The sequence below is a fragment of the Arachis hypogaea genome, chromosome 16, assembly GCF_003086295.3.
Source record: "Arachis hypogaea cultivar Tifrunner chromosome 16, arahy.Tifrunner.gnm2.J5K5, whole genome shotgun sequence".
In the NCBI taxonomy this organism is placed as follows: Eukaryota; Viridiplantae; Streptophyta; class Magnoliopsida; order Fabales; family Fabaceae; genus Arachis; species Arachis hypogaea.
The window spans coordinates 17,702,958-17,775,046 of record NC_092051.1 but is presented as its reverse complement, the minus strand read 5'-3'; the positions used below and the strand labels follow the sequence as shown (position 1 = coordinate 17,775,046).

The window sequence follows — 72,089 nt, the reverse complement described above, 5'->3', positions numbered from 1 at the left end:
GGCATGACAGTGATTCATAATGAAAAAAATGAACTGGTTCCTACAAGAACAGTTACAGGGTGGCGCATGTGTATTGACTACAGAAGGCTCAATACAGCCACCAGAAAGGATCATTTTCCTTTACCATTCATAGACCAGATGCTAGAGAGACTAGCAGGTCATGATTATTACTGCTTTTTGGATGGCTACTCAGGCTATAACCAGATTGCAGTAGATCCCCAGGATCAAGAGAAAACAGCATTCACATGTCCATCCGGAGTGTTTGCTTACAGAAGGATGCCCTTTGGGCTATGCAATGCACCTGCAACCTTCCAGAGATGCATGCTCTCTATTTTCTCTGATATGGTGGAAAAATTTCTGGAGGTCTTCATGGATGACTTCTCAGTATATGGAGACTCATTCAGCTCCTGTCTTGATCACCTGAAACTTGTTCTGAAAAGATGCCAAGAAACCAACCTAGTTTTAAACTGGGAAAAGTGTCACTTCATGGTGACTGAAGGAATTGTTCTTGGGCATAAAATCTCAAACAAGGGAATAGAGGTAGATCAAGCAAAAATAGAGGTAATTGAAAAATTACCACCACCTGCCAATGTTAAGGCAATCAGAAGCTTTCTGGGGCATGCAGGATTCTATAGGAGGTTTATAAAGGATTTTTCAAAAATCGCAAAACCTCTAAGCAATCTGCTAGCTGCTGACACGCCATTTGTGTTTGACACAGCATGCCTGCAGGCGTTTGAAACGCTGAAAGCTAAGCTGGTCACAGCACCAGTCATTTCTGCACTAGACTGGACATTGCCATTTGAGTTAATGTGTGATGCCAATGATCATGCCATTGGTGCAGTATTGGGACAGAGGCATGACAAGCTTCTACATGTCATTTATTATGCCAGTCACGTTCTAAATGATGCCCAGAAAAATTACACAACCACAGAAAAAGAACTACTTGCAGTGGTTTACGCCATTGACAAGTTCAGATCATACTTAGTAGGATCAAAAGTGATTGTGTATACTGACCATGCTGCTCTTAAATATCTACTCACAAAGCAGGATTCAAAACCCAGGCTCATCAGATGGGTATTGCTTCTGCAAGAGTTTGATATAGAAATAAGAGACAGAAAAGGGACAGAGAACCAAGTGGCTGATCATCTGTCCCGGATAGAGCCAGTGAAAGGGACGTCCCTCCCCTTTCTTGAGATCTCTGAGACGTTCCCTGATGAGCATCTATTTGCCATTCAAGAAGCACCATGGTTTGCCGATATTGCAAACTATAAAGCTGCAAGGTTCATACCCAAGGAGTACAATAGAATACAAAAGAAGAAATTAGTTACTGATGCAAAGTACTACTTGTGGGATAAACCCTATCTCTTTAAGAGATGTGCAGACGGAATTATCCGTAGGTGTGTCCCCAGAGAGGAAGCACAGAGAATCCTATGGCATTGCCACGGATCTCAATATGGAGGCCATTTCGGAGGTGAGCGAACAGCCACCAAGGTCCTCCAATGTAGCTTCTATTGGCCCACACTCTATAAAGATTCCCGAGAGTTTGTACGTAATTGTGACAGTTGCCAAAGAGCTGGTAACCTGCCTCATGGTTACGCCATGCCTCAACAAGGGATCTTGGAAATAGAGTTGTTTGATGTATGGGGAATTGACTTCATGGGACCTTTCCCACCATCATACTCAAACACTTATATTCTGGTGGCAGTTGACTATGTATCAAAATGGGTTGAGGCTATTGCCACACCCACCAATGATACTAAAACAGTGCTGAAGTTCCTCCAGAAACATATCTTTAGCAGGTTTGGTGTCCCTAGAGTGTTAATCAGTGATGGGGGCACTCACTTCTGCAATAATTAGCTTTACTCTGCCATGGTTCGGTATGGAATTCGCCACAAAGTGGCCACTCCATATCATCCACAAACCAACGGGCAAGCTGAAGTCTCTAACAGAGAATTAAAGAGAATCCTGGAACGGACAGTAAATACCCGTAGAAAGGATTGGGCAAGGAGCTTGGATGATGCTCTGTGGGCTTACAGAACAGCATTCAAGACCCCTATAGGGACTTCTCCATACCAACTCGTGTATGGTAAGGCATGCCACTTGCCCGTGGAACTGGAACATAAGGCCTACTGGGCAACCAGATTCCTAAACTTAGATGCCAAATTAGCAGGAGAAAAACGATTGCTCCAGCTAAATGAGCTAGAGGAATTCAGATTCACAGCTTTCGAAAATGCCAAGCTTTATAAAGAAAAATAAAAAAAATGGCATGACAGAAAGCTGTCATCTAGAATCTTTGAACCAGGACAGAAGGTCCTGTTGTTTAACTCTAGACTCAGGCTATTCCCCGGGAAACTGAAATCCCGGTGGAGGGGACCATACGTGATTACAAGTGTGTCACCATATGGTTACATGGAGCTTCAAGATATTGATTCTGATAAGAAGTTCATTGTCAATGGACAAAGAATCAAGCATTATCTTGAAGGCAACATTGAGCAAGAATGCTCAAGGCTGAAGCTAGATTAAAAGCTCAGCAAGGTCCAGCTAAAGACAATAAAGAAGCGCTTGCTGGGAGGCAACCCAGCCATGGGGCAACAATCCTCTAAGCTTTTTGCCTTATTTTTATTTTTATTTTTATTTGTTTATATAGAGTTCATTGACAACAAGGTAAATAATCATTTACAGAAGACCTCGTCACACAAAACAGAGTAAAAGAGCTCAATGGCAAGAAAACGCCAGTAAAGGGGCATTTTGGGCGTTCAGCGCCCAAAATGGGCATCCACTGGGCGCTGAACGCCAGTAATGGCAGCATTTGGGCGTTCAACGCCAGAAATGGCCACCCACTGGGCGTTGAACGCCAGGAATGGCAGCAACTGGGCGCTGAACGCCCAGGAGATCAGCATTTGGGCGCTGAACGCCCAAAACAGGCAGTGTTTGGGCGTTCAAACGCCAGGAGGACAGGGAGGAGCCAAATCCAAGTAATCCCACACGTATTTCTATTTTAATTTCAAATTTTATGCTTCAATGCATGATTTTTACATGAACATATCAAGAACCCTGATTTCTAAAATCCTTAATTTCTAAAAATCCATCTTTCCAAATTCAATCCAACTCTTTTCAAAATCTTTTCTGAAAAATCTATCTTTTTCAAAATCTATCTTTTTCACTCAAAAATCTTTTCAACTAATCCATATCTTTTTCAATATCTTTTTCATATTATCTTTTTCAAAATCCAGAATTATCTTTTTCAAAAATCTATCCTATCTTTTCAAAATTAAACTATATCTTCTATCTTATCTTTTTCAACTCAATCTTTTTATCTTATCTCCTCCAATTTTTCGAAAATCCACCCCTCCCCCCCTTTAAATTGGGTTCGGCCTCCCCCCTCCTTCATCAACAAGTGCTACTCAATCTCCTTCTATCCCTCTCCTTTCTTTTCTTTTGCCTGAGGACAAGCAAACCTCTAAGTTTGGTGTGTTTTTCCGAAATCACTAAGATCATGGCTCCCAAAGGGAAACAATACACTCCTAGAGGCAAGAAAGAGAGCGTTCCAAAACCACTTTGGAATCAAGGGAAGTTCTTATCTAAAGAACATTCAGACCATTATCTTAAAGTAATGGGTCTGAGATCAGTGATCCCGGAAGTTAGATTCGATCTGAAAGAAGATGAATATCCGGAGATCCAGGAGCAAATTCGAATCAGGAACTGGGAAGTCCTAGCTAATCCTGAAACGAAAGTAGGAAGGAACATGGTCCAGGAGTTCTATGCTAATATGTGGCAGACTGACAAGCAAAGACTATCTGGAACAGCCTGTTACGAATTTCGGACCATGGTCAGGGGAAAGATTGTTCATACCACCCCTGACAAGATCAGAGAGATATTAAAGCTACCTCAGCTAAAGGATGATCCAGACTCCTTCAACAGGAGGATGATGAGAGTAGACATTGGCCTGGATAAGATTCTAGAGGACATCTGTATCCCTGGAGCCAGGTGGACCACCAACACAAAGGGCGTCCCAAATCAACTCAAGAGGGAGGATCTCAAACCAGTTGCCAGAGGATGGCTGGACTTCATTGGGCGTTCTCTGTTGCCCACCAGCAACCGTTCTGAAGTCACAGTTAAAAGAGCAGTGATGATTCATTGCATCATGATGGGAAAGGAAGTGGAGGTTCATCAGCTGATTTCAACAGAGCTCTATAAGATCGCTAACAAAAATTCAAGAGAGGCCAGGTTGGCTTATCCAAGTGTGATTTCTCTGCTCTGCAAGGACGCTGGAGTCAAGATGGGAATAACTGAATATATCTTAATTGAAAAGTCAATCACCAAAGCATCAATGGAGAGACAACAAGCACAGGAGGATCCTATCAAGAAGAGAGCACAGGAATTCCTCCCAGAGATTCCTCGAGCAGAATATTGGGAATATCTTGAGACGTCTGTCACCAAGATACAGGAAGCTATGGAGCAAATAATAAAACAACAGAAGGAACACAGTCAAATGCTGACCCATATGCTTAAAGAACAAGAGGAGCAGGGACGTGACTTAAGGGAACTGAAGCGCCAAAAGTCTTCTGTGATACCAAGCCTCCCAAGGATCAGAGAAACCCCCATACCCCCAGAATAAAGGTTGTTAATTTCCAATTTCTGCCTTAACTCTGTGACAGTGTCCGCATAAAAAGTACCTTAGAAGTCATATAGTAGTAATTAGTATCTATTTTGATTTTATCTCCAATTAAGCTATAGTTTATTTTTCTCATCATCATTAAACATGAATAAAGTAGTAGATCTTTTGAATAAGAAGCAATAAAATTTCGAGTTTAAATAAAACAAATTCTAATTGGTTAAATGTGGTGGCAATGCTTTCTGTCTTTTGAATGAATGTTTGAACAGTGCATATGTCTTTTGAATTTGTTGTTTAAGACTGTTAAATATGTTGGCTCTTGAAAGAATAATGAACATGAGACATGTTATTGATAATCTGAAAAATCATAAAAATGATTCTTGAAGCAAGAAAAAGCAGCAAAGAACAAAGCTTGCAGAAAAAAAAAAAGAGAAAAAAGAAAAAGAAGCAAGCAGAAAAAGCCAATAACCCTTAAAACCAAAAGGCAAGGGCAATTAAAAAGGATCCCAAGGCTTTGAGCATCAGTGGATAGGAGGGCCTAAAGGACTGAAATCCTGGTCTAAGCGGCTAAACCAAGCTGTCCCTAACCATGTGCTTGTGGCGTGCAGGTGTCAAGTGAAAACTTGAGACTGAGCGGTTAAAGTCAAGGTCCAAAGCAAAAAGAAGAGTGTGCTTAAGAACTCTGGACACCTCTAATTGGGGACTTTAGCAAAGCTGAGTCACAATCTGAAAAGGTTCACCCAATTATGTGTCTGTGGCATTTATGTATCCGGTAGTAATACTGGAAAACAAAGTGCTTAGGGCCACGGCCAAGACTCATAAAGAAGCTGTGCTCAAGAATCATCACACTGAACTAAGAGAATCAATAACACTATCTGAATTCTGAGTTCCTATAGATGCCAATCACTCTGAGCTTCAATGGATAAAGTGAGATGCCAAAACTGTTCAGAAGCAAAAATCTACTAGTCCCGCTCATCTAATTAGAATCTGAGCTTCAATCAAAAACTCTGAGATATTATTGCTTCTCAACCTATTAGTCTTCTATTTTATTTGTCTAGTTGCTTGAGGACAAGCAACAGTTTAAGTTTGGTGTTGTGATGTGCGGATATTTTATACGCTTTTTGGGGATAATTTCATATAGTTTAGAGTATGTTTTAGTTAGTTTTTAGTCTATTTCTAGTAGTTTTTAAAAAAAATTCATATTTCTGGACTTTACTATGAGTTGTGTGTTTTTCTGTAAATTTCAGGTATTTTTCTGGCTGAAATTGAAGGAGCTGAGCAAAAATCTGATTCAGGCTGAAAAAGGACTGCTAATGCTGTTGGATTCTGACCTCCCTGCACTCAAATTGGATTTTCTGGAGCTACAGAACTCTAAATGGCATGCTTCCAATTGCATTGGAAAGTAGACATCCAGGGCTTTCCAGCAATATATAATAGTCCATACTTTGCACAAGGATAGATGACGTAAACTGGCGTTCAACTCCAGTTCTCTGGCCAATTCTGGCGTCCAGCGCCAGAAAAGGATCAAAAACTGGAATTGAACGCCCAAACTGGCATAAAAACTGGCGTTCAACTCCACAAATGGCCTCTGCACGTGACTCACTCAAATCTCAGCCCCAGCACACCAAGTGGGCCCCAGAAGTGGACCTCTGCATCATCCATCATAGTCCACTCATATTTTGTAACCCTAGGCTACTAGTTTAGTATTTAAACAACTTTTAGAGACTTATTTTGTATCTCATGACATTTCAGATCTAAACTTTGTATTCTCTGACGGCATGAGTCTCTAAACCCCATTGTTGGGGGTGAGGAGCTCTACTGTGTCTCAATGAATTAATGCAAGTATTTCTGTTTTCCATTCAAACACGCTTGTTCCTATCTAAGATGTTCATTCGCGCTTAACTGTGATGGAGGTGATGATCCGTGACAGTCATCACCTTCCTCAAACCATGAACGCGTGCCTGACAACCACCTCCGTTCTATATACGATTGAATGAGTATCTCTTAGATTCCTTAATCAGAATCTTCGTGGTATAAGCTAGAACTGATGGCAGCATTCATGAGAATCCGGAAAGTCTAAACCTTGTCTGTGGTATTCCGAGTAGGATTCAAGGATTGAATGACTGTGACGAACTTCAAACTCCTGAAGGCTGGGCGTTAGTGACAGACGCAAAAGGATAGTAAATCCTATTCCAACCGGATCGAGAACCAACCGGTGATTAGCCGTGCTGTGACAGAGCACGTGAGCGTAGTTTTCACTAGAAGGATGGAAGGTAGCCATTGACAACGGTGATCCACCAATACACAGCTTGCCATAGGAGGACGTGCGTGCGTGAACAAGAAGACAGAGGAAAGCAGAGATTCAGAAGACAAAGCATCTCCAAAACTCCAACATATTCTCCATTACTGCATAACAGGTAACCTTTAATCCATGCTCTATTGTTTATTCCCAATTCAACTGATAAACATAATTGACTTCCCGACTAAGATTTATAAGATAACCATAGATTGCTTCAAACCAACAATCTCCGTGGGATTCGACCCTTACTCACGTGAGGTATTACTTGGACGACCCAGTGCACTTGCTGGTTAGTGGTACGCATTGTGAAAAGTGTGATTCACAATTCATGCACCAGAGATGTCACTCCACCGGTCTCTTGCAGTTGAAGATTACGAGCGACAACACTCTTCCTCGCGGTCTGTAGTATTTTCATCGCTGCCGACTTAGGAGCCATCTTTTCTATACGACATCAAAACCCAAAACCATAGTCAGGCATAAAATATAAGGAAACGACACTTTAAACAAAAATAGAAAGAAGACTACCTAGCTCGGATTGGAGTTGGTTGGGATTCCCTAAAAATTTTTTGGTATCTAAATAAGGAGCACAACCTCAATACTCTTGGAACAGGCTAACTATGCCCTCTTCGAGCTCGTCTAAATTGTCCAAATTATACTTAACTAGCACCGGTTTCTCTTTCCAGTATAAAGAAAAATGGAGTTCATTGTTCTCATTAAAGAAGAAAGGTCGAACATTCTCAATAGCTCAGATTTTGAAAAAATAATTCTTAAAATCGTGGAAAGACTCGTCAAAGATAGCAAAAACTTTTCTCCCCTGGACAGCCCGACAAGATATCCAACCTTGTTTTTTTGAATTAGAACTAAAAGGCTTAGTAAGAACAAAGAGATAGAAGAAGACCTTCAGAGAATGTCGGACATCAAGCTCTCGACACAAAAGCTGGTATATTTTTAGAAAACCCCAAGAATTAGGGTGCAGTTGGGCAGAAGCGATATTTTCAAATCCAAAGGACATCAATTTCAAAATCGGAAAAAAGAAGGCTGACATCTAACTTAGTAAAAAAGCAATCATAGGCATAGAATAAGTGGCGTTCTGACCTATCAAGTTGAAAAAATCATACCCTCTCCTCGGGATCAGCAACAATTATATCATAATTTCTCTCATCCTCTCGATTTAAATACAGCTTATGATGTCTACGGAATTGTTCAGCATATTCTCTATTAATTACAGGGATGGGAGTAAGGACAGTTATATCTACCCAGGTCAGGTCAGACGGAACTTTGATGGACATGGTGGGAATTACAGATCGAGATATAAAAGCTATATCAACAAATACAACAAGCAAATAAATTGTCACAAAAGAACTCGGACACCAATCAAAGAAAATCGGGTTATCATCAACAATTTGAAAAGGTACAAATTCAAAAATTTCTCGCACACAAAATACCAAAACATAATTCCAAATACATAAATGGTATCACTTCCAAACACGTTGAAGTGACACCATTTTGCGGCAAACACAGCTACATCAAAATTCACAACGAAAGTTTCAAAGAAAACGTAAATCCTTCATCACCAACAACATTTCAAACCATCAAAGCAAACACAGATACTACCCAGAGCGATTGAAATAAAACAGAAAAAAATGGGGTAAAGAACCAACCTTGAAAGAACAAATACAAGGGGCACGCCGACACTGCAAAAACACAAATGATCCTCTTTGAAATGAAAACAAAATCCTATAAAGTTTCGAGGTGAAGAAATCTTGAACTGGGAATGGATGCATGAAAGAAGTTCAAAGAGAGAAAAGAGAAAGGCACAAAACGTATGAAAATGAAAAAGGGAGAAAGAAAGGAAAATGAGGTATTTATGATACACTGGGGGCAAAAGTACTATTTCATACCCCTCATTAATAACGTGTGCGGATCCCAAGAAAATCAGAAACGTGATGCATGCCAAAGGACGTAACATTTCAAATATTTTGAAGGTTCTTGATGGCCTAGAGAAGGGGATTGAATCTATAGCCTTCTTTAAAACTTAATTAATAAAGCCTCAAATAAGAACTTATAACTTTGCTTTTGTTTGGTCTGCGTATTGAATTATATATGAGACAATTTCATTTTATCCTATGAATCATGAAAAATAGAATCAGAGCATAGAAGAAGAAGATAACACAGTCATGTATCTTGGTTCAGTTGCCTAGTGTAATACAACCTACATCCAGTCTCCACCACAGCGTTGGTGGAATTTTCACTATCTTTCCAAGTATTACGTACACCAATCCCAAGAACTCAATATAATCCTATTAGATGCACATCAAACTTCAACATAAACTTGACTTGGCTATGTAACTACCTAGACTCAACACACTAAGTTCATATCAACTTAGCATGGGATACCTCTCAAGTACATGACACAAAACAAAAATACAATCAAAAGAAATCTGAAATCACTCTTGAATTTTCTCTCCAAGTGTTTCTCTCAGCCATTTCTCTCAATAGCTTTTTCTCAATGCCTCTCTTTCTTGCCTTTTACCAATGAATGAACACAAAGAAAGATACAACATTGAAACAGAAATATAAACAGTAAACCATGAAGGAGATGATGATTCATAGTCTTGACTCTATGTTCTGAACCCAATTTCTAAAATCATAATGTTGTTCTTCATCTTGGTGGAGTGCTCCCTTTAGTATAGGTGTAATGCTTCCAAGACTTCAAACTCTGTTGTGAGGTTTTCACTCTTCTCTCTAATTCGGGTTCTTTCTCCTTCGTTTCTAAATGAATTGAATTTTCTTTTTGTATTGAGCTCTATTTCAACACCTAGTGCTTACTTCACAAAATCAGCTTCTTGAATCTAGATCTAGCTGAGGTCTTTCTTCTTTTTCCTTCTATCAGCCCCAAAAATCAGGGATTTAAAATCAGAGACAAATAACGCGGCTTCCTTGAAAATAGATCTTCAATAGATTTGATAAATCCAAACTCTTAATCTTGTACTTTGCCTCTAAGAAGTAATATTACCCATTGATTTACAGCAGAGAAAAGTTGCCTCTATTTTTCTCTATATTTCCCAAAATGGTAGTGAAGAGGGAAAAAGATATCATTAAACGATTTTCTTGCATGTAAATGAAAACAATTTACCTTTTTCTTCTTATTGTGTTTTGATTAGACAACTACTTTTGTTTCTTCTGATTTGTTGCCTAGTGAGAGGTAGAGCAACTTTTTCTTCTTAAATGTATAGTGATAGAATGAGAAAGTGAGTTCCTCTTTCTTCTCTGGGTATTACCCAAAGCAACATAGCAAGAAAAGTGAACCCTCTTTTCTTTTCTAAATTATGCCCTAATGAGCAACACTCCACCAGCAGCAAGCTTTGTTTTCTTCAATTAAGGCCATGGGCTTCACAATGATCTTGGCTTTGTTTTGCTATCCAAAGTGCAAGCTTAATAGACTTCTTATTCAAACCTGGACCTGTATCGCTAATAAACACATCAAACCCAATTGGACTATTAATCAAACTTCAACATGTTTGTCATTATCAGCTATTTGTTATTATTTGCTAAACTCAACATGTTTCACATTTTTTGAAAATACGTCAAGTGTCTGATCTCCTGAAAACGATACACTCGACGTAGGCAACTGGAAGTACAAATGCTCGAGTCTGACTTCCTAAAAGTTTGGACTCAAATAGGGACACTGTTCATACTATGGCCCAGAATAAGGTCAGGCCCAAAAAAAGAGTTAAAGTCCACTCAGAAAGATGGTCTCCTCTACTTCTACCCAACCTTCTGGAGGTCTCCTCTACTTCTACCCGACCTTCTGGAGGTCGGGCACGACAAGGTAGTCTGATCCTACTTATTTAAAATAAGTAACTACTTCCCCTAAATATCTTCTACTTCATCTAGAAGGTAGATCTCAACAAACTCTCAAGATAAAGGGAATATTTATCTATCAACAAAGGTGGAGCTACTCCAAAAGGTGGTTATCTATTCTACTATAAATACACTAATACTTCTCAGGTATATTCAAGTCCCAATCTACTAAAAACCTACTTAAAATTTTTGCTAACTTAAGTATCGGAGTCTCTTGCAGGTACCACCCCACTTCCTCACGAGGAATTCGGATGGCGACACCTCAGTACCAGAACAAGTCAAACGCTACGTACCTCGAAAGGAGTTTGGATCTCACGTCCAGACCCAATCACCGTTTTAGGTAATCCCAAAACATCGGACTTATAAGATTAACATGTAATTAAAATGCATTTAAGCGAGGACATCTTAATATCTTATACATTAATTAAATTAAAAACAAATGAATGTACAACTTGTAGGCTTTATATTTCTAGCTACGTTACCGTACGAAATAACAATACTATATCATCAGCTAGCTAGAATGAGTTGATTAAGAAATAAACCTTGAATTTAGATTTGCTTAGTAGTGGTTGAAACATACGTACTTTTTGCTTGCTTTGAATTTTAAACAAAGATTGTCTCTTTACCACTTCTAGGTCCTTTCCTAAGGGCAAGTAGTTAGTTTTGTTTGTGATTCTTCTGTGATGAGAATTTCAAAGATAGATAGGGTTCATTTAATTACGATTTACTGATCTCTCATCATGATTATTTTTATGATAATAATTGTTTCTTTGAACCTAAACAAAATTCCAAATTGCATATAGGGGCTAAATAAAGAGAGACCTAGAGGTAGCTTTTTTGATACTCCTGTGCATTTTGTTTATCCTTGCATGTTTTTGGGTCCCATTATGAAGTTGACATTGAAACTACAATTTTTAATTTTTTTTTTTCTGAAATTAGAAATAAAATTCAAACTCAAAACCTTTAGGTGAGGATGGAAAAATTATGTTATTTAAATTACAGTTTATTGATAAACTACAATTTTTACTTGTTTATTTATTAGTAAATAAAATAATTAAGATTAGAATATTCAACACACTTTGGTTTTTCTATGCAAGTAAGTTGCTCATATAAAGTAAAAAAAGGAAGGTATCTGTAGTATATGCCATCAATTAATCATCATTATATATAAATAATAAGTGAGTTCCTCATATTATTTTGTGTGCTTTGATTAAAGCCGTTCTCAAATATAAGAAGCAAGTAACCACTTGAACAATATAAGCCTTGTTGCTTGTATGCTTTCCTAGCAAATGCGATTGTAAGAACTACTAAGCAGGGTGCGTGCGTGCATGCAAAAGGTTCTAAAAGTTTTGTAATTTTTTATTTAAGATTTTTTTTCCCAAAATTTTAATCAAATTTCTTAGAGAATTATAAAGTTATATTCTTTTCTTCAACTTACACAAATTTAAAACATAAAATGGAAAACTATAAATCATTTTACCATTAAATCCGCAACTAAATTGTACATAAGCTATTAGTCAAATTAAAATATAATTTTTGTTCAGTAATTTGAAAATAAAAAATAACGAATTTATTATTTTTCCAAAACTTAAAAAAAAAATTAAATTCTTAATATATATTAAAAATTTTAAGAATTTTTCTAAGTTTTGAAGAGTAATGATATTGTCATTCATATTTTTTATAATGTCACTTTATAAATAATTTTTTGCATTATATGTTTGTTTAAATTTGTAAAAAAATGATAATATATATAAACACTCATTCAAAAAAAGTTATCTACAAACAAAAGATAAGCCACCAAATTAGTCTGTATGTATTTAACTATTTATATATAAATATATTTATAATTTAATTTATTTTTAATATATATATTTTAAATTTCTACATGTATTTTAATTTATAAAAGTGATTGATTTAGTAATTGATTATATATATATATATATATAAAAAGATAATATTCTTTTATTGATTGAAAGGTTCCATTTTTTTTAACATGGAAAGGTTCCATTTTAAGTTGGTCTTACTTTTTTTTGGTTAGACGATAAATGGTGAACACCTCCGGGTGATTTTTCAATTATATATATAAAAAAATTACAATAGGGTAGATAGGGTATGTAGGAATGCGTTTTTTTTTTGGTCGGAGGTTTCACTTTGCCGTTTTGTGTTTTTTATAAGAACCTTGTTTCTTTTTTTTTGGGCCCGCAGAACCTTGTGTCATTAATTGTTGTAACTAACGATAGAGTTGAGCTCCAGCCCAAAATAGCCTCTTTTTGTTTTGTTAGAACCTTGTATCCATGTCTAAAAAACCTTGCATCCCGTTAGTTGTTGCATCAAGGATCACCCAACAACAACAACAACAATATCAATAACCAAGTCGAGTGGTTAGCTGACTTGTCCGCTTAAACCTTAAGCAAGTGTTGGGAGTTCGAATCTCACCTTATGCATGCAGCAACCCATTGGTCAGCGACCGACCCTTAAATGGGATTCAGATCTGCGACGGATTAGTCCTTGACCTGTCGGGTTAGGAAATATCGTGGAAACAAAAAAACAACAACATAAATTATCATCATCATCTTACTAATATGTATTTTAAGGTGATATTTTAAAAATATTATAAAAAAATATTTCATTAAGAATTATTGAAAAGATTTTTTTCATATTTTAAATACATTAAATACATCAAAAATTTAAAAAAATATATTATTATTCTCTTAAAACGTGTCTTTAGAAATAAGATAGTTAAATTCTAATAATAAAGAATTTTGAATAATGCTATATGAATAAATTTTTTTGTAAATTAACTAAGTTGGTCTAATATATATTAACAAAAATTATTCTCATTATTTTTACTCATTCATTCACTTACTCATTTATTTATCTAAACTTTATTGTTTAACTTGGTTAGACTTAATTTAAAAAAAAATTATACGTATAATATTTCTCAAAAACTTTTCCATCGAGAATGACAACGGAATGAATTTCTTCATTCTATTAACAATTACCATTGATTGACTGAATGATGTTATTGAACACCTATTAATATGCCATTATGCTATGATCTAGTTTCCATTATACTTTTGAATATTTCGGTTTCCTGTGTTAAAACATATTACTAACAAAAAGAGTAAAGTATTGTTTTTATCTCTAACGTTTGGGACAAGTTTTATTCGTATTTTTAACGTTTAAATAATTTTATTTGTATCCCTAATATTTATAAAAGTGATTCAATATTATTTTGCCGTTAATTATATTAACAGATCAGATTATATTTTCAATTATTCTCACTTGGATGTATTCGATCATTCTCAATTAGGTCTCATTTGGATGTGTTCGATTTCAATATTGTATCCATTATTTGAGTTCAGGTTCAATTATGTTCCTAAAAAGGTGAATTATGTAAATGTTGCAGGGATTAGTTTTAATTTTTGATGAGCTATTATTCGGAGTGGATCATCGGTTCTGTCCCAGACATTTGTATTCTAATTTTAAAAAGAGATTTTCAGAAATCCAACTAAAGCTCATGGTGTATAATTGACGGTAGGATAACATTGAATCACTTTTACAAACGTTAGGAATACAAATAGGATGATTTAAACGTTAGGGACACAAATAGGACTTACCCAAAACATTGGGATAAAAACGATATTTTACTCTACTAACAAATATATCAAAGATTATGTGCATGTCTAAATTATTTTTTTATCAACCAAATCCACTTTTTAACTTTTTTGAATTGTGAATTTTGGTGTTTGGGTATTTTTTTTTCATGATTATCAACATTCAATCTCTTTAACGAATATGTGGTAGGAGTATCTATGAAAGAATTCAACGTTTAAGTTAGTATTGATTCAAGAGATATAAAGATTAAGGTTTTTTTGGTGACTGAAGATAAAACAAAGAAAAACAAAGAAAAAAAAATAATAGAAAAAAAAATAACAAATCAAGACAATTAAGCCTAAGTCAAAAGAGCAATATCCTTTTGCAACATAAGCTCTGATTCACCCCAAGACTCATTTTATTCCACCTGATGAATCCCATTAGAAACTGCAAATTTGGCCAGATAATTCGCAATGTAATTGACATCCCTTCTGATCAAATGAACATCCACTTTCCACCTCCATCTCATAACATCCAGAATTTTACATACCAAGTCATGGTTGGAGCTCTGACCAACAGTGTTCTTGTCATTAATCAGAGTAAAAGGCTCCATGTATTCGATTTCACAAATAATATTCTTATACCCTGTGTCCCACGCTAAGGTTAAACCCTTTCAAATTGCGAAAAGTTTGCTGTGAAGAATAAGCCCTGAGGGCAAGACACCCGCACACTCATGCATCCAAACCCCGAATAATTTCTCAAAACACAACTAAAATCAGTAGGATCTCTAAAGCTGCTAGCATCACAATTCACTTTTATCGAATGTTAAACGGGAAAAGACCACTTTAATGCCAAGAAAAGAGGAGTGGAAGACTGCTGAAAAGAGTAAATCTTAAAAAATTCATTAGCTGAAAAGTGAGTAAAAGCTATCACCTTATCAATACTCCAAAAATCACTCGAGTTAAAGACGTCATTATTTCAAACTCTCCAAATCTACCAACATCCCACCAACAACAAGAATTCATAAACTTTCTTACCACAATAGATCCAAGGCAAGATATTATCATTAGTTAAGTTGAACTGCAATCGATGCCAATCCGAGCTTGCTCCAGGACAGTCCTGCAAGTAATAAAAAAAGTTTCTAGTTCTTGATGGCAGTATGGGCAGAGGTCAGAGTTATACATACGTCGCTTGAAAAGAAAAACTGAAGTAGAAATGACAACATAGAGACAGAGCTAGAGGAGCATCTTGAATTTCTCAGGAACTTTTAATTTCCAGATCCAAAGCCAATCACCGTAATCCTCCCAGCCATAGTGTCTTTTGCAAAGCCCAACCTAGCCACCTCTCGATGAGTAAATCTTAGAAGAAGAATAAGCTGTCCAAAATCAACCCTAACAGTCGCCAAAATGAGTATTCGGGTTATAGGTAAGAATATTTTGTTTAACATCAGAGGGATATGAGTATATAAATCCTCCAATTTTTAGTTCCCATTGCGCTACACATCACCAATGCACAAATCCAAATATGAAATATGCATATAAAGCACCTTCTTTCTGACACTCGTCAAACTAAAAAGATTGCTCCAAAAAATCAGTATTCCACTTGAACCCATCATGTAACAAATTATAAGCCTTGCAAATATTCATCCATACCATAGAAGCATTCTTACTAAGCGTCAACGCCCTCAAACCATATCGTTTGATATATTTATGATGAATAGGTTGCACCCAAAACTTCTTTGGGCAGTGAAAAATCTACCAAATGAGCTTTCCTAATAAAGCTGCATTAGCACAAAAAGGGTCTGTTACCCAAAGTCCACCAAATTTCTTTGGTGTCACTACTGTTTTCCAACTTTCCATATTTAAGCTCCATTCCTATTGCGTTAAAAAATTAACTAAATTAATTAATGATGACAAACATTATTTTATTAAGCAAAGTAAATAATTAGTGTTGATTATTTATGATGATATGTTGCAGGCCAAAAATAAATATAATGGAGCAGCCCAAGTGGATGGAAAATAAGAAACAAATCTGGTGGGCTAAAATCATTAAACAAGCCCAAAAGGATTCAAGCAATTGAAACCAGCTGAGACAAAGAAATCAATCGGACTGAACTTGAATGATAACCAACCCAAGTCCGATTTGATTTCAGCAAGAAAATCTCTCTCACTTGCTTTCACAAAAGCATCATAAACTTTTTTTCTCTTGGTCAGAAATCACAGAAGTGAGAGAGAGTGCTTAGTTCTTAAGCTATTCAAAGAAGAAGAAAGAAAGAGAAGGTTAGACAAGAAAGACTGAGGTCAAATCAGCAAAATCAAACCAAATCAAGCTAAGGGCAAAGGTTAAAGGTAACACATTTCCTATTGCATGCATATTGCTTTCTTCTCCTCTTCCCAACACTCTGCAAGTCCAAAAATGGGATACAAGGGAAAGTTGATTTCTGTTTAAATTTGCTGTGTATCTACGGTCACAAGTGATTCTTGGGGACTAAGTAGCTTCTCAATGGCTCAGATCTAGTTTACCATTGGAAGACTTTTGTGGTTGCTGTTTTATGGCTTTCGGTCAACAAGAGAAGGTCAGAAGCAAAGTTTCTACTCTGAGGATTAATGAGAAAAAGTGAGTTCATGGGTTGGTAAAGCACAGTGCTCAAGAAGTTGACCTAGGAAGAAAAACTCAGCAGCATGCAAGGAGATAAAAGAAGTTTTTTTGTTCATTCAAAAGAAAAGGAGAGATAACCAGAGTTTGGTGAGTTGTGTTCTGAGAAGAGTTCCCTGAAGAAGTTCCTCTACTTGGACAGTGCTTTCTTTCAAAGAGGCATTCCACCAAAAATAAAGAACTAAATCAGAGACATGCAAATCTGGTTTATCACATAGCAAAGAAGCAGTTGTAGAGTCAATCTCCTTCATATTGTATTTTACTTTTCAATGTTTATCTTTCTGTAATTTTTTGAGTGAAAAGGCATATTGTGAGAGCTCAAGTAAAAGCCAATGAGTTGAAAAAAGGCTGAGTGATACACTTGAGAGAAAAACTTAGAGTATTTTCAGATTTCTTTAGGTAAGTTTGTGTCTTGTATCTAGTACCAGTGAGGTACCCATTTCTTAGTTGGGTAAGCACGAAGAGTGAAGAGTTAGGTATTAGCATAGCCAATGTCAAGTTAGGTTAGAACTTGAGTGTGAAAGGATTGTGTCAATCGTGTGGAATTGGTGTATGTAATAATTTAACTATAGTGGAAATTTCACCACTGTTGTGGTAGAGACTGGACGTAGGTTGCATAGCACAAGACAACCGAACCAGGATACATGATGGTGTTAGCTCTTCTCCTTTCTGCTCTGTTCTGTTTTTTATATTCATGAGACAAAAATAAATTGTCTCATAAACTTTCCGCTGCTGAGTTCAAACTGAATCAGAATTGCAAGTTTATTTAAAATGGTTATTTCAGTAACTTAAAGAAAGGCATAGATTCAACCCCCTTCTCTAAGCCTACTACAACCTTCAATTCCTCTACCTTCCCTTTTCACAAAAATAGTCACATTAATTTAGAAATATCATTGATAACACTAGTTGGGAAGAAATTTACTTGCATGTGATAAACAGGAATAGATGCCTCCACAGAATTGATGAGACAAAGTCTTTTAGCTCTATTAAGCAGTCTACCCTTCCAATTATCAAGTTGTCCACGCACTTTATCAATGACATTATTAAAGGAGGATCTACTAACTTTAGTATGGTGCAGATTAACACCCAGATATTTGCCCAAATCCTGCATAAACCGAATCGAAGATACCCAGTAAATAACTCCTTCCTTCTTCTACTAACATTCTTCGAACACAAGGCGTTAGATTTATCTAAATTAATATTCATCCTAGAGACTTTGCAAAAAGTATTGAGAGTATTCATAACAACCTGTACCTGAGTCTTTGAAATTTTACAAAATAATGATAAATTATCCACAAACATTAAATGAGAGATTCCAGGCACACCTTTAGATATTGCAATCGGATCCCAGAGCCCAGTATCAACCCGACTAGCAATAAAACTAGCCAAATACTCCATACAGAGGATGAATAAATAAGGGAACATAGGATCACCTTGACGAATCCCTCTTTTAGGAGTAAAGCTCTCAAGTCTGTTTCCATTCCATAAAAGATAAAGACAAGAATCCTACACATATGACACAATAAGTCTAACAATAGCAATTGGAAAGCCAAACTTAAGGAAAGTATGCTCCAAAAAATTGCAATCTACTTTATCATAAGCTTTTTTAAGATCAATATTAAAAGCTAGCGTTCCTCTCCGAGATTTAGTATACTTCATGAAGTGGAGGATCTCTTGAGCAATAATTATGTTATCTGGTGTTCCCCTTCCAGGAATAAAACCACCTTGAAGTGGACCTACAATCTCAGAGAGGAAGGGCTAGAGCCGATTGACAAGCACCTTAGTGATGATTTTGTACACCATTTTGTAAAGACTAATAGGTCTAAAGTCTCTCATATGAGAAGGAGTCTCAACCTTTGGAATAAGCATGATAAACGTCTCCATAATATTCGAGTCCAAACAGCATCTTTGAAACGCATTCACCACAAGCTTCCAAATATCAATACAAACTACCTCCTAATATTCTTTGAAGAAGTTAGCTTGGAAACCATTCTGCCCTAGAGCCTTAACTAAAAACAGTAGCTCTAACCTCTAATATAGTGACAGGAGCTATAAGATTCTCATAAGCTTCTGCACTTAAACAAGGAAAAGGAACTTCCCCCAAACAGTTCAAGTTAACCTCTTCTGTGGAACAGAAAAGGTTTTAGAAGAAAAAAACAACCTCATATTGCAGAGTTTCAGGATTAGTAGCCCAAGAACCATCTGAGATAAATAGCCCATTAACTCTATTGGCTTTCCTCCTAAACAAGGTATAAAGATGAAAAAAATTGGTAATCTTGTTCCCAAATCTCACCCACTTCTCCCGAAATTTCTAGTACCAAAATAACTCTTCCTGCAGGAGAATACTATTATATTTGTTATTAAGATCTTTCTCTCTATATCTTAAATGAAGAATGTCAACAACTTCTAAACTCTTTTGAATAGCGCTTATCTGATACTCTAGACTCCTCTTCTTAGCAAAGATATTGGCAAAAACATTGGAGTTAAAAGAGACATTTTCATTGTAACCCAACTAGGCTTGCTGAATAACATGTTTGAACATGAGATGGGTACTCCAAGGTGCTTAGAAACAAAAGGGCCTCTTTCTCCTAATCCAAGGGGTTTCACTACACCTAACCACAACTGGACAGTGATCTAAATAAAATCTATACAAAATTTTTGCATAAACTTCTGGAAAAGAGAGAGCCAGTCACCATTAATAACTACCCTGTCCATCTTCTTAGTAATATCTAAGTTGTTCTACACTCTTCGGTACCATGTGAACCTCCTACTAATCATACGAAGATCCAACATACCATAGGTTTCTAGCACCGAAGAGAAAAAAGAAGCTTTGCCACTAGAAAATAGCCCACCTTTCACCTCCCATGCCCTTCGAACTTCATAAAAATCACCCAATGCCTACCATGGCGCATCAAACCTCGAAGCTAAACCAGCAAGGTGATCTCATAACTGAAGTCTCTGATCAAACTAAGGGCTAGCTTAAATAGCACTACACCTCCAAATACCAGGACCTAGACACAAATTAAAGGTAATGCACTGTTAAAAAAATCAACTAATTGACAAGATAAATTTGATATGGATGAAAGAAACCAAATACTCCCTTTATAGCCAACAGCTTCAACAATACCCATTGCATAAAAATCAAGTCATTTCCAAAAGAATTTAAGATCTTGGAAGGGGCAATGGATTTTAACTAAAATAACAAAGGAATGTTGAAATTTTCTAACCATATCTCTACAATGAACACGTGCCAGTTTATTTGAGGCACCCTTAATATTCCAACATAAAAAACTTAAGCTACCCATGATCAAAGGATTGAGAAAATAAGAGTACCATAAGAATAGAGTCAAGCCCTCATCTCCTTCGATGCTGGTAACTTGACTTGCTCCACAGCTTCCCCATCCAATTTGTCCTCCATCGGGCCATTCTTCTCCACCGGCAAAGATTGAAAGACAAGGGCTTGTGGTGTTTGCATCCCACTCCCACTCTTGACGATCTTCCTTCCTTTTTCTAAGGTTATGTTGAGGAACCAGCATTTCCCCCAACTTCTTCCTTTGATTGTTAAATATGAGATGGTCCCAATGACCCCCGTGGTAAGCTCAGGTGATGAATGAATGATCTAATATTTTCAACAAAAAATCCCTTAAACTTCTGATTATGTGCATGCTCCGAAGGCCTAGCTGAGGAATTCGATTTCAGTCCATAAGAATACATGTTTTGGTTGAAGGCCTTGGGCTCCTTTTTGTGACCATGATGGACTTTCTTATTCAAAGTTCCAATAGCTACTTTGGGCTTGGAAGAACCTGCTTTAACCTTTCCTTTCCTATTAACAAAAGTTCACCCATCTTTCTTTTCATTATTCATGTGGCTTCCATGCATATTATTCTCTTTAGTATCCAGACATACCTCATGCACGAGATTCTCTCCACATTCTTTGGAGATTTAAAAAATTTGGTGAACTTGGTGTATTTTTATCTCAGGATTATCCAGTTGTTGTTTGGTAGCCTTTGATGGCAAAAAAGTTTTCTTTTATCCATTCCCACCAAACACAAAGGACGCACCAATAGCCTCCTTCACAGATGTCAATATCTTTGCCTGCTCTCATTCGAACTTGTTGCTAGTACACTCACGAGTAACATGGCCATAGCATGAACATGCATTACATATAAGATGGAGACTCTCATATTCCATCTCAAAAATTCAATCATCAACTACCACCGATCTCACAATGGGAACTCCTAAGTTGATTTGAACACATGCTCTTGCGTATTTTTCTCTCTCTACCATTTTGGTAGCAAGATGAACCCGTATGGGAACACCCACAGTAGAGGTCACTCGCTTCATAACCTCCTCTTCATAATACTAAATATTCAAACCTTGAATCCTTATCCATACCAACATAGATCTAAAAGTCTTTTCATTAGGACAGAAGTCAATCATCCAATGTTTCACGCACGACATATGATCCCGCCGTCATTCACGGTCCTCCCAAAAAAATCCTCTCCTTATCCTCCGAAAGATCAAACTTAACCAAAAGATAGTTAAATCCTACGTCCAACACATCATAGCCCCCTTTTAATTTCCAAACTCTCTTCAGTTTGTGACTTATGGCAGTGTAGCTCATGTGCTTTCCAAGGACTTTGATCACAATGGCTTCTTTGTGTGGATGAGCAAGAATTGCCTTTGCTTCCTCAAAGAAGATAACTTTCAGTGGAACTCCATCACCGTATTCTTCAATAACCTTATCAAGTCTCTCACCCACCAAAGCGGTACCTCTCATCAGAAGTTGAGGAGGAGAAATCCCTAGAACTTTATCCCAAAAAAAGTTTTCGTTACTCTCTGCTCACCCTCATGCAGATTGCCTCTTTCTGGTTTTCTCACCTCCGAAACACCGGAAGAAAACCCCCTCCCATTACTCTCCCCTTTATCCCTTCTGTCGGCAAAGTTGGCGCCCCACCGTATTTCACCTTCACACTCTCACTCTCGCTCTCTCCTCCACTCATCGCAATTGGATGCCGTTAAGGTTATATAAGTATAACATATTTTGAGCATATTTTGAATTATTTATAGTATTTGAAGATAAAATCTATGTAGATACATACTATTCAGATTTAGATGTGATCCAATATAAATACAATAATGTTAGGGAACAAAAAGTATATCAGCCAAATTCCAGCCAAATGTGCTCGGATTGGGACCCAAAAGCCCAATGCACATCAGCACCATCCAAATTTGAACCAGGGTAAACCATATTCACCCTCCCCAAAAACCCTACCTCCTTTCACCGTTTTACCACACAGAATTTGAAAATCATCTACACTCGCGCCACGCCTCCGGAACCATCACGCAACCCTCTTCCCTCTCTATTCCTGACACCACGACGCCGCTTGTAGCGGCTCTGCCCATCGTGATTCCACTCAGGCTACCTCAGCGTAACCCTCTTCCCTCTCTTCTCCAGATGCTTTGACGCCGCACCTAGCCTCCCCGACGATCGCGCCACCCAAATCGGAACCAGAGTGACGCCACTTTGCAGTTGCATGCGGGTTTTCCTGGCGCCGCCGAAGCTTCCTGGTGTAGCTGAGTCATCCGCAGCTGGACCTCCGCTTCTCCAGCCTAGAATCCCCCCATTCGTCACACTAATTGTTAAGTATAGAGATGTTTCCTTTGACTTCCTATGCATGTTTTGAAAAGGAAATTGGACAGTGTTTTGTTGTAGTGGTTCGTATGAGTTCTAATTCGACGGATGTTCTCTGCAGGTTGTACAGCTCAGGTAACACAACTTTGGGGTATTACTGGTCCTTGGCAAATATAGCAGCTGCATGTTTTTTCCTGTTTTTAGAGTGTTGCAAAATCTTGATCACAAGTAAGTATGTTTTTTTATTCCTAATTGAATTTGGGTGCATTATAATTAAACTCTCTAAAATGGAAGGTAGGAAAATTAAAATGTAAAGGGGCAAGGTTCATGGTATGATGAAGTAATGGATTACTAGTGTTGAAGTAAAAATGGTCCATATATCCCCTTATAAACTGTATGATGTTTCTATTAGTGTCACTTGTTCTCCACTTCAATGTTGCACAACACATTAATGTACAATGCATATGACACTGCAGACCTTGTTAGAACAGTGCACTTTGCATGAAAAAGTAAATAGTAAGATAAAATTGAAGTACTTATGGTACATGACCGATGAGAGAACCTGCATGTTTGTTTCATGTGGCTGAAATAATCTAGTATGGCATATAGTTATCATATTTGATCTACTTGTAGAACTCCTTTGGTCCACATTCGGAAGTTCTTTATTTTGGATTGTTGCTTCATGCTTTTCTGTCTGGAATGCATCTGAGAATTGTTGAACCTTGCTGGTGCATAATTTAAATGTTGGTCTATTCGATCTGTTCTTGACATGTAGATGCTGTGATATTTGTAAATTATTACATTGTTGGTTAACTACTTGCTAAACTAAGATGATTAAATGATAATTATAGTGTACATTCGCTACTTGTTTTGTTTTTTTCTCTCTTATTCTAAGAGTACGAGATGGTGTGGAAAATATCTTCATAGTCAATTAGGCCATCAACGAAATAATCTGTATGATGTTTCTATTATATTTCACATCCTTTGACCATCAGAAACAAACAAGATTTGATTGTAGTGACTTTATATGTGGCCCTTTTTTTTTGGCCTAAATAGTAGGTCGATGTTTCTATGTGAAATTTAGCCCTTCAATTGTGTGAATTTTCCAATTCTTTTAATGGTATAAATCATCTATTAATGTTTGTCTAAACCAGTTTTTTTACTAGAAGCCAATTACAGCACGAGAAAATCATTTATTATTTGAAATGACTGTAATTTGGATGGTGAAATGGCTTGCTGTTTTCCTATATGCATTTTTGAGGGGCTGTTTCTTATGAGACCTCAATGGCATTGATTTGGAGTAAAACCCAACCAACATGGGGAAAAAGGTAAAATAATATCTACCATTCACATTTGACCATTCGGCATTATATTATGTGTGACTTACAACTAGTGTAACAATTACCAAAAATTGTTAGAGTCCAGGTGCTCGCCCAGCTACATACATGACATGATGAGCACGCTGTCAAAAAACAACTCCGTTGAGAAGCTTGTCGAGATTGATCTGATTGGTTTTGGATTCTTGATGCTTGTTCCAAATTGGTCGGTAAAGCAAGCCATCATGGTTCACCTAGTTGAGTCATATCAAGTTAAGCCAAGAACCTTTATACTCGATATTGGCAACATTCGCCTCAATGCCGAGTTAATCGGGAAGGTTTTCGGTATTCCTTCCCGAGGTAACGTCTGCTATCTTGTTTACCTAGTCTTGCGTAGGCATGCTGGTGAAAATTTCTTTGCGTATGCATACATATTAACATGGAATAACACATGAACTTGTTGTAGGGGATCCATTTCCAGCACTGGATGACAGTAATCTGTCCCACGTCGCCATCAAAAATTGGTTCCATAGACAGACAACAACCGAGCTCCGGGATTTAGTTTACAGTTGTCCAATGGCCACAGAATCAGATAGGATGGAGTTCAGGAGATATTTCATACTGGTGGTGATGAAGATGTTCCTGTGTCCCACCACTCAACAAGTACTTTCTCCATGACACATCTATCCCGTGTTAGATGTTTCTGATCCACGGAGATTCAACTGGCCGTTGGAAATTCTGAAGTGGTTGGACAAGGCAGTCGAGAAGTATAAGCTGAAAAGGAACAATACATGTAAAGGATGCATGTTTGTCATGCTCGTTGGACATAATGACCATGAATAAATTTTGTTTGCCTTTTTTTATGAAGATCATAACTTGTATAAAATTAATTTCCTATACATTAGTTTGGAGAGTTCAGGCTGTAGTACTGTTATTTGTATGTGATATACTGATATGTTGCTGAATTACTTGAATCTTTGTTCACTAATTTAAGATGGTTCAGTGTATGATTTCATCTTAATGTTTCCTGTCACTAGTTCTATGTCCCGTCATTGTAGATGGTTTTCCGTCATGTATAACTGAAATTGGGCCCATCCTCTGTGTAGATACTCTATTTTCAGCGGTTACAATACGGTGTGCTCGACAACTGTCTTGAGCATGAGCCATGGCTCGTTGCGTGGACCTCAGAGAGACTTGAAATGAAGGCGCAATATATTCTATCCGAGGTACTCATTTCTCTCTCGTAATCGGTTAATTTATGCCGTTATGTAAGTCTTGTTTCCCTATCAGACCACTTCAGATGTTTTTTAGTACTACCATTTTGTAGGCAGATGACGCTGGTCCCGTGTGTTTTAGTTTTTTTTTTCTTAATTTTTTGTTTTGTTGTTTCTGGTGTGTGGCTTGGTGATGCTTTGGGGTTTGATTAAGATCATTCATTCTCTTTGTTTCTTTACTCAGGGGCGCCTTTTGACGAGATATGGGGGAGGTGAAGACATAAAGGGGCGGTCACCACAAGCTGCGAGAAAGAAACCACAGAAGCGTGGGCGAAAGGATTCGGTGCCGCCAAGGGTGAGCACGTTTTAAGGCTTTAGCGTATTAACAAGCTTACTTCTCCATTGTTAATTTGTTTCATGCTATTGGTTCAAACAGGGGAGGTCAGTCGATGGAGAGAGTAAGCAGGTATCAAAGGAAAGAAGATCAAGGGGACGGACAACATCTCCACCTCTAACAAGGAGAAGTTCACGGCGCGGCGAACGATCAAAATCTAGCCCGAGAGTGAGTATACGATTACTGTTGTCTACAGTTTAAATCATCGACTAGCTTTGCTTAAGTTTGTTAGGTTCATTTGAATGTACTTGGATGTTTCTTTACACAACATCTTCGATATACGTAAAACAGCCTAGCAGGGGAGCTGCGAAAGAAAAGGGGGGGAGGCCAAAAAGGACCGATCATGTAGGTCCACCCCAATAAAATCTAAGGAAAAGGATCTCCCAATTAGCACGAATGATGATGAGGAGAATGAGCCTCTTGCCAAGCGGATGTGCCGACTCTATAACCAGGGAGTTGACCAACAAAAACCAAGTGCCGAACCAGCAGAAGGAAACCTCAATCAGGATAAGGGTACCCACGAAACACCTGTCTCTATAGTTCCCGATGCAGGAACACTCTCGGTTGCGCAAGTGAAACATGAAGAATGGGAGTTCGACGGGCAAGTCTCCTAATAAAAAATATTTTATTTTATGGTTTATTCTGCTTATTAGTGAATAAGGGATTGTATCCATATACAACTGCCATTTCTCTAACATTCGTTGAGTTTCTTGCAGTAATCCCAATTTCTTGTCGAACCGAGACCCCGAGAGTGAACGAATATGGCAATACTTTGAGCAACTATAGAACACGAAGCCACTGCAGACTGTGATGCCAGTCACTCTGTATTGCATGACTCCTAGCCCACCAAGTAAGAAAATCTCACTGGGAAATATTCGAACGGAACAGAACTATACCCAATATACTCTTATAAAGGTGCATCCACTTCTAAAAGGGCAAAAGCTGGACGAGGATGATGAGGAGCGAGTGCGACGATGGGCAGCCAATGGATCGTTGGAGCAAAGTCTGGTTATGGCGTCCTACGAAGGAAGGCAGCATCTATCATTGGTCCGAGAGGACATCTGCTCACTGCTGCCCCGGCACTGGGTCACCAGCAACGTAAGTATAACATACTAACATATTGTTAGAATGAATATGTTTCTTAATATATATTGTGGCTTAAACAGACGACCCTAACGCAATTTAAATAATTTTATGCAGATCGTTCAGTGGATGTGTGCAACCTTTAATGACTCAGAATCGTTGAGATTTAAGGCTGACTTTTACTGTATTCCTCCAGGAATTTTGGTATGAACGAATTTGCAGGTTCTTATCGATAATGATGTGAGATCTAAACCTAATAGTGCTGTTTTTAACAGGAAACTGTGTTGCAAAAGAGGAACTTGGATTCCTTCAGGGAAATTCCCACCGTTAGTTATGTGGGGCTGGGTCCTAACTTCGGTGATGATACTAGATTTTTTGACAAGATAGCAGCTTCCATCCGAAAATGGATAAGTTAATGCGCTAGTTGAAGAAAATTGTATGGTTCTTGTATAAGCTAATGCTTGAAGGTTGGTGTTTTGGTTTAAGTGCTTACAACCCCGTGGTTATTACTTGGATGTTCCTTGTGATAGGCAATAGGATGTTACCGTTAATTGTCAATTAGATGGTTCTGAATATGGTTTTTAGTTTTTATATCTCAGGCACTTGAATTTGCGTGTACTTTATTGAGATGTCATATGATTTCGTTTCATTGGATGTACCGCAACACGTTAAATGTTTCTGAAATTTCGTGCCTATATCTATTTGGTGACTAACTTGATCATGTAAATGCTTCGATATTTCTGTTTCCATCATAATGATTTGCCCCAATCTGTATCGATCATCATTGGTGGCTGTATGCCTTTGAGATTGCTCAGAAAAGGCTGTGGGTGCTGGATAGTATGAATACAGGAGAGCATAAAAATGAAAGATTAAAAATACATGCTTATGCGGTAGGTATACGACAACCAATTACTTCGCCATTAGAGTTAGTAATTGTAACTGTATGATTACTAACGTGTTGCTGATTTTTAGGGGAGAATCATTGAAGACATGGTGAAAGTCACTATGCCCGCATATGAGCACACCAAGAACGGCCTACCTCATTTCTATCCTAGCATCCCACAACAGCATAACGGGTCAGTAAAAAATACACCTAACAATATTCTTAATAGCACTTCACTTGATAATGATATCATGGTTGGAAATAATATTCTGTGTTTGTACATATAGGTGTGATTGTAGTGTATTCGTCATCAAATTCATACAGTTTTGGAGTTTAGATAAACCCTTGCAACATTGGGACAAGGTGAATTTAAATATGTCATGACAATTAAATTGAACCCCTTTCTAGTCAATTTCTTTCTCGTTTTTAATATTACCGTCCAACACGTAATTGCCGTGCAGGATGTTGTACAGGAGTTTCGGAAGGAGATCATACTAGACATAGTGATGGGTCCTCATAATTCAGAAATTGGCAAGGCGCTGGAGGCATTGGACGGAAAACATGTGCGCCGAAACCAGCCAAGGAAAAAGACTAAGGCTGTGAGATCACCTTTCACAGCACCGAGCACGAAGAGCATGCTGCAGCGTGCAGGGTTACCCACTAGAAAGCCAAACAAGGGGGGAAGACAACGGAAGAAGAATTTTTGACTAGGTAAGAAAATATCAATATAAACACCTGCCTTACTACGTCTATGGTTTCCTTGTGGTAGAGTTATGAAGCTTAAAATGGCATTTACCGGCTTAAACTCGTCTCGTGTGAGCCTGATAAATACTGTTTCGCTGTAGGTTTATGATTTCATGTTGCTGATTATCTCAAGTTGATGGTGACAATCAATCGAAAACCTCTGAGTGGATGGTGCTTGAGCTAGGAAATAGGATGTTTCTTTTACTTTGTAAATTGGATGGTTCTGGATCTGTTTTATGTTTTAGCATATTTAAGGCATTTGAACTTGTTAGTACTTCATTGATGACTGAGTGGCTCATGTTTTGTTAGATACTCGTCAGCAGGTTTCATATATTAGTTATTTCAGGATTCTCAAGCAATAATTTTCCAAGTTAGTGATGTCACTAATTTATTAAGCAATGCATTGTATATTAATATTATTGAGTCAACTCTGATCGGTGTATATAACCCTTTTGTTCATGTCTATGCATGAGTGGCACTTCTATCCATTAACTAGCGTGGTGCTAAGTTAATGGAGGCATTTTTTATTTTTTTTATCATTGTTTTCCAATGTTGGAGTTGTGAAGTTGCTGGAAATTAAAGCATTGCATGGCTTTTGGTTGTGATTAGTGTACAGAAGGTAGGATTCTAAGTGGATGGTGTCTCTGGTAGGCACTCGGATGTTTCTTCTCATTGTAAAATGGATGGTTCTAAATCTGTTTTATGTTTTAGCATATTTAAGGCATTTGAACTTGTTAGTACTTCGTTGATGACTGAGTGGCTCATGTTTTGTTAGATACTCGTCAGCAGGTTTCATATATTGAGTTATTTCAGGATTCTCAAGCAATAATTTTCCAAGTTAGTGATGTCACAAGTTCATTAAGCAATGCATTGCATATTGATAATATTGAGTCAACTCTGATCGGTGTATATAACCCTTTTGTTCATGTCTATGCATAAATGGCACTTCTATCCATTAACTAACGTGGTGCTAAGTAAATGGAGGCCTTCTTTATTTTTTTATCATTGTTTTCCAATGCTATAATTGTGAAGTTGCTGGAAATTAAAGCATTGCATGGCCTTTGGTTGTGATCAGTGTACAGGAGGTAGGATTCTAAGTGGATGGTGTCTCTGGTAGGAACTCGGATGTTTCTTTTCATGGTAAAATAGATGGTTCTGGATCTGTTTTATGTTTTAGCATATTTAAGGCATTTGAACTTGTTAGTACTTCGTTGATGACTGAGTGGCTCATGTTTTGTTAGATACTCGTCAGCAGGTTTCATATATTTAGTTATTTTAGGATTCTCAAGCAATAATTTTTCAAGTTAGTGATGTCACAAGTTCATTAAACAATGCATTGCATATTGATAATATTGAGTCAACTCTGATCGGTGTATATAACCCTTTTGTTCATGTCTATACATAAGTGGCACTTCTATCCATTAACTAGCGTGGTGCTAAGTAAATGGAGGCCTTCTTTATTTTTTTTATCATTGTTTTTCAATGTTGGAATTGTGAAGTTGCTGAAAATTAAAGCATTGCACGGCCTTTGGTCGTGATCAGTGTACAGGAGGTAGGATTTTAAGTGGATGGTGTCTCTGGTAGGAACTCAGATGTTTCTTCTCATTGTAAAATGGATGGTTTTGTATAAGATTTCTTTGTTTCATGTGTTACGCATTAGTGACTGCGTGCACTTCACTGAGATGTCAATGCATTTTGTTTTTTTTTTTTATTCTCTTCGTCCGATTCCACCGTGGATTTAAACCATTTAATTTTTGCAAACAAATATGTGACAATTCTTTTATGTAAAACCTTAATAAACGATAAATGGGGAAAAGATAACAACAATTGCCCTGTTGTTTCTTTGAATGAATACTTCAAAACAGGATAAATGCAATTGACAAAATAGAAAATGGCATAGTTTATTAAGTTGTATCTAAATAATGACACCAAACTCACACCAAGAAACCTAACTATATATGCCTAAAGGAATTCAACAGGTGCATGAACCCGCCACCATCCGATGAATTCCACATAGTAGAATCCTCAAATCTTCTATTAAGGACCCATGATGATCATTATCTGACTGAAGGTCAATCTCATCCTACAAGATGCACAACACAAAACAGAACAACATACATTAACCAAGAATACCATTTCGTAAGAAAAATTTAAAATATACTACGCTTCTAACACATACCGAATGTGATTTTCTCTTCCTTTTTTGCATTGACTTCTTAATTGACTTGTCCAGCTCTGCTCCAAGTCTCTTACTCTTTGGCCGTCCTTTGATTTTGGCTCTTGAGGGTCCTTGAATGTCATGTACAATAGCACCGCTTGTGCTCTGTGTGGGCAAGGTATTTTGAGACACAGAAACAGTCGTAGAACGCATGCTGGCACGGTAATCAGTCAGCTTGGACTTTGCATCCCAAAGGGCAGCTCACAAGACGGCTGCTTTCTCATCACAAGCAACAAACTCCTGCGCAACGTTATAAAACTCTGAACACAGATGCCTGAACAAGTTGTTGCTTTCATCACTCCGAGCCACATCATGGCTACTCTTGATGTAAGTGTGCTTGCAGATGACATTCTTACTCCATCGAGGAAGAACATTGCAGCTCGGTACTGTGTCAACTCTGTAGTATGACCAGACCGCAAGGGTGTGGCAACACAATATACCAGCGGATTCAAATTTGTTGCACTCACACTGACCCTTTCGACTCAACGGGTCAAACTCGACCCTGAAAGTATGGTAGACAGGCTTCCCCTAGAATACCTTCTGCTCGTCCACTTCAATAGAAATTGTATCTCCCTTTTGTTCAATTGATCGAACCACGCAATCGGTTTTTTTTCTTACCTCCAGTTGAAGAGTCCTAAACATACTACTGGTGTATTCCTGCTGAAACTGTCTCTCAATGCCCGTGCTCCCTATACATGGGATGACTCCTTCCGAGTCTGCAGCATCATCTTCCAACTCCTTTTGCTCCTTGTTTCCAAGTACATTGTCGTACTCATGGACGAACTGAACTAACCCACTCTTGCAATGCAGGTATCCACCATAAAATGCGTGCATACTTTCACTACGTTGTGTACTCCTCATGCCTGCCCAAAATTCACTCTTGAAGAATATTGGAACCCACTTCCGTCGATTCGCATAAAGGTCTGCCCAAAAAAAAAAAACACATGCATAAGAGTGCGGCTTATAAACAACATGATGACCTCACCTCCAATGCACTGATAAAATAAATATAAAAAACATCTAAACACACTGCGAGAAAAAATATCTGTTTATATATTGAAATGAACATCCACTGACCATGCTAGCAAAAAACTCAGCTACATCTCCAAGCAGAAACATAAGAACAGAATCAAGATGGCAAAAATAACATGAAGTGAATAAATAGGCAACTAGAAACCAACAGACGGTTTTTGATTTAACAATCACCTACCTGCTAACCATCTGTTCTGGCCTAAGTTAAATTGTTTGATGAAACCAGACTAATCAGCCTCAAATGATTCAGTCGAAGGAGAATTCTACACAATGTGATTCATCATTGCATTCAATTCTCCATACCTAGCGTATCCACCAAGCTTGAATTGTGATTTCTTCATTATGTGCCAGATGCACCATCGGTGGACAGTGTCAGGTAGGACCTTCCTAATAGCACCAGCTATCACCTTGCACTGGTCGGTGATGATCCCCCTTGGCGCAGTCCCGACGCATCTCACCCACTGTGTGAATACCCACTCAAAATTAGGAATCTTCTCGCTCCCAAGTAAAGCATGGCCAAGAAGAGTAGACTTTCCATGGTGGTTTACACCTACAAAGGATACAAACGGCAGACCATGCCTGTGAAAAGAGCAAATAACAACTGTGAGGCAACAATATATATTTATCAAATAACTGCTCTTGCAATTCACCAATAAGTATACAAACCTGTTTCTTCTGTAAGTGGTGTCAAACGACACCACATCTCCGTAATATTCATACGAAGCCCTGCACCTTGCATCTACCCATAGAGCGCTCCTAAATTTATTGGCATCGTCAACATCTATGACATAAAAGAAGTTGGGATTGATCTCTTTCATTCAAATGAAATAATTCATCATCCCCTGGAAGTCCTCATTGTCATCGGAGCATCGGAGATTGCGTGTTATGTAATTTCTGACATCCTTTTCAGAAAAACCCAGGTTGGCGGACCCACCACCTCGTTTGCCAGTGCTAGATACGTCTTGTTGGGTCTTATTCCAGCCTCATCGTTATCCGTAATGACGCACTTAGCATGCATGGTCAGATCCCGGTACTCATGATAGTGGACAACTTTCTTAGCCGAACAGGGGTGAGAATGCCTCAGCTCTAATCTAGACACAACCCAACTTTCCTTCTCCTTGTCCAGCACGACATACATCCTTGCTCTGCATCTCATGGCTGTAATTCTGTTTGCTCGAGTTGCTGCGTTCACCCTAGACTCTCGATAACCTTCTCGCGTGCAGTAAATAGATTGATTAACCGGTATCTTTGATTCCTTCCGCGTCTTATCAAAATTGGTATTCCTTATTTTGGTAACGAACCCAACTTTCTTTGCATAGTTTGCATAAAATTTCTGTGCGACAGGCAACGAACCAAAACTCATTCCTATGACTAGAATTTTCTCTTCACATACGCCACTATGATCCGGCAACTGTAACCTCAATATACAAAATTAGATACGAATTAAAACTAGCCCTAACACAGTAAGTATTTAATAAAAATTCTTAGCATACTTTAATAATATCTCAAATAAATATTTAACTGTACCCGAATTTTCCAAATAAATGAGCTTTTTGAATTTTAAAAAACATCTATATTATACAGATTTGTTTCACTACTAAATACTAAACAAAACTTTAGCCCAACACAATATATTGACTATTGAATTGGTTTGAATTTATATGATTAACGAGTTGATCACATAAGGAACCAATACATTTGATAGGTTCACAGATCACAAAACACCTTTCATACTAAATACTAACCAATCATCAATCTACTTTTTTTTTTCTTTTATATCATTATATGGTCTAATACCATTTCAGGATTCATAAAGCACTCACTAATAGAGTTATGCTATATTGAAAGCATATGCCGAATTGATGTAACCTACCCTAAGAAATTAGATGAAATGTAAAATCAAAGCATATTCTCATCAAAACCTTGTTAAGGCATAAATACTAAATAACAAGAGCACATATTCTTTCTTAATCAATAATACAAAAATTAAAACAGTGAAATGTCTAATGTGACTTAAAAAACATCTAATTAGCATGAGTTAAAAACATTCACATAGCACATTCAAACCTCGTGTCTGTCGTCCAACTCATCCTTCCTATTCACAACGACATTGGTAATTTCGTCGCCCTTCAATCAAAGACACCAGAAAAAATCATTGTCAAGTTAAGAACATTTCTTATTATATAATGAATGAGTCCAATAAAAACCATCAAAAAAATTTGCAAAACAAAACTAGTAGTCAAGCAAACTTTACTGATGGCAATTCTTATAGTTCGAACATGCTGGGTAAGTTTTTAGTATCAATTTTTAAGCATACTTTACTCATCTCAATATATAACTGTGCCAGTAATTTTCAAATAAATATACTTTTTGAACTAAAAAACATCTAATTAGCTTGAATAATAAACATTCAAATAACACAATGTTACAAAAATTCTAACAACGAAGGAGAAGCTTATGCAACATACCTTCCACCCTTCTTGATCTTAAATAACTAATTCACACACACTGAATTGTTCATCGCCTTGTGTTGGATTGATCAATGTACTAATCGATCCGCCTTTCGGGTTTGAAAACGCCATGGAAGCTGCTCTCTTCCGGAAGTGTTGCACCGCACCCTTCTCTTGATTGTTTGACTTGATGAGGTTGGCGCCGCTGATGTAACCAATACCGAACCATGCACCGTAGCCGCTGTGATAGGATGAATAATGGTGAGCGTCTAATTCACTTGGGAATGGAGCAGCGCTTGGCTGGTCCGATGGAGGAGGTCGGCGCCGTCAATGATATGAAGGGAGAAGAGATGGAACCATACAGCGTAACACCCAATGGGCTTCGAATGTGAGGTATGAACAAACGGGTGTGATTCTGCGCCGTGATCCTAGGAATTGTTTTGGAAAGATATGGGTCAAGGGTTGATTATAATTAAACAGCAATTAATTTTTAAAATTTATAAATTAAAAAAAATTAAATTAATTAAGAATAAAATTAAATTAATTTGATTTTGTTTAGTTTTTTGCCGACAACCTCTTGGTTCCATATACTTTTTCATATAAATATTATCCGTTTCCAAAGAAGCATTTTTGGACCATCCATTCTCTTATATACCCACTGAAAAGTCGATAATGGTATGAATTCCAAGTTTCAAACTCCATAATAACAGAGTGTTTTATTTAAATTTGTAGATTTTAACCATATCATGGGTTTAATTTTCACATAATACGCAAATGTTGAGGAGGTGTTGGATCTTTAGCTAGGTTAACTCGTAGGAGGAGAATGATAGACTTTAAGTCGATAATGATCTAATGAACTTGCAGTTGAGGTACTTGCCACTAAGACCCAAGTAAATCTTGATCCATAAAGTATAAAGATTAATATTATACATGTAGACCTTAGACGTAAATTGAATTTTTAATTTATAGTATTTGAAAGAAAAATCCTAGTATGATCTGAGTAAATTTCATCAGGATTTAGGCTCGATCCAATCTGAATAGGTTATGCCTTGTATAGGTTGGCGTGTCTTCAGTGTGGTATTTTTTAACAATTTATCTTTTTAGGTCCAATCTAAGAATAGTTGGGCCTATATAGGCATTTTCTAACAATAAGAACTTTTTATTTTGACATTCATCAATTTTGGAGATGTTGGAGAATATAATTTTTACCGATCGTTACCTTTTTCCATTAAGAAAGAATTCTTCATGAGTAATAAGATGACGTAGAAGAAACACTTTTGGTGCTTGGGGAAAGTTGAGCACAGAAAGGAGAACATAAATTATTAGAAGGAGAAAGGAAAATGGATAGGGATATGATGTAACTAAATGTCCCAAATCTTGAACTTTAAATTAACTTATTTTCTTATACTAAAGTTTATCTATACATTTCTTTTTTTTATTTATTAAAGGACAGGTCCAAAGGTACAACAAAAAAGAATATACTTAAAATTATTATTTACGTTAATTTTATATATACCTTTCAAATAATATTAAAAATTTTATTTTTATATACTGTTAGTGTAAAAAGAATTTACACAGACAACTAATCATGTATTAATGTATTATCATATTAGTAAAATTAATTAATTCTCAAATTTACTACTTATTAAACACATTAATCTAATTGAATAACAGGATAAAATCTAGTTGCATATCAAAATTAAGTTCTAATATTAATATTTTATTTAAAAACTAAGTTACAAAAATAATATAAATAATGTTATAAGTTATGTTCTTTTTTTTACTAGCTAGTAATTATACATTTAAGCATATTTTAACTACCATCGTTCAAATAATATTTAATCTCTCTGAATCACATTGAAAATAAAATATTTAAACATAAATCACATTTATCCTAATCCAATTTTATTTAAACTAATTTTACAAACACATATTAACGTCAACGTTTATTTTTTTTGTTTTGGTTGCCCACGGTATCTCCCAACCCGACAGGTCAAGGACTAATCCGTTGCGGATCGGAACTCCATTTAAAGGTCTGTCGCTGGCCAATGGGTTGCTGTATGTACAAGGCGGGATTCGAACCCCCGACACTTGTTTAAGCGGACGAGTGAGCTGACTATTCGAACAACCCAAGTTGGTTACGTCAACGTTTATTTACAAACGCTAATCTAGAGACATGCTAATTGCTATATCCTAGAATCATGCAAAGGAGTTTTCACATGTCCGATAATTAGTCAAATTTTCATTATTCAAAGATAAAATAATTGAAATAAGGATGGTGTTGTCGTAAGTGCCAATTTCAATTGTGTTGAAATTATTGTTTCTGGAAGGAGATGCTGAATAAGACGTTAAATCTTGGACCTTTATACATACAATATATATACATGCACCGGCATCATCATTCATATGGTTTAATTTTCATATCCAAATCAGACTATTAAAGGCTTGACTCTGACTACATAATAAATAAATTAAAATGGTAGATCATATTGATTATTAAAAATATTAAGAATCAATATTTCTAATAAAATAATAATTAACCAATAGTTACTTAAATGTAAATTTATTCTATTATATAAAAATCGGTTTTTGCACTTAACGATGAAGGTGATGTGGCATATTTTTTAAAACATTTTTGATTTATTTTTTAACTCATTAAATTTAATTTACTATGATAAATTAATTATATTAATTAATTGATTTGATTAGATATTTAAATATCACATAATTTATTATAATTTATATTAATTTATTTTGATAGTATTTTTTATTTTATTTTTTTAATATTCTGATAATATTTTTTTAATTTATTAAACCAAATTAATTATAATTATGTGTATTAATTAATTGATTTGATTAATTTGTTAGTCATTTAAAAAATTAAATCTATAAATAAAATAGAGAACTAAGATATTTTCAATTAATAATCATATCAAATCAAGTAATATCTATCGAGTTAAATTTAAATAATGTGAATTAAGGATCAAACTAAAATAAAATGATTTCTTACTTATTCAAATTGAATGTAATAAATACAAATTAATTTTGTTAGATAATCATGATCTTCTGGTCTTTTATATATAGATGGCCAAACAAGCTTATAAGGACATCTCTAATGTTTGGTATTAATTTTATTTTATTTTAGGCTCCACAAGATGCCATAAAATATTTGTTGACTATATATTATAAGACTTGATTTAAAATTTAATGTAAAATTTGTCACTCTAATGCTTGGTTTCATTTCAATTTAAATTTTAAATTAATTTTTATTGTTTTAAATAAATTTAATTAAATTGTGAAAATTTAACTAAAATAAAATTATAAAATTATAAAATTAATAATTATATACCATATTTAAATTGAGAGAAAAATTAAAATTTTATAAATAATTAAAAAAAATTACGTTAAATTAATTTGGATATATTTTTCTACCAAATTGATAAGATAATAAAAAATAAAGTAATAAAATGCAGAGTACAAATAAATACATCTAATTTATTTGAGTAAATTTTAATGGAGTCTTTGTTACAATGTTACAATAAAACAACGTTACAATATTACAATAACACCATTAGTGTTTATTTAATGGATGTGTTTAAATACGTGGTAATATTTCACCCTTTTTTTTTAAGTGATACCAGTATCATTTTAAAAAGGGTATTCAATGCAAGTTTTAATTTTAAATCAGTTCATTTACAGTTAAAATTGATACCTAAAATTGATTCCATTAGAGTTACTCTAAGAATCATCATTTTTATCGCTTTTACTATTTCAACTCTTCTTTTCTTCTTTTCTTTATGTATAATTTCTTTTATATAAAATGAGAAGGCATAGATGAATATTTCATTGATTGTTTACGAATACTATAGCCTAGAAATAACTCAATTTAAGCGTTCTACTGCTGCTGATGGAAGTTAGATCTGTAGTAATTAGGGTGATCAGTGTATTTTTTATAGTATTAGATAGAAGAACATTTGTTAAAATGAATATACCTATTGTAATAATTTTTTTTTGTCAATTTATTACCTTTTACCTAATAAACAACATTATTCATGTTGAATATATTATTTCATCAGAAGTCATACATAATTAATTGATAATTTTGTGTAAAAATACTCCTGTAGTAACTAAATATCGTACTATTAACTCGTTAAAGTTAATTCTCCTATGATTATCCCAATGTATAACACTATCGGATAGAAACTTATTAGATTATATTTGTTTCTAATGAGGTGAGCGAGCTTTTAGACCTAATCACTGTTAGAATTGAGGAAAGTCAAAAGAATACTAATAATACAAACACGGTTTATTTTTAATACCCAATAATAATAATATATAAATTAAAACTAATATTATTCCATACAAAATAATAAAACGTATATTATACTTGAATAATGAAAATTTTTCTTTGCAAATCACATTAAAACATCATTTTGATTTGCTTACATATAATTTTAAGTTCTTATTTGCTACTAATACTCCTCATATCTTTAATTTTAAAATGTTATTTTTCATAATAAATATATTATGAATTGTATTGAATTATATTTAATTAATTATTTTATGATTATTATATTATGACTTTTTTTGTTAATTTTTTCAGTCATTAATAATGTGTGAGAGAGAGAGGAGGAGGAAGACAGCGACGTGCTCAGGAGAAAAGGGACTCCGGTGACATACTCACATAAAATTACGACGATGATCAAGTGATGAGTCTATAGAAGAACTTAACCGACTCAGAGAGAGAGAGAGAGAGATTTGCCTAGAAAAAAGGGGCTCAACAGGAGGAAGGCGGCGTCGGGTTTAAGCAAGGTTTTGAAAATCGGTTCGGATCGGCCAGTCGAACTAGTTGAACCGTGAACCGCTCATAAAAACGAATCGGTTAAATAGCAAACCGCAAAATTTGAAAATCGGAATTGAACCGACCGGTAACTGGTCGGTCGAACCGAACCGTGACCCGGCCGATTTTTTGGATGGGCAGCAAAATGTTGCCGTTTTATGCCTTCTGGAGCCCTAAATCCCTAATTCGATCCTCCCCTTCTCTTCGAGCTTCAGAAACTTAGAACTGCAACTGAGAGTGAGAACTGGGATCTGGGAACGCCTCTCTGACTCTCACACGATCGTCCTCGTCCCTCACCTCCGTCCAGCCACCACGTCGTGCTGCCGCCGTCGTTCATTCGAACAGCCACCTAATCGCGCAGTAGCCGTCGTTCCTTCGCCAAGCCACCTCCGTCTCGTAGCAGTTGTTCCTTCAAATAGCCACCTCCATCGCCAAGCACCCGTCGTCCATTCGAAGGTGCTCCACTACTGCTTGGTCACTTGGCGTCGCTGTCTCCCACTCTCCCTATTGCATGTTCTGTTGAATCCTTGAAGGCGCCTTCAAGCTTCCATAGTTCCAGGTAATTCTTTTAAAATCTTTTTTCAGTTTAGCATGTCTCTGTCTCCCTGATGAGTTTGATTGAGTAGTTGTTTGATTTTGCGAAGCTCTATGAAGTGTGAACTGAAGTCACTGCAGTGTGACATGATGAACTCTGAAACTGTGAACTCTGTCTCCCTATTTTATTTTTTTGTGAACTGTGAGGTGTGAAACTGTGTAGTGTGAAACTGTTCCTGCTAAACTGAACTGTGAACTTTGGTTAATAATTGTTGTTTACTGATTACTGAACTGGACTGATTCCATAGTTCCTGCTTACTGATTACTGGTTACTGATTACTGAACTGATTCCATAGTTCCTGCTTTGTGTACTGAACTGGATTTTATTGTTTGTTGAGTAATTGTGAATAATTTTTAATAATTTAGGATGTTGTTTGTTGTGAACTTGAGAGTTGAGATTATTGGGTTGGATTGCTGGTAATGTTTAAGTATGGATGAAAGTATCAACTAAGAACTACCTAGGAATGATAATGCTGGAAATAATTCTGCTTCGAATGAACCTTCTCTTCCTCCCGCATCTAACAAAAGTCAGTCACAAACTTCTAATGTTCGGGGGAAAACTAATCCTGCTTTGATGATTGATGACAAACTTGGATCATTTTGATGTTGCCATGTTATGTTTGATTGGTTGTTTTGTTTTTTGACTTTTGAATTTATATTTGAATGAAATTATAACATTCTGGTTTATGTAGTACTTTTAATTTGAATGGTATTTTAAAGTTTACATTAGACTATAATTATATTTTCATGTGTTTATTTATATTTTATTTATTATTTTTTTATAAAACGGTTTTTTTGGTTGAACCACGGTCGAACCGGTTAAACTTATAAACCAGTAAACTAGTAGCTAGAGCGGTTCGATGACCGGTTCGATTTTCAGAACCTTGGGTTTAAGGAATTTACCTAGAGGAAAGGAGATCAGCAAAAAGGTAGCGACGAACTCAACAATGACGGTGATGGACTTAGCAATGGCGACAACGAGAGTTGTGAAGGTAGACGATGACGAGCTCAATAGCGACGACGATGGGCTCAGTGGTGAGACGATAGGAGCTGTGACGGCAATGAGAGCTGTGAGGCTTTTTATGGAGAAGCCAAGAAGAAGAAGACTCTGGATGAAGATGACATGGCTATGGAGAATGGACTGAGACTATGAATCACTGAATATATGATGTGAGACAAATCGTAATCTCTAAAAAGTGTTTCTATGTATATATCCTGGGGCGAATACATCATAAATCCGACCCTGTCATGCCTCGCTCAAACACTTGTCTCGAACGAAACCCACCCCCACCTTGAGTCGGGTTATTACCTGTCCTAATCGTGCAGGGATGGGTCTGGTATTCGCGGGTTTCAGTACTTCTATAAAGTATAATTATATATTGATACTCCATTTATTAATGATCAACCACTAGCCACTGATATCCACGCAAAACGAGATTCTAACTCCTAATACTTACTTAAACCAATAAGTGAGATGATCACTTAACAAATTCAAATTAATTAAAATAAATACTAATTATTTTTAATATTAAAAATTCTTAAAATTTAATTTTAATTATAATTTTATAAAATATTTATAATAATAATTATTATATATTTATTTATTTATTTATTTTAATAAATTTTTTTATATAATTTTATGTATTATCTCGTACCATACACTAGTAAATATGTTAAAAGAGTATACCTTAAAGGCTTATATAGCAATCAAATTTTACTTGTTTCTGACTATTTCGTCGTAGGTACATCTATGACTTTTGACCATATTTACACCGTCGGATTGTTAAGTATGTAGTGCATCATGCACCTGGACTCATCGTGGAGAATATTATGCGATGCCTTTTTTATGATGCTCTAAACAATATTTTTAATGAATGATATTCAATTATTTAGCAAGCTATAAGAAATATACGAATTAATTAAAAAAGAATAGTAAGTATAATTTTTTTTTTGTGTGTCTAAATAGTTAGTGTAGTTACTATATAAACAGGCAGTTAGGACTGAATATTGAATATATTAACTAAAATCACGTGCTTCTAGAAGGGGTTATAAATTCTGGCCACATTTCAATATTTAACCCGAACGTTTTTCTATTAATTATATAGTATACTAATAACACAATTTTGTCCCCATCTAGTTGCCACAGCTATTAGTCTTATTACTACTGTCCAACTAGCTAGCGCAATTAGCACTTAACACGACAATTATTAGCCACACTAATTAATTATTTAGTTTATAATATATTTAAATCACGTCCGCTTATGCCTTTGTTGACTTTAATTTACCCAACCTTGCTTGAAGATAGTAATGGAAAAGTAATAAATAATATGTTTCTCCTTCTTTTTCTTCAATATTATTCTTAGATAGGAGTAATGTAATTCTAACGACTAAATGCATATTTTATCTCGGCGTCTTACAAAGAGAAAATAGTCCAATGTAAATATTTGAAGAATATCAATCTGAAAATGACAAAAAAAAAAAAACCGCATTAATATATAAAGAAGATTGATGAACCCTTGCACAAGCAAATAAGAAAATCATAACATTGATGCATTGTTTTGTTGGTAGACTCGTTCAAATATTTAATACATAGTTTACGACATGAATTTCATTATTGCGCGCGTCCAAAATGTTTGAATTTCCTATTATATATAAACCCATAAAAGTCATCATATATATATATATAAAAAATCAAACAATTGTTAATAAGTTATATATAAAATTATACTATATTGAAGAGTATTTTAGTTAACTAGATTATGGAATAAATAATTTTTTATAAAAAATTTAATTTTAATATGTTGATAATATAAAATATTTTATATATGTAATTATATCTATTTTTTTGGATAATTATTTATGTAGTCAAATATAAAAAATATTTATTTTTATTAATACGAGATTATGTAATTATTTTATACTGAAAATGTATGAAAATTAAATTTTATTTTATAAATAGAGAAAGAGAGTTGATATTGAAGATAAATTCTCCCGGGCTAGAAAAGAAAGTTAGGTATTTGAAGAGGATGATGATGTTAGCGCTAGCAGCGTAGGAAAAGAATTGGATAGATAAAGCGTTTGACTTTTGACAGCAATGGAGCAGAAGCTGAAAATTGAATTGAAAAACACGATTAAACAGTTAACATTACATATTCTCCGTTTTCTTCGGAAGCTTCATCCAAGCTGCACACCTTCTTTGACCATTCACCCTTTTAAAACCCCACTCATTCTTCGCACTCTCTCTTTCTATTCCCAAACACTGCATTCACCCTTCACAATGACGAAGGACAAAAACGACCAAACCAGCTCCTTTCTTTTCATTTTCTTCTTCCTTCTCTCCGTTCCGTCAACCTTTGCGCAGAACCAAAATGACGTTTCTAACAATAACAACAACTACAACACGCAGTTCAGCCCTTCGCTCGCGATAATCGTCGTCATTCTCGTTGCAGCACTCTTCCTCATGGGATTCTTCTCCATCTACATCCGCCACTGCGCCGATTCACCCTCCGGCACCGTCCTTCCAACCACGGGAGGCGGAAGGTCCAGAAGAGGGGCACGTGGTCTCGATCCTGCAGTGATCGAGACTTTCCCGATTCTGGAGTATTCGGAGGTCAAGATCCACAAGATTGGAAAAGAGGTTCTTGAATGTGCGGTGTGCCTCTGTGAATTCGAAGACACCGAAACGCTGCGTTTGATTCCCAAGTGTGACCATGTGTTCCATCCGGAGTGCATCGACGAGTGGCTAGCCTCCCACACAACCTGCCCCGTCTGCCGCGCCAACCTCGTCCCGCAACCCGGCGAGTCAGTCCATGCGGTTCCACTCGTGCCAACCACCGATGTCGAGGCGCAAAACGACGCCGTCGTTGACACCGCAGTGCCGGAGGTGCGTGTCAACGTGCCAGACGCTGAGGGAGGAGTCGTGGCGTCGTCGGAGCCGGAAGTGATTGCGATTCCGAAAAGCTTGACGCTGAATCGGAACAGGACGACGCGAGGGTCCAACCGAAGGAGGCAGTTCCCTCGGTCGCACTCGACCGGGCATTCTCTGGTCCAACCGGGAGAGAACACGGACCGGTTCACTTTGAGATTGCCTGTGGCCGTTAGAAGAGAGATAATAAACCGGGAGTTGCAACGGTCTAACAGCTTGTTGGTTTTGCCTAGGGACGGTAGTTCGAGACAGGGAAGTAGTAGGGGAAGGACTTTGAGGCGGTTGGACCGGAGTTTCAAATCCGACCGGTGGGTTTTGACGATGGCGCCACCGTTCTTGGTCAGAGGATCTTCGGTTAGGTCGCCGAAGGTGGTTGATAGCACCGGCGGGGCAGGGGCGGCGTCTTCGTCTACAGCCCCTATTTTGCCGCCGTCGGCCGTTGACTCTGCTCGACCTCCGGTATGACCTGGTTACTAGTCAGCTAGCACGGCCTTTGCAGCTCATTGTATTTATTAATTTTTTCTATCCTCTTTTAGGGCACGATTTTGTTTTTTCACTTCTTTTGTAAAAAGTGTATAATAAGGTAAGAAGTGCAACATGTCTAGCTAGGCCAACTTCACCTTAATTATTTCTTGAGTTTAGAATTCTATTAGCACAAAAGCATATCCATAAAAGAACAACAATATATATGAGTTGCACGCATCGAATTATAAATTTTTGCAATTCAGATGGTAAAAAAAGCAGGAAGAAACAATAAATTTGAATTTTTCCTTCTTCAATAATGTTTATATAACATTAGTCTTCAATCATTTGTCCATTAAACCGATATGGTGGCTGCCAGCAAGAGAGAAAACGTGCATGGAAGCTAACTAACCTACTTTTGCAAGGTTGATTTCTTTGACTTGGCCCGTTGGCCGCTAGTGCGTGAAGCTGAAGCTCAGCCATATTGTGGTTTCCACTATTTAAAGTTGTTTTTATATATTATGACCAAACAATATAATAACATACTCACTACGAATTGGGAAATTAAAGGTAAACTAATAATTATTGTTCCGTGAAATAAAACTGAATTTTAAACAGCGAACATATTAGTTGAACGTCTGAGTCTAGTATTAGCCTTCATGCACATATTATTAGTACTTACATTATTGATCATAAATATAAATTCAAGGAGATCGATAGGGGCTTTGTGGTTTGATGTCGTTGCTCCTTCTAATGTTCACAATAATAGTCACTTTGTGTTTCTGGATATACTAAAAATAAATGTATGTTGTAGCAAAATAGTTATAATGACTAAATTTATTGATTTACGGCAAAACAAAAAAAACGAAAGCAACAACATTCATCATGAACCAAAGATATACAATAGTAAAAAACAATGTCATTTGTATATTCAAATTATATATATATACATTAATTATATTATATGTATAAGATACATATAATAATACAAAATATACATTAAAAATGAATTAAATAACACATACAATATATAGTGATTGATTTAATAGCTAGCTTTTTGTATATACATAATATGTTTTAATATAATTTTGCCAAACCATCGATTAATTGCATTAATTAGTCCACTATTTGTCATTTAATTTGGAGTGTTGTTGGGATACTTGATCTGAATCCAGTTAGTCATAATTTTGGTGCCAATTCTTCAAATGACCGCATTATGCATCACCTCATACGCACACAGAAAACTCTTAAATTCCAAGCAACTTTTGTTGACACAGGGCTTAATTATATACAAAGGGAAATTAATTTAAATTAACGTTAGCAACTCAAATACTCCTAATTATTTAATTAACAGTGATGGCGATGGGCAAGCTTATTCTTCTTAACTTCGCAAATATTTTAATCATCTCATTATTCCAATCATCCTTGAGAACTTCTAGGTTCAAACTTCAAATGTACCCTTCTCGTGGTTTTGTCAGTTTCTGCGATCTAACTTATAATAAGTTAATAACAACTGACATATATATAAGCACTGGTCTAAAATAACAGGGTTTCCTAATTCCTAGACCCAATCCAATTGTGCATATAAAATATAATATATTTATTTAAGTACTAATAATATATAGTTATTAAATGGATCGTTTAATTCGTGGTTATTGTATTAGTTTTGAATTTCATGTGTCAACGGAGAATTTGGCATTTGCGTGACTAGTCATGGTCATGGATAGGATACCATTGATTACTTGAAGGATAGAGATTCAATATTGCAAGTCTCTCGCCGGCAACTAAAATAATTCCGGTCTTTTTAGTTTACTGCTTCTAGATAGCTACCCTATAATTCTTCAATATTTATGGGACACTCAACAAGATTTTAAAATTATAAAATATAATATTAAATGTTCAATAAATATTTTACACATAATCCATATAATATATAAGTTGATGTAACATTGGACATGTGTTGTTTTTCCTAATTGCACTTCTTAATTCCTTTCAATGAATTAATGCATCAGCCACCTACCAACTAATTGTAGCTACCCTCAATATTAAGGCCCTTTTAAGAATATTAATTGTAACAACTTATCATGGTTAATGGCAACCTTACATGTTTATCAAATATATATCTGATGTAAGTAGTCTAATTAAGAACAAAATTAATTCAGATATAATAATTAATAGGTTGGACTTTTAAGAAATCTTAGGGAACTAGATGATGAAGTAACAGAAGAGGAGGAGGGATTCCTAACAAGTGGTATCAGTGATTGAACAATATCCGTCATTAGTGGCCTGTAATCTGCTTCTGTTTGTATGCACATTGCTGCTATTGCTGCTATCTGTATAAACCATACATTATTCTAATTAACTAATTAATTAGCAGATCATAATTGAAATGAAGTTTGACCGTATATATGTACCTACCTGAATTAGATCCTTCTTTGAGTACTGTCCTCGAAGAGCAGGGTCAACCATTTCCACCACCTTTTCTCTGTTTGTTAACCTTGGAAGAGCCTGATAATTAACAATGCAATTAAGTCGTTATTTGTTAATGTTTGATGGAAATTAAAATGAATACTTACCCAAGAGACAAGTACATGTTCTCCCGGAGGTCGCTCAATATCAACCGGTACGCGCCCGGTTAGCACTTCCAGAAGAACCACACCATAGCTATATACATCAGATTTTGTAGTAAGCTTTCCCGTTGATGCATACCTACAATAAGATAGTTGAAATTATTCAACAATGTTAGTTAAGACAAAATTTTAATTTAAAGCAAAGTAGTTGAATATTTTATAGAGTTTAACTTTCAAGTATTAACAGTGTAAAATGTTTTACATAGTGATGCAATCATAATTATTCTTTTAGACGACATTCATGCGTGTTAACGTGGCATTATATGATTAAATGTACATGTAAAATAGTTTAAAAATATTATTTATATACTAAAATCAGTGATCAATGTATTTGTGTATAAATATATGTGTGGTTTAATTTATTTTCAATGTGTATTTATATTCCAACATCAAAAATATTATTTGTATACTAAAATCAGTCACTAAAATCAGCTACCAATGTATTTGTGTATAAATATATGTGTGGTTTAATTTATTTTCAATGTGTATTTATATAACATATATTTTATACTGATGACTAATTTTGGTGTATACATAACATAGTCCTTCCAACATATATTTTTTACTGTTTGCTGACTTTAATAGCTAATTTTAATATACATATAGCATAATCAAAAATGATTTTACAATGCATCAAAATTAAATTCTATTTTATATAAGAATCATATTTTAAAAAGAGAAATATTGGGTGTACTCACTCGGGTGCGAGATATCCGGTGGTCCCTAACACGCGGGTGGAAATCTGACCGTTGATCTTGTCAGAGCCAGTCTTGGCCAATCCAAAATGCGAGACCTTGGCACGAAAATTTTGATCCAAGAGAACATTAGCAGTCTTGAAGTCACGGTGTATGACAGGGGAGAGAGCATGTTCATGCAAGAACTCCAAAGCCATGGCACAATCAAGGGCTATTCTCATCCTGGTCCACCAATCCAACGGCTGAGATTGATTATTGTAATTAAGAGAGTGGAGATGGTGATAGAGTGTTCCATTAGGCATGTATTCAAACACCAACACCCTGTGGTGCTGGTCCGCACAATAGCCTAGCAACTCCACCAAATAAGGACAGTGCAAACGGCTTAGGATATCCACCTGCATTTAATTTAATTTAATTAATTCCAAGTAGATATTAAAAAGGAGGATTAAAATGTGGTTTAGGGGTTGCCATTGCCACACCCATGTGCTAGGTTTGAATGAAGCCAGAAGCCTCATCAATTTATGAGTACTGCTATAACATAATAATTAATAAAGAAATTAATAAAGGGGTACGAAGTATGCAGTATGCCATGCACCGCAAATTTTCATTACGTGGTCCCATTCTTGATAGAGATATCAAGAGTCACAGAAAGTAGTCAGACTGTGTCACGGTTTCACCGCTTCTGTGTTTCGTAAGTTATGTGAAGGAATTACGATCATTCACTTCACCTAAATATAAACAAACATTATCTCTATAAATTAAAATTAACTACTAAAATTAGATATTAATATAAAATATATATTAAAATATAAAATAATAAATTTTAACAATTAATTTTAATTTTAATATATATATATATATATATATATATATATAATAAGTTAAATATATATATTATTAAAATTAATTATTAAAATTAGTTATTATATATTATATTTATATATAAATATAAAAAAATATTAAAAATATTAAAATTTATTAAAATTTATTATTTTTTGTTATTATTTAACTATCAATCTAATTTTTTTAGTCTAATAATTTAACAATTTATTTTATCTTATACGTTTAAACATAATAATTTATTAATTTTAATATATAGCTTGTATGATTGATAAACCATAAATAAATAGCAGAGTAATTAATATCCCAAACGTACATAAGAAATTGTTAGTCATTAAAATTTGGTAACTAATGTATGATCTAGTTATTACTCCAAAGAGTAACGTGTGGTGTTAATAAGAAGACAATTCCGTTACCATTAATTTCTATCAATTTTGCCAATTCTTATTTATAATTGTATTTAATAAAAGTGTAAATGTGTCTAATAAAAATATTTTTTTTATGGTTGTGTTTAATAAAAGTATTTTTATATATGTATTTTTTGAATGTGTCTTCTTATACATGTATTTAAAATATGGGTTATGCCACGTGTACACTAAAATTAGCCATCAAAATCAGCCACTAATATAAAATACATACTGAAATATAAATACACATTAAAAATAAATTAAACCACACATGTATTTATACATAAATACATTAGTGGCTGATTTTAATGTACAAATAGCATTTTCTTTAAAATATAATAATTAATTATTGTTAACAATAAGTTGGCAGAAATAATATATTGGTATCCTGTGCTTTTCTAAGAGAAAGTCTAGGAGACCAGCAATTTTTGTGTTTTGTGGCCAGCACTTAACCATTAAAAAAAAATGAGTAATTTTCTACCATTAGATGTAATCTCACATCATTAAAAACACTATTAATAATACTATTAATGATCAATTAATGATTAGAAAACACAAAAGTTACTGTTACTAACATTCCTCCTTTTCTAAAAGGAGAAAGCAAGCAGTGTATATGAAAAGCAAAGAAAACAGTAGTGACATTAAAGGTTTGGGTACCTAAAAGAAGAGGGTGAATTAAATGAAGCATAGGTAGTGAAGTGAATGACCTCAATTCTGAAGGCACGCTCTTCTTGCTTCCCTTCCCTTTGCATGAGTTTAATTGCTGCCAAAGTTCCATCACTTAGGATTCCTTTGTACACCAAACCAGAATCTCCATTGCCAATTACATTTCCTTCACTCATTCCACCTGTGGCCACTTCTATCTCTCTGTATGTCAACACTTGAACACCTCGAAATTTATTTGGTGTTGTTGGTGTTGGATGATGATGATCAACACATCCTCCCTTCACTTCTGCAATAATAAATAGTTGCAAGATTAACTACTTACTTGGTACTAAACTAGTGTTTGAAGAAATCATTACATACATACCTGGACTACTTGAAGCGAAGGGCAGTGTCGTTGAAATGTCATCATTGTGTTTGGATTTGAGACGACGGAGCATGAATGCAACAAGAAAAATGGCAAAGAATAGGGTAAGAGAGGTGAGGAGAGTGATGCTAATGAGAATGGTTTTGGAGGGGAAATCATTATTGGAATGTGAATGTGAATGTGAGTGTTTGTAAGTTTGGTTGGTTGCAGGCACAGCGGTTGTGGTGCTGTTAATTACTTCCATAACTGAGAGAGTGAGAGAGGAGCCCAAACCAAGAATGGAAGATATTTAATGGGATTTCTGTTTTTGGATGTGAAGGTAAAAGAGGCCATCCAAGAATATCAGTAGAATTAGTAATATTAAGAACACAAAAAAATTTAAATTTATTAATTATTGTTAAATATAATAAGTTTGTATTATTTTAGTTAATTTTTTTATCTTTTAAATATTATTATATAAAATTGATGAAGTGTCATGCTTTACTTATATTCTTTTCTTTCTTTATAGTCAATATTTTGACACTTTTGACTTTTCTAGTCTATTCCATTCAAGAGATATGTTATCAGTTCACTCTTCATTATCTCTGTGTCGGTTCTACACTTTATTTTGTGTGTCCATTTACTATATCTCATTTATTTTGAAGTTAAATTTAATTTGTTGAACTTAGCTTATGTTGTCATTAAATTCAATTCCATCAATAATAGAGAGTTTATATATAGATAGGGTTTAGGGTTATTAACAAAAAGAATTAATATGACTCTTTACTAGTGGCAATTATCGATTAGCATCTCATTATTCACACTTGTTCATAGTTAGTTTATCAAATATTTAATTAAATGCATGTCTAATTGTGCAAATATCATTTTCTTTCATTTAGAAGTATTTAATTTAATTAACTAATTAATTGGTTTTGGTGTACTTCATCAAGTCCTACCGTTGTGTAATTTTTAGGTATTATATATATATATGTCTCTTTCAATGCGTTACAAAATCTTTGAAGCTTTTTCACCTTAGATTCGAATCGCTCAACCATGGTTTTCCCTCTAATTTTTTACTTATCATAGATTATTTGCTTTGCTCAGTTCAAATGATCTCATTCTTGTATGAAGGAAACAAACAAAAGGATAATAATAATTGTGGCAGCAACAGCAACAGTACTATGAAATAGAAATCATGAGGGAGGCAACTATTCTAGCTACCATATGGTATGGTGGCATTTTCCTCACCCTTCACCAAATAAATAATAATGTTACTCCTTATTAGTCATAAAAGAATGGAGACTTCAATGCGTAAACGTGTGTATGTTGCCAAACTTAGAAAACCTAAATAATAATATAGTCCACATACTTTTATTGTTAAAAGGTGGCTATTCCCTTCATGAAAATAATTATTAGAATATTTTTCATGTGAATTTTACATTTGTAACAGATTTACATAACATAGATTTCAATATTTTTTACTTTGACAGAAATGAGGAGAGGTGACATATAAGCAATATAAGCAATGTGGATATTGTGTTTCAAAGGTATATAAGTAGCAAGCAAGGGTAAAAAATTAATTAATTACAAAAAATGATGTTTGTATTAGATTTTATATATACGTTCTCTTGTGTTATATATATTTTTATCTTCTTTCATTTCTTTTCTATCACTTTAAATACCAAAAGCAAAAGATATATATAAAAAAAAACGTACACAAAAATAGTTGTTCACAATTGAATCTGTAAAGTGAGTCCAACAACACCATCTTAGGATCGAGCTAACCCAAGAAGATAGACATGAATATCAGGATGAGTCACTAAGGGGCACTGAACCACGGCTCGTGTTCCACGATCCGAGCCTAACTCGACGTGAGGAGCAAGTTAAGAGCTCCCCCTTACTTTTGGTATTGACATTAAGGAGAATAACTGTTCACTCTATATATAATCGTCCACTCTTAGCCAAGAGATTGAGTCATTCTTCAACTCTATAAATACCACATTCTTTCACGTATTTTTCACCTAATCTACATTTGCATTGCTTACACTTTTACTAACTTAAATATTGGAATCCGTCGTTTAGGAGCTCATGTGTAGTCATTCCTAGACATCTTCAGCTACACCTTGCAATAATAACTTTTATATTATTCGTCCATTAAATTAATGTAACACTAACCTAATAATAAAATCCTAAATAATATATTGAAGTAGTTTTGTAACTTAAAATCCAATGCAAAACTAGAGTTGAAGAAGGGTCCAAAAAAGAAAAGGAAAAAGGAGCGAGATGGTGAGTTGAGGTAGAAGGGGATTGGCATTGAAGAATTAAGAGTACATGTTATGTTACAGTTGGGGTTTACTATATGTGATGTATATAATCTGATGAAGACAAATGAAAATAGAAAAGGGGGAAAGGGCAAGCAGGTGAATTACTCATTAAGAGATCTGTGTTTGTCAGGGAATATTGCCACTTGCATATAACTCCAACTCATACAGTCCATCCATCAGAGGATCAAATTCAAGCCCCTCATTATAGTTTTGTCATTTACTCAATATTAAGTTAATTTCATGCAAGCAATGCTCCTTAGATCACGGTTAGATTTTTGTATTTATTATTGTTGCGTATGACATTTGGTTGGGGTATATAACTGAAAGCGATATGGAGGAGAAGAAACACAGAATGCCATGCCACAGCTACAAGCTAGGTCACCAAACAAATTTCTTTTTGTAGAAAGTGCAACAAGTCTTTCTAATGGGCTCCATGCTCTAATCTTCCAACGGCCCAAACATTCTACATTAACTCCAACATAAAAAAGGATGACAGAGTAGAGTAGTAGTTTTGTCTTTCTTTGGGCTTGGGCGGCCCAGTTTAACACCAACAAAAATATTCTTTGCCAGTGCAAAATAAAGAGAAAAGGTGGTCCATATATATATGATACGAAGTGGAGGACGAAAACGAGTGCAGGCGAAAGAGATGTTTTGCTGCATGGTTCATTGGCTTCCCTTGCAAATCAGAACCGGCGTTTCTTCTCCGCTGCCAAGTGCCCCCTTACACTCACCAGTCACCACTACTCATCATTGAGAATCACCGTTTTCCTCATAACTCCAAAAGTTTCAATTATATATATATAGGCAGTGCTAACTAGTAATTAAGCTCTCTTGCATGTCAAAAATGGCTTCCAAATTGCTACTCACCATCACCTATCTCTCTTTCTCTATTCTCTTCTGCGTATCTGTATCCACAACCTCCCATCATTCCCATCCACCCACCACAACCAATTACAAACCCAACCTGCTGGTTCTACCGGTTCACAAGGACCCAGCCACAGGGCTTCCATGGGCCTACGTTCACAAGAGAACCCCTATGACCCTGGTGCCACTCCTTCTGGATCTTAACGGCAATCACATGTGGATCAACTGCCAAACCCACTACTCCTCCAGAACCTACCAAGCACCCTCTTGCCACTCCACCCAATGCTCCACAGCCACCACCACCCAAACCTGCCACACCTGCGTCGGCTCCTCTCTCCCCAGGCCAGGCTGCCACAACAACACCTGCGCCCTCATGTCCACCAACCCCATCACCCAACAGATCGCCATGTCGGAGCTCGCCCAAGACGTCCTCGCCATCAACGCCGCCGCCAACAACGGCCCCAGACTGGGGCCCACGGTCACCGACCCTCAGTTCCTCTTCTCATGCGCGCCTTCCTCCTTGGTCCAGAAAGGTCTGCCCAACAAGGTTGAAGGCGTTCTTGGGCTGGGCCACGGGCCCATTTCCCTCCCTAACCAACTCGCATCACACTTTGGTTTGCAGCGCCAATTTACACTTTGCCTTTCTCGCAACCCAACCTCCACGGGGGCTGTACTATTTGGAAACCCACAAAAGCTTTTCGGTTACACTAACAACAAATTCGATCTTTCACGTGATCTTCTTTACACTCCACTAACCGTCAGTCCGCAAGGAGAGTACTACATGGAAATCAGCTCCATTAGAATCAACGGCCACTCCGTCTTCCCAGTGACTCCTTCGTCGTCTTCATTATTGTCATCGTCGTTGTATTCTCCGAGTGGTATGCTTGGGGCTACTCTGATTTCAACCACAGCACCTTACATGGTTCTGCACCACACCATATTCGAAACGTTCAGGCACGTTTTCGTGAAACAGTTTCCCATGCAGGGGCAGGTGAACGCGGTGGCGCCGTTCGGGTTGTGTTACGATTCAAAGAGGATAAACAACGCAAAACCTCCTAGCGTGGATATGGTGGTGAAGGTGGAGAAGAGCCGCCGTGAGGTTTCGTGGAGTATCTCCGGCGATAACTTAATGGTGCAGGCGCGGCCAGGGGTGACGTGTTTGGGGGTCGTGAATGGAGGGACGAGTCCTAGAGCAGCCATAGCCATAGGGACACGTCAGCTGGAGGAGAAGGTGGTGGTGTTCGACCTGGTGAAGTCGAGAGTGGGGTTGAGCTCTTCCCTATGCTCACGCGGGAGGAGCTGTTCTGACCTCTTCGGCTTCTCTAACAAATCATAGATGATGAGGGAGAGATCAGATAGAACCATATATATCATAAGCTTCTCTGCTTGTTATGGTTAATAATAATAATGATGAAATAAAGAAACGCATCTCGCGTTGTTAATCGAGGAATTTCATTAGTTATCAACTTCTTCTAATAAAATGATTGAGAAGTGAGAACTACAAGAACTTAAACCCAAATTTGAAATGATGAAGTAAAGGAACTTGCATTGCATGTCTTGGAAATCTCATTACAAGAAAAAAGTCTGCCATATTTTTTTTTCTATGTTTCAAAAGTGTAGCTAAAAGAGGTCAAGAACATGCTTTTACGAGAGTGGCGCTTGATTAGAGATTTGGGTCATGTTTTTTCTTGTAATGCTTTAAAAGCGTGCCAAAAGGGGTCAATAGTCACGTTTTTATGAGGATGGCGATTGATTAACGATTTAGCTATGCTTTTTTTGTCACGTTTTAAAAGCGTGGCCATAGAGAGCAACAGACACGCTTTTAAAACGTGCCAATAGAGTTACGTTACGGACTTACGGTAACGTTTTAAAATTCTTTGGCTACGTTTTTTATTACCACCCTTAAAAAACGTGGCCTAAAGGTATCAATAGGCACGATTTTGAAGTGTGACTATTTCTCTCTCTTTCTCTCTCGCCGCGCACACAATCACAAACTCCTCTCTCACTCACGCAATCTCAGGCTCCATTTTTCTTTCTCCGTCTTCTCTGCCGCCGTCTATTGAAACCTCACGTCATCCAGCAGCCGCGTGGGCTTCGTTGTAGTTCGTCAGCCTCCAGCTGTTCTTAGCGTCTTGGTGTTTTGTCGTTCTCAATGTCTTGGTGTTTTGTCGTTTTCAATGCCGTCGTGCTCCATCGTAGTTCGTTAGCTATCTAGTCTTGCAACATCCAGCCTCTTTGCCACCGTCTAGTCTCTTTGCGTTGTCGCTGCATCTTCCAGTCTCTTAGGATTTTTTATTTTTTCTTAATTCTGTTTTTAAATTCTTCTTATTTGTCATTATTGTTATGATTCTGATTTTTAAATTCTATTTTAAAATTTTTCAAGTCTTAGGGTTTTTGATTTTTTAATTCTATTTATTTGTCACAATTTGTTATCATAATTCTATTCCCAATTTGATTATTTGTTACTTGATAATTTTTGTTAGGGATATTTGTTGAATTTTTTTATTTTGCAAAGTTCATCAAACAAACAAAAATCGAACCCGTGTTCTCCAATTACACACCCTCCAAAAAAATTACACTTTATTTTGTTTCATTTTCACACTACAAAAGAGACAGCTATTTTGCGACAGTTAGCAAAACCGCAGCTATCTGTCACTCTTGCAGCGGTTGTAGCGGCGAATTCTGTGACAGTTGCTAATCTGTTTTAACCCCCCTTCACTCCTTTCTCTCCCTCAATCTCATTATCTTTTTATTCTCACAACAAACCAAACTTGAACCCAGTCCTCAATTGTTCTCTCATCCTCAAATCTTCAGATCCTACCAAACTCATGTTCGTCGCTGCTAACCTCATTACAAGCACCCTTTCCCCTTTGAAAAAAAGTATTGCTTTTGCCAGATTCAAGGTCGACATCGTGCTCCTTTGCTCTGTCTCATCCGCTGCAATTTACTCGCGATCTCCTCCTGTGCAGTGTGTGGTTCAAATAGGATGCAGCTGCATGAGAGTCCTACCACCGTCACCTCCAGCCTCCGTCGCCGGCACCACGTATCATAGGTTCAGGTCTGTCCTATCTACTCTTCGATGTCCGCGCCTACTCCTTCAAATTCGCTGTTCGATTCTGCTCACTGTTCTAGCCTTTCTGTCCTAGGTCTTTTATTCCATTTTTCAATCACTGGAGCAGCTAAAATGAGGTGAGGGGCTTGAAATTTTTTCCTAATTATGCTAATTGTGTTCTACAAGTCTAATATCTATTTTAGATAAATGATTGTTGTGCTAAAATCTATTGTGAAATAGTTACAAGTTGCTTTCATTTATATTCTTTTGCTTATTTAAAAGAATGTTTTTGCTTAATATTATTGTATTTCAGTTTTGATTTGTACATTCATTCCACTTTGATAAGGTTATACATTTTCACCTTCATTTTGAGGGAGGTAAAGAAACAGGTAAAGCCTATGCATGGCCCAAAATCTCTCATGGGTGAATCATGAACTAAAGTTGTGGTTTCAAATTTTTTATCTCTGAAATAAGTTTATTTGATTAATCAAACCCAATCATCAATAAGTATCATCATAATAAACACATTTATAGCTTTTTCTTTTCTTTTTCTTTTAATCACTAGTAGCCAACTTCCTTCAATCATACTTATTAGGGGTGGCAATGGGGTGGATAGGAGTGAGTTTTTGCCCTACATGACCCCGTCCCGCTCTACAATAACTCATATCAAACCTGTCCCGCTTCTAGTAAAAAGTTAAACCCTAACCCACCTCTATGGGTACTTGTCCTGACCTACTCGTTCTTATAATTATTAAAATCTAACAAATAAAATTAAATTTTAAAATTTATATAATCATATTACATATATAATATAAATTAAAGTAAAAATTTAAATATGATACAATATTATTAAATATTTTACTAATTATTTTATATATATTACATATATTATATATACAAGAGTGGGTAGGGACGTGTTTAACCTAAATCCAACCCCGCCCCCACCCCGCCCAAGAACCCGCCCCGTTAAAAACCCGCTTCGATGTGGGGGCGGATAATTATCCTCCCGAGCGGGTAGGGACGGGGTGGGTATCCACGGGTTCGGATATTGTTGCCACCCTTAATACTTATGTAATTAATAAGTTCTTATTTTAGTTTACAAATTGCAATACAACTTAATTTTACAAGAACTTGGATGAAGAATTTAGAAAATACTTTTGTTGGTTATGGGAACTGTTTATTTGTACTTTACTTTACAGTCATCAATTGAATAGTGACAGATAATCTTCACCTCCTGTCTATTTAGACAGGATGCTTCTGCAATCCAGTGCATATGCAAACTACCTTGGCTTGTCTCATTTGGATCTTTTTTGAAATACAGAGGTATTTCTATTTTCCGCTTTAACTTGCTCATGACTATCTGTGATTGGTCTAGATGTGATGTTACTGTATAATGAAAAGCAATAATAATATTTCTGCATTTAGGCTGGCCATGCTTGCTGGGATGATCATGATGTAATTAATGGAAAACCAACTGGAGCTGTAAGAGTATCCTTTGGCTACATGTCAACTTATGAGGAGGCTAATGTTAAAATTCTTTTATTTATTTTAATTTCTTTTTCAATCACACTCTCTGTTTTGAATTATTGAAAGTTTAAAACTTTTGATTCTTGGTTCGTTTTCATTTTTTCTTTTTGAACAAATACCAACTTAATATGGGAGGTGTGCAACATAGAGTTATGACTGCTTTTATGGACCTAGAACAATCATTTATACCAGTATTTGTGTCTTGCATGGATCAAATTAGTCACACTTTTTCTTGCAATGTTCAATTGTTAATTCTTTATGGAATAAACCATTGTTTGCCAAGCGGATTTATCTGACCTTTTAGAAGCGTTTCTAATAATAACTCTTAGAGGATATGCAAGAAGAAAATAGGATGAAATCCTGTAGAACTGTGCACAAAATTCCATAGCGCATTTATGTGGGTATTTATTGTGATATATAATATTTTCTTGCTTCTCTTTGCTTTGGAGCTCAGCTAAGGTGTTTTAAAGGAGCATTTGTTATATAACGACCAGGTTGCGAGGGCTCAACCCTAGGGGCGGAGCTAGATGAAATATTAGAGGGGGCCAAAAATATTTACACAATAAAATAAGACTAAAATAAAATTTTAAAGGGGGCTAAGCGGAAATTTAAATATAATTTATATGTAAAAAATTAAAAGTAGGGGGGAATCCACTATGTGGCTCCGCCATTGCTCAACGCCATTCTTGATTATATCCTTGGGGTTTTAATGATGAACATAAATACTTCGAATACTTTTGCTACAACACATAACAATAAAGGGATGAAGAAAATTGTAATGGTATTCTGCATTATATATGAAGTTGGGTTGCAGATTAAATATACAAAGCGAAAACAAGGTAAGTGTAAAATGCCCCCAATTATATGGCAATTTGTTTGAGTTTGTAATCCTAGAAAATAGGAGGGATTTAAAGAGGAATTGTTATGATTTTGGTTGACAAAATGGTGTGAACACTTAAAAGGCTTGGTGGTCATTATGCTTGTAATATTGCAGTTAAACTTGCTTTCTTTCTTGCTATTATATGTTAAATTTTTGCAAGCTTATTAAGAGTTAGATGCACCTTAGCAAAAGCATCTATGAAGTTTTTCTTTGATGTATATATATATTTTTTAATTTAGGTGCTTTTAAGCTGAGCTTGCTAGGGAGATGGCATATGCTGTTGCAGGATTTGAGCATGTAATATTGCTTGAGAATGTTCATGAACCAACCTTAAATTGTGCATTTGTAAGCAAATCAAATTATTTTTTGCACAATTTTAGACAAATAACATTGTTATGAACATCTGCAGAAACTACAAGGAATCTTTGGAAGAAGTTATTGTCTTATTGAGCAGGTACATCTTTAGGAATAATTTTTATGGCCTTTTTTGATATAATAGAGGAAAAATGATGTAATCTTAGGATACTTGGAGAGATGCATTTAACCATGAAAGTGTCAATACAAGTTTCTTTTCATATATTACTCAGTTTTACTTATATGGAAATCAGGTCCAGAGTAAGCCGGGCAATTTAATCTGTCATCACCCGAGCTCTGGACTTGAAAGTCCATGAGAGATTAAAGTGACAGAAATCAAAGTAACTAATTATATACTCATGGAAAATAACAGCAATGTTGGAGAGGCTGAAGCATGTATGAAAGAACTTGAAGATGTGAGTGATTCAAAATTCTACCATATCTTTTGTATGTCAAATTTCATGGTTGCCCAAAAATTTGGTGGTTGTCTGAACATTGAAAATGGGCTACTATTTTTCCTGAATAAAACAACATGAAACGTGCAAGTACTATATCAAAATATTTTTTCACATAAACAATTTATTCTACCGTATTTACATGTGTTTCAGTAGCAAATCAAATTATTTTTTGCACATAAACAAAATGTTAGATTCATAGGCTTGCAAGTTACAAATGATTTCAATCTATATCTGTTAACATATTTAATGAAAATGAATTAAACATCCATTCAAGCGTTCGTTGTAATTAGAGCTTTGGACGAGGGAAAAAAAGGAAATTACACTTGGTGGATTTATTCTTGACTCAGCTTTAACATGCTGAGAAAGAAGCACAAGGAAGCAAAAGAATTATTAATTAGAGCCATTGTGAATGATAATAACTTGCTGATGCTTAATCATCCCATTTATGAATAAGAAATATCCTTTGTTCTCTTCTATCATTTGCTACTTGTCAATAAATTTATTTATCATAATTAGTCTTGATATGTTATTTGTTTATTAGGTGTGTTAAAACTATCTTTTGCTTGCATTATATGAATTTGAGATTGGATTTTGCTATGTTTTAGCATTTTGAAGGATAACCCTAAGGATCAAATGTTGTTTTGAGTGTTCCAATTGGAAAGTGGTAAAACATGACAAGGAGGCACGGAATAATCTGAAGCATTTGAAGTGCACGGAATAACATCATATTTAGAGGTGCTCGATTAAGAGAAAATGACTCATGACATTATTGTTTTTTGTGTGGAAGATTGGTCAAGAAGGCGTCATCGCTACAAGCACTTTGTGGTGCATTGAAGGTGGAAAATGAAAAATTCAGCAGTGTTTTCTTTAGATTTTTGTAATGCGTTGAGTTATGAAGATTATGTTTATATAGATGTTTTGTTGTTGAGGTGTTAAGTTAGCATTTTGTCTTTCTTTTGTTAATTGTTGCTATGTAGACAAAACTCACAACCTTGCTAGTGCATGTAGATATTTCACCTATAAAAAGGGGGTTATTTCAAAGTGCTTTGACTTTCAGAATTTTTTTTATAATCTTATATAGCAGATTGTGGCAGTTTCAAACTGGCACAATTTTTTTCAAACCAACGTGCAGGATAGCGGCGGTTAAAAACTGTCACAATTAAAAAAAAAACTATTTACCAACTAGTGGCAGTTTACAGCTGCAGCAAATAGATTTATTGAATTTGCGGCGATTATGTCAAAGGTTCTTGTAAACCACCGCAAAATCACATGCCCACGCCCTAAACCGCAATGCTTTCAAAACTGTTAGTATGTTGTTTTGTGGCGGTTAAAAACCACTGCAATTTTCCAAAAAACTGTCGCTATTCAACATGTCTCTTTTAGTGTCACCCCATAATTTATGTTTTTCTTTTTTTTCCCCAAAAAATATCAAAGGTTAAATAGATGTTATGTACAGGGGATGGAGGGGATGAGAGGGTGAGGGGATGGAAGGGATGGTGGTGGTGGAAGGGGGTTGTGGCGGCGTGAAGGGTGAAGGGTAAAGGTAGAGGAGGAGGAAACAGCGGTTATATTGTTAGGGTTAGGGATTAGGTTTGAAGATGAAAGAAGTTGAAAGGTGAGTGGTATTTATTATGAAATTATCAACAAAAATTTAAAGGTTTGTCATTTTTATCGAACCAAATGTATCTTGTATGAGTATAGCTCTAGTTTCAATTTTTCATGGTCAGATTTGTCAGCGTTCGCATCTTTCATGATCAAAAATTTTAAATTCAATTTTTCATGGTCAGTCTTGTCAGCGTTCACATCTTTTATGGTCAAAAATAGTTATTTACTCTATATATATGTTATCCTCTTCGTCTTTTTGTTTTACGTTTTCTTTTATTTTCATTTTTAGTTTTTTTTTCTTTTAATGCATTTTTTTAATTTTTTTTCTATTTTTCCATCAGAATAAGAAGAAAAATATATCAAAAAATAAAAATTCTAAAATATAAAATTTTAAATAAAGTATTAAGTTATGATTTTATTTTATTTTATGTTAGGAAGAAGAAAGAGAAGGATGAAAAAAAAATGCAAATCAAAATAGAAAAATTTTTTAAAAAAAAATGTTAAAATTTATGAAATATATATATATATATATATATATATATATATATATATATATATATATATATTAGAATAATAATATAGCTTAAATGGTTAGGACTTGGGAAGAGAATAATTTTTAGGTTTAATCTTTTTATTTGTGTTTATAATTTAATCATATTTTTTATAATTAAAAATTTGTAATTGAATTTTATATTAGATAAAAATATATAATTTCATCTTTGTTAGTTATTATTTTTTTTTTTTTGAAGAAAATACAATAATTTTAAAATTTTATTTTTAAAATATTTATAATTTATCTTATATTAAATATAAAAATGAATACTCTAAATAAAAAGTATATATTTTAACAAAAATAATTAAAAAAATTCATAATTAAAAATTTGGTAAAACTAAAACGATTATACATAATGTTTCGAAAGCCTACCCGAAATGGATTATAGGCAATTGGGTTTTGAGTAATGAGGTCATAGATGATGGTGAATGTGCCCTAAATAGTTTCATATTAGCTCCAGAACAATGGGTGGAGTTTAAGTAGGTCATATGTAAAACAAAGTTGAGAAATATTTGAGTTTGACAGAATATTTATAAGAGAGAGTAATAATTTGATTATTACTTCACTTGTAGATAGATAATTTTCTTCCCTTGTATTATAGAAAGTTATTCTTCATTGAGGTAGTTATTGATCCGTGGATAATATTAGAAGTAATAAAGTGACAAGCTATTGCTTGTGATGCAAGTTAAGTTGGATATACAGGGACGGACCTAGAGGGGGCGAGTAGTGGCCTCGGTCCCCCCAAAATTTTAAGAAACTATACTTATATATGAGATATGTGTTTAAAAAATTAAAAAATATTATGTAATTTAATAGTTTTATATGTATTATTTTTTACTATGTGATGAATTTATGTCTTAATTATTTAATTCACTAATATTTTTTACTTAACTAATTTAATATCATACCCTCAAGTCTTTGTATCTTTTAAATTAGTTTTTATATAATAATCTCTATATTTATTTTTTTAAAAATTATTTATTTTTATATTAATATATTTAACATTTATATTATTATATTAATAATAACTTTTTTTTCAAGATAAATTATTTTATTCAACTGGATAAAATAGACATTGTCCATAACTAGGATAGCAATACATGAATTGGGGATCTCCCAAAAGTTCTTTAACAAGATAAAACACCAAAAAGCTTAAGAAAAGAAGATGAAGCACTCCAACAGAAAAATTAAGGTATGTGGCCTTGCATGTCTTGAAGAAGGTTGCTAGCTACAGTAAGAATTTGTTCTATTCCTTCAGTATTATTTTCAAAGATGAGCCGGTTTCTTGATTTTCAGATTTGCCAACACATAATCGCCAGCATCTGAAAGACACGGTTGTTGCTTCTCCGCCTCTTGAACTTGCCTACACTTTCCGACCACGTTCGCTAGAAGGAGAAGGACCCATCTCCACAAACCAATCCAGGTAATGAGCTTCTAACCCATACCTCCTTTGATTCTTGGCAGAAGAATAAACAGTGACTAATGATTTCTGGGCTGAGATTGCAGCGCCCACAGGGAGGAGAAATTGTGTGGATGTGGCGGTGGAGGTTCTCTGGAATCGAGAGCTTCTCATGCAAACAGTGCTAGAGGAAAAACTTGATTTTTGGGAGTAGGGGCATTTTTCAGAGCTCCAACCATGTGTCTTTGTGCTGCATCAAATCGGGACAGTAATCAATTAGAGAGTAATAGAACTGGTAGGCAATTTGGTATCTTGAGCTGACTTCATATTTTTTGCTTTTGGTTCTGGCCCAAAATAAATGATAATCACCTTCCTCAATTTTTGTTAGCAAAATATGATTAGCCATGTCTGAAGAGAAAATACTGTTCACTAATTCCAGGTTCCATTGTTTGCTAGGTATGATTAGCACATTTATCCATGTTACTTCCATAATTTGATTGCTGATGACTGAATTGTGTGGGACAAGGAAAGGTTGGGATGTAGCTACCCACGGTTCCTGAAAAATGCGAATGCTATTCTCGTTACCCACCTTTCAGCATATGCCTTTTTCTAAAACTTTGCGGCCCTCCAAAAGGCTTCTCCAGCCCCAAGAAGGTTGGTTTCCTGTCTCTGCTCTCATGATATTGCTGTAACAGTAGTACTTGCCTTTGAAAATTTTTTATAATAATGATTGAGGTTGCGTAGCTAGTTTCCAGCATTGTTTAGCGAGTAGCGCTAGGTTCTGAGCTTGCAGGTCTTTAAAACCAAGGCCACCCTCCTTTTTTGGTCTAGACATGGTGTCCCATCTAATTCACATCATATTTCTTTCTGTTCTTTTTTGCCCCCACCAAAATTGGGTGAGAATACTGTGAATCTCGCAAATTAAAGTATCTGGAAGCCTGAAGTAATAGAGTGTGTAAATAGAAATGGCTTCCCCGACTGCCATAATTAGTATATGTCTACCTGACGTAGATAGTAAGTGTCGTTTCCAGCCCTGGATCTTTTTTCTCACTTTTTCTTTAATAGCCCCAAATGTCTCATTCTTCGACTGATTAACCGTTGAAGGGAGCCCCAAATACTTGTCTTGTGTTCCTATGTGTCTAATGTTGAGCCTGTTAGCCAAGGCAGTTCTCTTTTTCCCCCGGGGTATTGTTGCTAAAAAACACAGCTGATTTAGATAAGTTTACTTTCTGACCACTAAAGCTCTCATATAGATTAAGGATCATCAGGATATTATAACAGCCATCCTCTGAGGCCCTACTAAATAGGATAGAGTTGTATGTGAAGAGTAGATGATTGATCGGACGACATCTTCTATTGATCTGGACACCAGAGATAAGACGGTTTTGCTCTGCCTTGTTCAGCAGAAAGGATAAACCTTCTGTAGAAAATAGAAAAAGATACGGTGATAAAAGGTCTCCTTGTCAGATTCCTCTATTTGGCTTAAAAAAACCAAAGGGCTGACCTTCAACAATAACAGAGTAAGAAACTGTAGCACCACCTCCTGAATCCAACTATCCATCTAGGATCAAATCCTAACTTTCGAAGCATGAACCATAAAAAATGACATTCCACTCTATCGTAAGCCTTACTCAAATCAAGCTTTACGGCCATTTCAGTATTCAATTCTGTCTTCTTGGTTTTCAAGTAGTGCATACATTCATGAGCTATAAGTATATTATCACTAACTAGTCTTCCTTTTAAGAAAGCGCTTTGATTAGGACTAATTAGTTTATTCATGATACTCTGTAGCCTATGAACAATCACTTTAGAAATAAATTTATAAACCACAGAAGATAAACTAATTGGCCTGACCTGTGTCATGTTTATAGCATTTGGAACTTTTGGGATTAAACAAATCTACGTGTGGTTGAAACCCCTGAGTATTCTACCTCTAATAAAAAAGCTTCTCACCGCTCAAAACACATCCCCAGCCACGATGTCCCAGTAATAATGGAAGAACTTTGCTGTGAACCCATCATCACCCAACGCACTTTTAGAGTGCACACTAAACACAGCCCGTTTGACTTCTTCTAGGGAAACTGGCCGTAGTATTCTCCTATTCATGGCTGGAGAAACTTTGGGAAGAAAGTCTTCAAATTCCACTTCCGGATAAGTTGATTTGGTAGAAGAAAAAATATCTCTAAAATAGTCTTCTGCAACTAAGGCTATATCAGCTCAAGAGGTAGCGAAGCTCCCATCATTCCGTTCCAATTTCCAGATTTTATTACGCCAAACCCGGGACTGAAAGGATTGATCCCCTTCCTTTTGCCATTTTATCCGAGACTTCTCCTTCCAGTAGCTCTCCTCCCTACCATAAGCGTCCTCTAGCATGTTTTCTAGCTCCTCAACCTTAATTCCTCCATTAATCCCTGTCTCTCTAAGCTCTTCTATTTTTTGAGAATCTCCTCTATTTCAGATTTAGAGTTGGATTTGGATGTTTGCTGCCATTGCACAAGATGATGTCTACAGAGTTTCAGTTTTTGAGCTAGAACAAACATCGCAAAACCTTCAAAGTAAGAGTTCCAGGCCTCAATAATAACCCCTCTAACCGCCTCGATCCTACACCATCTCTGTTGGAACTTAAACCTATGTTTAGATCTCTCAATTTGAGGACTGGTATCCAATAATAAAGGGGCATGATTAGATCCATTTTCTTGCATCCTAATCACTGTATTAGTAGGAAACATGTGCAGCCAGCTGTTGCTTACCAAAACACGGTAATCTTTCCAAAATCTGCTCTTCTCCTCTCTTTTTATTAGACCAAGTGAAATTTCTACCCACGATACCAAGATCCATCAAGCTACTTCCATCAATAAAGTTATTAAAATCTGAAATAGAGGACCAAGATTTCAACCCTCCACCCCTTTTCTCCTCCTGACTAGTGATGGCATTGAAATCTCCCATCACAATCATTTCATTTTGCATTTGCTGTATAATAGCTGACAGCTCCTGGAATTGACCAGCTTTGAGTTGTTCGTTTGTGTTAAGGTAAACACCAATTAATCCCCAATTCTATCCGTTAGACAAGTCTTTGACCGTGGCAGCAATGTAGTACTCTTTCTCCGAGAGGATTTGCACCTCCACCCCCTTCATTCCAAGTCAAGACTAAACCTCCCGCTACCCCAATCGGGCTCACAATTCTCCAAGACTCAAACCTGCATGCCCGTAGCGTCCTTTCCACTATTCGAGGTTGATTCTTAGTTTCACAAATGAATACCACCTCGGGGGAGTGGGATCGACAGATCCCTTTAAGGTTTTGGACTGTCAGGAGTCTCCCCAAATTTCGACAGTTCCAACTTAAGATCTTCATGAGGTTTTGGGTGCCAATTGACGGTTGGCACCCTCCACCTCCTTATTACCATCTGAGACTTCTTCCAAACAGGGCTTCTTTGAGCTGCCACTATTTTCCTTACCAATATACCCCCTTTTATAGCCAGTGTAGGTCTCCCCGTGGCTCCCCATTTGTCTAGCAAGTTGTTTGAAACTTTGCTTTCCTCCTCTCTCCTCCTTAGCCTCGCCCATAATAATCATATTCTCTTCAGTATTCATTGGGATGAGTCTTTTTTGCAGAACATCATTTGTAATGGTACCCGCTAGAGCCTTCAAAGAGTCGGCTAAGATGCCATTTTCTTTCTTTTCAGTCATTAAATTAGGATTGTTGGTCTTCCTCGCCTGTTTCTTATCCCCTTTTATATTTAATTCAGCAAAATTCTCCAATAGCCAAGAGGGAGCTGGTTTCTTCCTTGATTTAGGGGTGGAAGAACCATAAGCTCTGGCATAAGACGAGTCTGAATTTGATTTACTCTCAATTCTCCTTCCTACTTGATTTGCCTTCACCCATTCTCCAATAGCTTCTTCTCTAACACTATCACTTGCAGAGTCATCCAACAACTATTGACAATGCTTGGAATCATGTCCTAGAAGCGCGCAATAGGTGCAGAATGTTCCCAGCCTTTCATATTGGAGACCTACTTCGATCAATTTTTTATTTGGTCCAGTGATCTTCATCGAATCCTTCAGTCTCCTATCCCCTTCCATCTCTACCTTGGCTTTAATGATTCGAGTTTCTTTCCCTATCACCTCATATAATCCAACATCAACAATGCTTCCAAGCTTCATACCAAGTTTACGTCCAACTTCAATTGTTTTAAACGGTTCTGACAAGCTCCAGATTTGGACCCAAATTGAAAAAGTAGATATAACATTTTTGTCTTCCATCGGATCTTCCTTTCATCTCACAACATGGAGGATAAAGTTCTTAAATAGCCAAGGGAAACCTCGTTCAACTCGTGCAACGTCCGTGTCCTTATAAAAAAAAGAACTGAAATTGATTCTTGCCTTTGTCTACGACTCTCAATCCTTCCGGTCTACCCCATATTATAGTCATAGCCCCTTCCATTGTGTCTGCCGAAAAGGTGCGATCAGCAAATATTCTCCTATTCAAACTCCTTATGCATGCGTGCAAACCTTCAGAGATGTCTTCCTCCTCAAGCACCACAACCTCCTCTGTATTCTCCTTGTCTTCCTCCCCTGTATGTTGTTGATTGTCTCCTAATGCATCCATGCTGATAGAATAAAGAATGAGGAAATGTTTGGTGTATTGTGATTGTCAATTAGCAATTGTGTTTGTGAAATCCTATGGGCGATGTTTTTTGAAACCCTAGCAGAGCACGAAGAAACCCTAACAGGGCATTGATTGTGTGTTAATTGTTAACTTATATTAATAATGACTTACGTAGTTATATTTTAGTAATCACATTATGTATTTTAGATATTATTTTCTTGTAAAAAATACTCATTTTTTTTAAATTTACTTTGTTAAAAGAAAAAATTTTATAAAGATATCTTATATCTTGTATTCTGTAAGGATACTGTGTCTTTCAAATAATTAATAATTCATAATTTATTTTCAAATTTTTTAAAATTTTTGAAAGAATTAATTTTAATTAATAAGATATGTGATAATTTTTAACTAAACATGCTATAAATTATTGGTATTTTATAATTTTATAATATACTATTGATATTGTTATATTTCTTTTATGTAATTATCATATTAAAAATAAAATTGTGAAAAAAATTATAATTATATATATATATATATATATATATATATATATATATATATATATTGATAAATCTTTTAAAAAATTAACTCTAATAACTATTTGTTAATTATTTTTATGGAATGAAAAAAATTATCTGAAATTCGGCCCCTCCATATTAAAATTTCTGGATCCGTTCCTAGTTGGATAGAAATCATGATACCGTGTCCTAGGTAAGTCGGCTAGATTAATCCGTGTAGTTCTTTTTGAAAAATAGCTTTAATTATTTTTTCGATTTAATTATTTTAACTCATTCAATTCAATTTATTACAATGACTTAATTATATTAACTACATTAATTGTAATTCGTTATATTAGTGAATTAGTTTTTTTATTTATAAAGTCTAAAATAAAATAAATAATTTATTGTTTATTCTAATTAAATTCATTAAATTTAATTATATATTATATATGAATTAATGTTAATTTATAAATTATTTTACATTATAATATTCAATAAAAAAATTGTAAATTATTTTAAATTATATACGCATGAAAAAATGGATTTAAATGTGGTTTATATAGTATAGATAGTATTAAATTAAGAACGATGCATTTTTAAGTATTTTAGTATGACTTAATTATATCAGCTAATTAATTTGATTAGATATTTAAATATGAATGTAATTTATTATAGTATATAATACTTGATTAATTTTACTACATTAATTGTAATTCCTTATATTAGTTAATTGGTTTATTCATTTATAAAGTTTGAAATAAAATAAATAATTTATTGTTTATTCTAATTGAATTCATTAAATTTAATTTTATTATATATAAATTAAAGATAATTTATAAATCACCTTATTTTCTTAGTCTTTTATATTCCATGAATTGTTAAGTTTTAAGTTTTATATTTCTGTAAGCAAAAGTAATATAAAGCAAAACTTTCTTCACTCTAAACAGAATTATTCTATGTATTATTAACTAATATCATCATTAGATTTGATTTATTAAAATATAAAATAATTTTATATAACAAATTATTAATTAAACTCATTCTAAAATGTAAGCAAAATAAATTAATTTTCTAGGCGGTCCGATGTAGATCCATAATTTATACAACAATCAAATAAAGCATAGAATTTGTGAATGGTGATAAAAAGGGAATAAAAAAGTAGGGCTCACACCATGTCGGCTTGCTTGCCTTCATTGTATCTTAATAAAACATGGACCTACGGAGACTAATTCCGATTCCAAGCTGGGCAGATAGAAAACCTATCCGGATCTCATACAATTAATTTCAACCCACACCCAAAGTCCTCTTTAGTCTTTTTGGGTCTTCTCTCTTCCAGCAAGCAAGCATATACGCCAGCAATGGAGAATGGCGGCTTGGCACTGGCAACTTCAGAACAGCGAAGACGAGAAGATTGGTTGCTTATACGACGATGGGATGATGACGGGGTTGTGATGGCGAGGAGGTTGACGATGATCGGAGATGCTAATGTGACCAGAGAGGTTAGATAGCGGACCGGCAAGAGGAGACTTTCACTGATGTTGTTGTCGTTTAGATTGCCGTCGCACTGGAATGCTCTCTATCTGTAACTGATGGAGGTGAGCTGCTGCAAGGAAGGCATGGATTCAGATCTTATTTTCATACATTTTTTTTACTCAGTATATTTTGATTTGTCAGTATTTATGATGTAGAATAAGTGTTTTATTTTCGACTCAAATTTTTTTCGTTTTTTAAATCATCAAGACAGATTTTTTCTTCTTTTGGATTATGGAGGATATGTGATTTTTGATGCAGTCCAATTTTAAAATGATTTACCCAAAAATATACCTCTTCTTAGTTGCTATAAAATTATAAAAGGTGTGGTCCTACAATCTTACCATACGTACTTGCTAGAATTTATGTTTGCTTTTATTTTTTTCACTAGAGAAAAAATGGTTAGGCAATATGATTTGTTGGAGATGATTACACCGCCAAAAGAATGCTGGAAGATTCATGTCAAAGTAATCAGACTTTGGTCTTTACCAAGATTCAAAGATCCCAAATCCATTAGCTCCATTGAAATGGTGTTGATGAATGAGCAAGTACTTCTAATTTTATTCATACACACAATTGTTTCTCTGTTTTCATACATTTAGTCCCACATTTGTATGATCCTCACCCTCATAATTGTCATAATTTCAACCTCAGCAGTTTCTGCTTTTCTTGGGACTATTCATTTAAAAATAGAACAAAAACAAAATCCAGTTCTATATTTTCCTGCAAGAAAACATAATCTTTTCATCATAAAAAAGATTCTGCAGTAAAAAATAGATTTAATATATAGCTCATGTTGTATTCGGACAATAATGAGAGGGGTTGGGGCACTTTTAGCAAGATTTTCATAGGCAGTTGTATAAAATTATAAATTTTAGCTTGCAAAGACATGCACTAATCCAAGATACATAATCACTAAATAATGCAGATTGGATATAAGAGTTTATGCCGACCAAAAATAACAAAGTTTGAGTCACTCTTTCTTTCACATCCTACAAAAAGCATAATGTATATCTTTGATAAGAAATAATACGCACATCACAACAAAATTGAGAATCAGATTATTTCTTACTTCTTTGTTTATTATTCTCATCTTGAAGACTTAAATTTCCTCCTCCCGTATGGGGGACAACTAACAAGAGAGGTTTGTATTAGAAAAGTTTGTGCTAAGCATCCCCAGGTAGTGTTGACTGTTGGGAACCAAGCAGTATAGCCTCCACTGATTTAACATTCAAAATTCTAGACTAAATCAATCACATTAAACAAAGATGCATATGGAGGGGAAAAAAAGAGAGAAACATAATAAGAGCATGACTAAAACATATGCATGTTTATCGTTAGTCTTAACCCTTTTCTAAATAACACTTAATTCTCATGCATGATTTTCATCATAATAATTGAAATCGCGTAGCCTAATTCATTTAGCAACTTAAAAGTGGGGTTTTAACTAAGTTTTTTATAGCAAATACTGAAGAATATTACCACAACTTCTCTTGAATACTCAAAGAGGATGTATGAATTTTTGAGATATAAGAGCAGTAGGAGAAACAATTTAGGCTACGTATAGAGATGCATGCTTCACCCTACTTGGGCCTTGAAAAGAGATAGGTATTAATGGAAATTATAATAAATTGTATGATGTTTAAATAATTAACTAAATCAATTAGTTGATATAATTAAGTGTTAATTATATGGCAAAGAGTTAATTATTTCGTGGGTCTCAGGATCATATGTTAGGAGGTTATTTGTCATTCTATTAACATCCAACAATATCTCAAGACCAGAACATATCTGAAATAGATGTTAGCATGAACTCTCAGATGATATTTTGTATCGATAGAGAACCGTGATGAACATGAGAGGTGAGTTTTTATTAATTGCAATTATAAAAGTTCTTTATTATTGATCATTTTTAGTTTGATTGAATTTTTATAGTATCGTATAATATGCAGAGTTAACCATGTCAGATGATGAGATTAAGCAGTTGTGCTTAATGGATATAGACAAGATCTTAGATTCCTATGATAAAACCTTGAAAGACTATCCTCCTATGCCTTTAGCAACTGAAGTTGATAGTTCTTTGTTAACCGAAAGGGTTATTAGGGAAGAGCTAAACTTTAACAGGGATGATTTAAAGAAAAATGTCTCAGACATGTTAGCCATTGCAACACCTGAGTAGAAATATGCATTCGATAAAATTGTTACAGCTATGTATTGTGATGAAGGGGTTTTTTCTTTGTGTATGGTCATGAGAGTATTGGAAAAACATTTCTCTAGAATCTTATGTCTGTTGAGATTCGCTCAAGGGGTGATATTGTGTTAAACATTGCTTCAAGTGGTATTGCATCTTTACTTCTTCCCAATGGAGAACGGCACACTCAAGGTTCAAAATACTGCTGAATATAACTGAGGATTCTGTATGTAACATCAAACCTGGTTCCCCTCAAACAATGCTGTTGTTGAAAGCCAAACTTATAATTTGGGATGAGGCTCCAATGGTTAGTAAGTATTGCTATGAAGTGCTTGATAAATGCTTGGGTGATATCATGAGATTTTCTCTAACATATAATAAATATTTGCCCTTTGGAGGAAAAGTGGTTGTACTTGGTGGAGACTTTAGACAATTTCTTCCTGTCATTCTACGAGGATCGAGACAAGATATCGTTTATTCAACCGTGAATTCGTCTTGCCATTGGAAGTTTTGTCAGGTACTCAAACTAACAAAAAACATAAGACTCTCTGTAGGGACGACTGCTTTAGATCAAGATGAGACAGAGCAATTTGGTGAGTGGTTATTGAAAGTTGGTGATGGTCTAATAGGTAACAATATGGATGGTGAATCTGAGATATGTCTTCCAGGAGATATTGTTATTCCTTCTTCGGACCAGGCATTTGATGAGTTGGTTTATTTTTCTTATCCAAATATTTTGGATAAAATGTCCTCAAAGGATTTTTTTTAAAGCAAGAACTATACTGGCTCCCACGTTGAACATTGTTGAAGAGGTCAACAACCATTTGATGGCTATCATTCCT

The 72,089-nt window shown here is 35.5% G+C and overlaps 4 protein-coding genes across 6 annotated transcripts; 2 read left to right on the top strand and 2 right to left on the bottom strand.

Annotated features, from left to right (window-relative positions):
• Positions 1-30,718: 30,718 nt before the first annotated feature.
• On the bottom strand, positions 30,719-32,705 carry LOC112756765 (protein FAR1-RELATED SEQUENCE 5-like). The gene is made up of 6 exons (XM_025805386.1): positions 32,509-32,705; positions 32,216-32,305; positions 31,853-32,128; positions 31,728-31,738; positions 31,136-31,440; positions 30,719-31,045 (listed from the first exon to the last, which is right to left on the bottom strand). The coding sequence occupies exons 1-6, from the start codon at positions 32,703-32,705 to the stop codon at positions 30,719-30,721; spliced, it is 1,206 nt and encodes a 401-aa protein (XP_025661171.1).
• A 9,726-nt stretch (positions 32,706-42,431) lies between these two features.
• On the top strand, positions 42,432-44,137 carry LOC112758165 (E3 ubiquitin-protein ligase ATL31). The gene has a single exon (XM_025806762.2). The coding sequence runs from the start codon at positions 42,528-42,530 to the stop codon at positions 43,821-43,823; it is 1,296 nt and encodes a 431-aa protein (XP_025662547.1). The 5' UTR covers positions 42,432-42,527; the 3' UTR covers positions 43,824-44,137.
• Positions 44,138-45,688: 1,551 nt separating this feature from the next.
• Positions 45,689-49,880, bottom strand: LOC112758852 (probable serine/threonine-protein kinase PBL7). Of its 3 annotated transcripts, none has more exons than XM_025807629.3 (6): positions 49,423-49,880; positions 49,100-49,344; positions 47,149-47,540; positions 46,397-46,529; positions 46,235-46,328; positions 45,689-46,149 (listed from the first exon to the last, which is right to left on the bottom strand). In XM_025807629.3, exons 1-6 carry the CDS (start codon positions 49,664-49,666, stop codon positions 45,992-45,994), a joined length of 1,266 nt encoding a protein of 421 aa, XP_025663414.1. In that variant the 5' UTR covers positions 49,667-49,880; the 3' UTR covers positions 45,689-45,991. The 3 variants fall into 3 exon arrangements, with proteins under 3 accessions (XP_025663414.1, XP_025663413.1, XP_025663415.1); XM_025807628.3 differs by having other exon boundaries at positions 45,689-46,153; positions 46,239-46,328; XM_025807630.3 differs by having other exon boundaries at positions 45,689-46,153; positions 46,239-46,328; positions 46,412-46,529.
• A 2,486-nt stretch (positions 49,881-52,366) lies between these two features.
• LOC112758372 (basic 7S globulin 2-like) lies at positions 52,367-54,039 on the top strand. Its single transcript, XM_025807034.2, has one exon. The coding sequence runs from the start codon at positions 52,561-52,563 to the stop codon at positions 53,923-53,925; it is 1,365 nt and encodes a 454-aa protein (XP_025662819.1). The 5' UTR covers positions 52,367-52,560; the 3' UTR covers positions 53,926-54,039.
• Positions 54,040-72,089: the final 18,050 nt, after the last annotated feature.

What these genes read in the sequence shown, in the direction of transcription:
- LOC112758372 (XM_025807034.2), top strand. Translation starts at nt 52,561, where the DNA reads ATGTCAAAAATGGCTTCCAAATTGCTACTCACCATCACCTATCTCTCT.
- LOC112758852 (XM_025807629.3), bottom strand. Translation starts at nt 49,666, where the DNA reads ATGGAAGTAATTAACAGCACCACAACCGCTGTGCCTGCAACCAACCAA. An exon ending in AGCGTGCCTTCAGAATTGAG is followed by an intron (nt 47,541 to 49,099) that starts GTCATTCACTTC and finishes AATTAAATGCAG; the next exon opens with GTGGATATCCTAAGCCGTTT. An exon ending in ACCGGATATCTCGCACCCGA is followed by an intron (nt 46,530 to 47,148) that starts GTGAGTACACCC and finishes ATCTTATTGTAG; the next exon opens with GTATGCATCAACGGGAAAGC.
- LOC112758165 (XM_025806762.2), top strand. Translation starts at nt 42,528, where the DNA reads ATGGAGCAGAAGCTGAAAATTGAATTGAAAAACACGATTAAACAGTTA.
- LOC112756765 (XM_025805386.1), bottom strand. Translation starts at nt 32,705, where the DNA reads ATGAGATGCAGAGCAAGGATGTATGTCGTGCTGGACAAGGAGAAGGAA. An exon ending in GGAATAAGACCCAACAAGAC is followed by an intron (nt 32,306 to 32,508) that starts GTATCTAGCACT and finishes CAATAAATTTAG; the next exon opens with GAGCGCTCTATGGGTAGATG. An exon ending in TTAGGACTCTTCAACTGGAG is followed by an intron (nt 31,046 to 31,135) that starts GTAAGAAAAAAA and finishes AAGGTATTCTAG; the next exon opens with GGGAAGCCTGTCTACCATAC.